Raw genomic sequence first — 72,089 nt, forward strand, 5'->3', positions numbered from 1 at the left:
CTTTGTATGCCCTCTTACGGTGAGCAGCATCCGTTGCTACTTAAGTCATGGCAACAGATTAACCTGGATACTAGCTACAGATATATTCAGTTAATTATTGACTATTTTGCACTGATAGAAAATGAATTGGTGGCCAAGGTTGATAAACTAAACTCTGATATACGTAATAAATTTAATCATGACTCTTGCTTACAAAAACTGGACTATTTGTATGCACAGGTTGATTCATATGCCCTTAAATTGCAAACTACCAAGCAAAAAAAGTTACAACGCGATTTTAAAGATTTTTCAGATGGTAATGTGTTTGTTTGGGTGAGGAAAACGGAGAATGCTATCCCCACACACAACGTACCTGTGGATATTGCTACCATAGAAACCACGCTGATTGACGTTGATCCAGTGAGTCCCATACCCAGAAGTGCTGTTACGATAGATTCTGGACATACATCAGGAACCAGTTTTGTTACACCACCGGAGGTTCCGGTTCCGGTCTCCATAGAGGGAACCAACGAGGCATCTACACCACAGCCTAACCAAGAGGCGGAGAATGTTACCACATTTAAAAGAGACCTAGGAGCCATAAGGAAGCATAAAGCTCTACCGTGTGCTTCTGATTTTTTACCTTTGCCTATAAAGGAACCAGCGCTACCGAGGGACAGATCACAGAGCTGGGACAGGAGGAAACGGAAGCTCTCAGGAGAGAGCCATTATCCGCAAAGAAGGAGATACAGGTGACGGAACATTTATTTTTCAATCTTTCAAGGTTGGTACTCACATTGACTGATGCCAGCGTGCTTGATAAAGGTCTTTCCTTTATCCCTTCCCAAGGCAGCACGTTAAACAACTTGTTAATAGACTTACGGCTTTTTGCCAGAAATATAACTCTTAAATTGTTATTTTATAGAGATGAGACAAGTTTCTCTGAAAATTTATGTACACGGAGTGCCTGTTTATTTAAACGTAGGAGTACTTTTTCTCATCCAATATCTGGGGTCGTTGAAACTTTTGTTAAATTATGTGAAAGAGATATGTATACTTATTTCCTGGATGGGAATAAGAAATGCATGTATTTTAATATGTCTAAACAGGAGAATATGTCCCTGAAGAAGTTATCGAAAGATAGTTCCATTACTATTAGACCCGCAGACAAAGGGGGAGGGATTGTGTTGCTCAACAGGGAAGATTACGATAGGTATATGCAATCTATGCTTAGTGATCACTTAACATACAAAAGCATAGATGAAAAAGACTTGGATAAAATACTTAGTGATATTAATGACACATTATATGATTTATTGATGTGTCGACAGATCAGCAAGGACATATATGAGTTCCTTTATATTAGCTATCCTCAACTCCCAGTTATAAAGGGATTACCAAAAATGCACAAAGGGATATATCCACCTCCCATACGCCCCATAGTCTCGGGTGAAGGATGGAGTACCGAAAATATTTCCATTTATTTAGAAAAATGTTTAAGACCCCTTGTTAATAATATACCGACTGTTCTAAAGGACACCTATCAACTTCTGGAATTTTTGGATGATTTGGAAGTTGAGCTATGCAGAGATAGGCATCTTTTAATAACCATGGATGTTCAGAACTTGTTCACTTGCATCCCAAACGACAAGGGCATTGATCTAATTAGAGATTTATTGCAAGCTTCACCATCAATAGACTGCAATACTCAATTATTGATTTGTCAGCTGCTAGATTTGGTTTTGAACAACAATGTTTTCTGCTTTAAAGAGCAAATGTTCTTACAACTAGCAGGGGTTGCCATGGGCACCCCCTGCGCGAATACATATGCCAATCTAGTGGTTCACCAGTGGGAAAAGGAATTTTTATTCAGTCATGAATCTTTCAAAAAATGTTTAGTTTATAAGCGTTTTGTAGATGATGTCCTTGTGGTTTGGGATGGCAGTGAGCAAGATTTTCTTTTGTTTGTAGCATACTTGGAAACTACTACTAGTTTTTTGAGGTTTACCACAGAAACTTCATATGACACTATAAGTTTCCTTGATGTAAATCTTAGCATTCAAAATAATAGGTTATTGTCTTCTCTGCATAGGAAGACTTGTTGGAAGAATGCTATACTACGATATGATAGTATGCATCCTCGTCACACCTTTAAAGGAATAGTGAGATGCCAATTCCAAAGACTATTGAAATTTTGTAAAGATCCTATGAATTTGAATATGGAATTAGAGAAAATGGAACTTATATTTATAGAAAGGGGCTATGATGCTAAATTTATAAGGCATATTAAATCTGAAGTATTGGGAATGCCCAGAAATTCAGAAAACCAAACTATTACAAAAATAGGCGGTGGAAATAGGGCTAATACTACTTCTTCCAACAAAGCCATGTTTGTGACTACATACACAAATGACAGTCTAAACATTACGAAAATTATTTCGAAACACTGGGGTATTTTAACCCTAGATGAAAAAGTACTGAGTATAGTAGGGGATGCACCTAGACTTGTATTCAGGAATAATAAGAATTTGAAAAGACTGCTTTGTGTTGATCACAATACTAGAATAAGAGACATTAGTATAATGGGGAGGAGCATATCACAAGAAAATGGGACTTATCCATGCAGGAAATGCAACTATTGTGGTTATATATCAACATCACAAAATTTTATGCACCCTAATCTAGATTTTTCTTTCATCCCTAGGTTCATTGCCAATTGTGACACTTCAGGCCTCATCTATTTAGCAACATGCCATTCTTGCCCTGTGTTTTATGTGGGCATGACTAAAAGGAAACTTAAACATAGGATATACAACCACATATATGATATAAGGAATAATAATCAGTCAAATGCCCTAGCCAAACATATCTCTGTTTACAAAGAACATGGTTTTGTATTCAGGGTACTTCAGATTATTCCCCAGAATCAACGAAGGGGAGATTATATGAATTATTTAGAGAGTAAAGAACTTGGATGGGTCTTTAAGTTAAGAGCCCACCATCCTCCAGGCCTTAATAATTATGTTTCCCTGCAATCTATATTAAAATCTCATAAGTAATATCCTATCCATTGCTATGTAAGTTATCTTTATTCACTTCTATGAGCTTTAGGTTTAGCATTCTGTATACAAATATACTTATACATATTTATATACATGTATTTATTTGTTTTCATGCATAGAAATGTTTCAGTACTTCTGCATTCATATATTTTTATATTTTTATATTTGTATATATTTTTGTGTTTAGTATTGTTTACATTCATATAGGTATATATATATATATATATATATATATATATATATATATATATATATATACACATATTTTTACATAGTTTTTACATAGTTTTATGTCTTTAGATGATGGAATGATTATAATTTTACTCATAGATTTACATATGAGTTTATTTTGATTTATATGAGGAGGTTTAACTAGTCATGCATTTAAATATATATTTTTGCATATCTCATCAGTGTTTGTTACTGATACAGGATATTTCTTGTTATATATCCTTCTCTTGGTTATTATATTGCTGCTATTTTAACTGGCAAGTTTTATACACAGGTAGCTTAAGGAGAATACAAAGATGTGTCTCAATCAATTAATTAATTGATGATCCACCCTACCTCCTGACTATGGCTATTGGAGAGTTTGAATTAATTGAATAATGTGAAGGTGTTTAAATAAGATGGTTTGTGTCTCAGTTTTTGATCTGAAGAAGCGTAGTGATACGCAAAAGCGCTCATCCATGGTTTTATTACAATAAAAGATTTTGGTTTTTACAATTGCTGCTGCCGCTTTTGTGTTTGAGACTGTACGTGTTTTGCTGTTCCCTAAATTAGAAATTTCTGTACTGTGATCAGATAACAGGTATAGGCACAATTTAAAATACATTGGAACTGTGTTATCTAAAAACTAAGACAAACTTACTCAGTTTAATTGCTAAACTGTTGTCAAAGACCTGAAAGGTACAGACTTAAACTAGAATAAGACGTTTACATATGAAGATAGATTCTTGTCCAATCAGAATGATACTACTGCATGAAGTATTAGATATATAAATAGACAGAATGATAGATACAGATATATAGATACAGACATACCGAGTTGAACTGAGGTGAGCTACCACCACAACTCTGAGCTGACATACCAGAAGAATAGAGGCTTCTGAGCTTCCAAAAAACATAAGTTGCTTGTTTTTTGCTTATTTATACTATTTACTGCACTTTTTTTTGTCTGATACCTACCTTTATACTGTATTTATTTACTAAACTACACTGTTGTACTGCAATTGCTTGCTTCACTGTGCCTGTAAAATCAAATTGTATTGCTGTTTTCACTGTTTACAAAGCTTTTTTGCTGCATTCACTATTTACATATTTACTGGTATGTTTTTTCACTGTTTTAAAGCTATCTATTCTGCCTGTTCGAATTTTCCATCCAAGCAGTGTTTAATTAACTGATCTATTAACTGTTTTAAACATTCATTAGAGCCCCCTGGCTGATTTTCTGCTGTTTAAACAGTTTTTCAGTGTTTCACTGCTACTTTTTTGCTTTGTTAAATATTCTGTGGTGTTTTCTGCTGAAACTAGGGCAGCTAGTAGGTGTACCATAGTCCAGATCCAGGCCTGCTGCTTTTGGAACTGTTTGTAGTGGTTTGTTTGTTCTGAGCGCATTTTCCAGGCAATCTTGGATTGGAAGGGGCCTATCTATACACTTTTTATGAGAGAATTGTGCTGATTGGGACCTTTCTAGTGAAGGGAGGCTGGGCTAGGGCTTGCAATAAGCATACTCATTGGTCCTTTTGAATCTTTTTAAGAGTTTTTTTTTCAAGTTGTAGCTTCTGGTATTTAAGCCCTGCATTTGAGGAGGTTTCTGCGTGTTTGTGTATCGCACAGCACCACACACTACCAAGCAATTGTGTGCCAAAGCCGGACAATTAAATTCAAATTTTCCCTTAAAACCCAGGCAGAAATATCCATTCACTGAGCTCCTCTGTGATCATTTCTGAAAAGCCATCCCTAATGACAGCAGTCTTCAACCTAGCATTATGGACAGCTGGACTACCTTTATTTCTCCTACCAACCTTGTTGACTTGGATCTCTTCAGGCAGTGTAGCAATTACCTCGTGTATACAGACCCCTCTACTAATAACACAATCTAGTACAGAGTGCGAGAGATATATTTACACCAAGAATCTAGAATCTCTCACACAAAACAGTAACACGGAGAAGGTTGTCAACTCACCCACCACTACCTTTTCACATAGTACCACTACTCATACACATAGTACACATCAAACACGTAAATCCACATACCTGAAGGTTGTCTCGAAAAACTTACTGAAACATCAGAGACCTCAAGACTGTTACAGTTAACACATTCCCCACAGCACCCTGCCACATAGCAACACCACTGTCACACCCACCAAGCTGGTAAGGTGTAAGATTTAAAACACATTTTCTTGTCATTGGAGACTCAGTAGTGAGACACACGGGTGTTCTACTCACCAGGTTTAACAAGGATAAAGTCACAGTTAGCAGCCTGTCCAGTGCCAGGATTCATCAAATCACACATGCACTCAAGTCTCCCACCAACAAGTACCATTATGACTCTGTTATAGTTCATGTTGGTGTGAATTACCTGAAATGTACCTCACTGGACTATATGAAGATAGACATGGTTGAGCTTTTTGAGTATGTGTTCCAGGCAGGTATGTCAGTAGCCTTGAGCAGCATACTACCATCACCTAGAATGATGCAACCATATAAACAATAATGACTGATTTCAATAATTGTCTCAGTTTTTCGTGTCATTCAAAGGGGATCCAGTTCCTGTCTGCCTGAGAACCATGGTCGACAAAACCTGGCAGCTTTGCCAGAGATAGTTTGCACCTGGCACCGCTAGGCTTTTAGCTGCTGGCAAAGGCTTTTGCCTCCCCCATAGTGCCTTTTTTTAGGCAAGGTCTCGAAAAAAACATTACCTATGTGAAATTAACCAATCAGAACAAAAGAAGGGTCATGCTGCTAAATGCTAGGAACTTAAACCAAAAACTGCACTCCCTGGAAGCACATCTATCACTAGAATATGCTGATGTCTGTGCAGTCACAGAAACCTGGTTTAAGGCCTCAGAGAGTACCCCAGCCCTGCAAGGCTACAATGCCCTCCACACCTTTAGACCGCAAAATGAGCATATGAAAAAAACAGACAGCAATGTTTCAATCTATATTAGAGATAAAGTCACCTCCTGTCTAGTTAGACTGGACACACATTCTAGTCTTAACCAGTTATAGATCCCTTTCCATGGGTCATGACACCCATGAAACCTACTTAACCAAATGGAAGACAATCCAAATTTTACCGAACATACTGGTTATGCTAAATTTCAACTATCCCACCATCAACTGAGAAACCTACTCTAGCCTAAACTTGCTGGCACAAAAGTTCCTTGACTTTGTGAATTCAAATGCACTGAAACAAATTATCCATACCCTGACAAGAGGAACATAAATTCTACGTCTGGTCTTCACCAACATGTCAAACAAGTGCACTGCTGCAACTGTTGGACCCTCATTAGTTAAAACTGACTAAAAATCAGTCGTCCTCAAACTGACACTAACACCAGTACTCACAAAGGATTAAATCAGACTACAAAATGTCACCAGGACCAACTGTACCCACCTAGGTGTAGGTATAGATGCATTTCAAGCCCCACCCAAAGCTGAAAGTGGTAACTATGCCAAAGCTTACACTAAAGCCCATGCATAAGTGTACAAACTTGGCTGTACCAGAAAGAATCAAAGCCAGAGCCCCAAGTAAAAACAAGCTGCCATGGTGGATATCCAGCATTGACAGACTTTACAGTAAATGCAAAATTTTGCTGTCCAAGGCAAGGCCCCAACTATGGAAAAGCACCCTCCTCAGCCTCAACAAGCAAATAAGACAACTTGTCAAATCCTCCAAGAGCTCCTTTGAGAGAAACCTAGAAAGTACTGCTAAGCATAACCATAAAGCTTTTTACAGCTACATACATAACCTAAAGGGTAGGACTCAGGCATCTATTGAACTAGTGTCCAACAGTATCAAACACACACTGACCCCACAGAGATAGCAAACCTGCTAGCAGATAGGTTTGGCAAAAGTTTTACTGCCTTTTCCCCTCCTAACTTACAACAATCCCCACCCTACATATCTGAAGAACAGGTCCTCAACGCCCTGTCCAAGGCAAAACACACAGCATCTATGGGACCAGATGACATCCCAGACTGTCTTCTAAACATGATAAAACATGAACTAGCATCACCACTAAGTATCCTTTTCAGTCAAAGCCTAACCACAAGCTTTGTTCCTGTGGAATGGAGAACAGCTACAGTTATACCCTCCACAATGATGGCCAAGCAAAAGACCAAGGGAATTACAGTCCCATAAGCCTGACCAGTCTAGTCTCATCTGTAAGGCCATGGAATGTATCATTATGGACCTCATAAATAAAGACATAGGTGACCTCCGAACCCTGGATCCTACCCAATTTGGCTTTGTGAAGGGCAGATTCTTCCTGTTAAATCTGGTGGATTTCTTTGAAAGTGTGACAAAGGCCATTGATGAGGGCAAATCTGTGCACACAGCATACTTCAACTTGGCAAAGGCTTTTGACACAATCCCATATTCAGGCATTACCAGTAAACTTAGCAAACTTAATGCAAACTCATTAATTTAAGATGGGTTGCCAACTGACTCACAAACCAGACACACTATCAATGTGGGTGACTCCACATCAACCAGCAGGTCTGTTCCCAGTGGGGTGCCACAGGGATTAGTGCTGGGCCCCTACTGTTTGGTATATACTTCTCAGAAGTTCAGGTCAAAAGTAAGGGGTCCCAGTTTGCAGATGACTGCAAACTAGGTGCAATGCTTGAATCTCCAAAGGATGTCAGTATACTCCAGGAGGGTCTCACACAGATCAACGACTGGTTTATTAGTCACAGACTCAATCTGAATGCAAAGAAATGCATCATCATCATCATCATTCCCTTCAGCACAGATAATGTCCTTTCACACTATCAAATCAACAGCAATACCCTAACTACCCATGAAGTGGACAGGAACCTAGGATTACAGGTTGACTGCAACATTACCTTCAATCACCATATGTCTACCATAGTAAGGAAAGCTTCCCACATAGCACACTTGATTAGTAAAAGCATCAGCTCAAAAGCAAAAGAAGTTATAACCCTCCCTACACTCAGCACTTATCCGGCCTATAATTGACTATAACACCTCATTTGACAAGTACCATACTAAGCAGCTCGAAAAATTAGAGAGACCTCAGAGGTTTCTAACAAAGAAGATCAAGGGGCTCCAACATGCGCCTTACACAGACTCACAAAAGTCCCCGTCACTGTACTCCGTATTGTATAGACTTCATAGGGGAGACTTATGCGTGGTCTACAGAGCAATCCAAGACCAAAACATAATGATCTTGCTGCATATCTGCAAATCAAATGGGTCTAGGGTTACTCATTCCAGGGACTTAAATATGGCCTGTGGCTTAAATCTGTCCATCCAGCATGTTCTATTTATCTCCCAGTGACTGCCACATCTTTTGGAAAAGACTACTAATTAATGTGAACCAGAACACTTCTATCTATCGCACTGTTCAAGAGGAAACTAGACAAGTAGATGGGGTACTGTAAATTCTTACCAGGGATAGTACCCACAACACTTCTGGAAATGAGCAGCCATCACTAAATGTAATCTTGGCTATTGACTAGTACTTTTACTGGGTTGAAACGGCTAGGCTTAAAGTGATTTCCAGTTTGATAGCCTAGATAACCTCCTATGAACACACACACACACACACACACACACACACAGACACACACAGACACACACACACACACACACACACACACACACACACACACACACACACACACACACACACACACACACACACACACACACACACACACACACACACACACACACACACACACACACACACACACACACACACACACACACACACACACACACACACACACCTAATGTCAAACTGAACCAAAAGCAAAGAATATAATAAAAACATATTTTCATTTTTCCTTTGGTATCTGAGCAATCATGAAAATGCTTTCTAATAAAACCAAGACAGACTGCCAAGTGGAGCAACCAGCACAGAAAAATATGTTGCAAATGCACCAAACAAAGCAACAGCCATAAATAGCAGTCCAGGCTACCCAGAAATGACTGGAGAAAATACCAACATATATTGCCCAAGTGAAATTCTACAAAATGAACAGAAACAAGATGTACAACAAGTAGAGTTAAGTGCTTTCATCCTATTCCCATACAAGGACTTCCTCAGAACTAAATACCAGTTAAAAAGACAAAAAAAAAAAAATATATATAGATATATATATATATATATATATATATATATATATATATGTGTGTGTGTATATGTGTATATATAGATATAGATATATATATATAGTAGTAATAATGCCAAGTAAATTGAATGATTGAATAATTAGGTCATAAATTGTCACATATTCACTTAATCTTAAAGGAACATGTTTACCAGCATAACTAAAGTTAAAAACCCAACCCTTTCCATTAAAAACACAAACTGATGTATTAATATATACTAGTAAAAAGCAAATGTATATAACCTGCGGTGGTGGTGCTGTGGTAGCATTGTCGCCTCACAGTAAGATGCTGTCTGGTTCGATTCTCAGCTAGACCGTCTTCTGTGTGGAGACATGTGTGAATGGGCGTACCTTCGTTGAAGGTTGTGTGTCAGAGCTGGTAACTCAGCATGTAAAAATCAACTACCAATCATTAGCGAACCGGAGTTCCGCTGTGGCGACCCCTAACCGGGAAAAGCCGAAAGACACAAAGTAAATATATAAAATGCAAATACAAGCCTCCTTCAAAAATCAGTAAACAAAAATATCTAAACAATTATGTACAAAGTATTCAAAATTATTAAAAATAAACTGTTAAGGCTTGGTAGACCTTAACTTAAGGACTGGTACAACAGAGATTATGTCATTCAAACCAGGATTATAATTTGCTTATAGGAATGGTTGCCAAAGCAACTCCCTGTATTCAAGGGTATCCGACCATTGTCTCCCCTAAGGTCTTTTGTCACTTGTTCGAAAACATGAAAGTTGAACTGGGCATTAAGACAAACTTTCAAATGCTTTGTTTCTTTATTTTAGTGATATCATATAAGTGCTCATAGACCCTTTTTCTAAGAGTTCTCTCTGTTTTCCCTACATAAAATGATCCACAAACTTCACATGTAGTGATATAAACCTTTGCAGAAGTCTTTTCTGAGCATGTTAGGGGGAGGCAGAGAATTTAGAGTCATTTAAAGTCATATTAAAACTTTCCCTTTCATTAAAAACTCTAGGGCATATGTATGTTTCATTAGGAATAAAATTCATGGTAGATGTTACTTTGATCTTATTATGGTTCTCCCTAAGTATATATTTAACACCAGGTAGCAGGTAAACCAGCTTGGAATCACATTCTTTTCTATCCCTTTCTAACTTTGTTATTTTTTGTTTTTTAGCATTAATACATAACTTGTCTACTTCGCGGAAAAATGCTTTCTAAGAAAACAAAGGTAAAATGGATGATTAGAACTCCTGAATACTGAATCTTATACCGTGGCATATATAGTTAAAGTGATAACTTACCATATAAGTACAGCTTTCTCTGCAAAATGGAATGGACTGCAAAATGCTTTATGTAAAGATTAGACATTTAAACATTAAATCATTCTTTTTAAATCTTATAGATAATACAATAATAAAAAGTACTTGATCTTGTATATTCCTGTTTTTAAAAATTCTAAATGTATACATGTTATACTGAAGTTCTTTAAACATTTTATATACAGATATCTAACATTAATAATGGATTTTTAATATACTTCCTATCACTTTTAAATCAGGAACTTTGAAATCATTAATGAAACAAAACTGCTGAATTTGAAGATTAGTGGTTTATCCTTGTGATTTAATTGTCTAAAGGCGCCTCAATTCTATCAGTAGACAATATTGTTCATAAGTATGGACTGGATTTTGAATATTGATCACTTGTTCAAGGCATTACAGAGTCCAAAGGTAAAAGTCACAAACTATGAATGAAACAGAAGTAAAGATCTATTCAACACTACTATGGGTGCAATTCATAGTCCCATGATCCATATATGCACAATGGCAATCATTGAATAGCAGTGCGGTGCTGGTATTTAAATAAGCAAAGTGTGAACCAATGATGTTGATTCCTTAAAATCTTAAACATGTGACAAAACATCCACAGCAGTTTTGCATATCTTAATAGGAATAACATGAATACAGACACCATAGCTATGTGGAGAAGTAGCCACACATAGGTAAAGTCACAAATGCTTTTGATTATTTTAAGCGCCCGTGGAAGTGAGCATGCACAGATCTCTTGAGAATTTGAGTTGGAATGAGTACCACTGATCCACAGCTTACCCAAACTGTTTTTTTTTCTATGAACTGTAAAGAGTGTCCTTATATGAACCCCCTGTAGGGACTTCGATATGGCTAAAAGACTGAAAAGCTACAAATAATGAGGAGAGAAGATAAGAGACTCAAAGAAGGAACATGTTAAGCCAATTGTGCAGGACGAAATGGGAGAAGGAAATTGTGTTTTTGTGGTGAGTTGACTCTATTTTCCATTTTTTAGGGGGGAAATTTGGGTAAGGAATAAGGGTAGAGGGTGTAGGAGAGTGGGTTAGAAAAAAAATTGAGGACAAATATATAAAAGACAGACAGTGGGTAGACGTAGGTGGGGACAAGACATATAGATGGCAGACAAACAGTCAGATAGATAGACACAAATGGGCGGGGTAGAAAATATGGAAACAAGCTACCACTTCTGTCCAGTGGAGCACAATTATACCTTCTCCCTAATGGAATTGGAGAAGGGAACCCCTATGGTATGGAGTTGTAGGCCTCCTGTGGCTCAATGGTCAGAGCCAAATGGGTCAGCGAGTCTTGCACTTGCTGGAAGAGAGATTATAAGGGTTTCAGGCAACCCCCACTGCCTTCTCAACTGCTGCCTCAACCAGTCCCTAAAATTCATGGTAAGTTGTATGCTTACTAGGCTGCTGTGCTCCAGGGGTCCATAGGGGCTGATTGACAGGCCCCAACATGTGAAGACATCCCTGAGTGGATGGGGGAAGATGTGAGCATTCCTTCAATAGGGAGGCACATGATTGAGCTGTCTTTTGACTGCTGGGCCTTCTGGGCCTCAAGAAAAAGCAATGTAAAAGAGAGAGAGAGAGAGAGAGACAAAGAAAAAAAGAAACAAAATGAAAATGAATGAGAAAGTGAGACAGAGACAGATAATCAGAGACAAAAAATGGCCGCACAATCCCTTTGAAAGCATTGCAACATATTTAGTAAAATAAAATTAAACACTTAAATATTTTTTCATAAATTGCTACTGTGCAATGTTACATATTTTTCACTTCTTTAATGACTTTCTCAGAAGTATTTATGGATGGCATTTGTTATTAATGCTTATGTGATATTGAATTACTAACATCTTTGCAATTTTATGGATTACTGCTACACTCAATTACTGTTTCATTGACAGTTCTGCTGACACTACCAGTGTAGGAGTTAATAATATACAATGCATGTCCTCAAAATTTTGCAATTCGGTGTAATAAATTGGCATTAATTTCCTTGTTACTGTACTAATGAGTGGAATTTTTACTTTTAAGAGGATGTGTTTCAATAAGACTTTTCATGCTTTCTACTGTTATATATTATCAGCTCTTCTGCTGTAGAGATATGATAGAAGGAGAAAAGGAAAGTTGTGTATAAATTGCATTTGTACGTGCATCATAGTTGAAAGTAACTGATTAATTACAACTTCTATCAGATTTATTATTTATTTGTATCCATTTATCCTTTGTCATCTGGGCTAGTCCCACTAGGATAGCAGCCTCTGTTAAGTGGAGATTCAAGATGGTATTTATTAACTTGCAGAAATTTGGGAAAAGCCGAAGAAGAAGAAGAAGAAGAAGAAGAAGAAATTTGGTCAGGTAATTGAGGAAGTTCCCCATGGAACTGCTATATGATGCCAGAGGGCTCCTACAGCAGCAAGGAAGATGTCTGAGGGAAGTATCAACAGAGAAGTGAAAGCTATGGAGAGTTTGAAGGTGGAAAGTTAAAATTTGGGGGAAAAAAACTGATATGGATCTTCAGAATGGAAACAAAAAATCCCATGTGTTGGATGTTACAAATGAGCAGAGTTTAGTTGTCCTCATGGAGAAGTAAGTAAGCAAATCTGTTGAAATGGTGCAGATAACAGAACCTGCATCAATAGGGCTTTCAGATTATGTTCTGTTAAAAATAATCAAGAAGGATGATTGTGACAGTTCTGCTATTTCATGGGTTGAGATGGCAGATAACCTTTCAGAAGTGCTTAAGATGGTAATGTGGAAAAGGAACCAGGAGATATGGCAGTACTGAATTCAGTGGTTAAAACATATTAAACAGTGACAGAAAGTAAAAGAGGAATGTAGCTACAAATGGAAAAGGTATATGGCTTTGTGGCAACAGATAATGCGATAACTAAAACATGCACAGAAGTGACAACTGACAAAAATGGAGAGCTGTGAAAATAAGAATAAAATGAGACTGTAATAGACAAATATTATGTAGGGACAATTTTATAACTGTTCTGGGTTTTGAAGGTCAAGAAATTGTATCTTTTATACATATTGGGACATAGACTTGTTGTGACAACATTTGAAACTGATGGACGGATGATGAAACTTCCGAAACTGTGTAACCAGTAGGACATTTATCTGTGGAACAATTATCTGTTTTGTAGTAGTATCTTAAATGTTATAAACAGTGTTACTTTGCAGTTTAGAACTGATGAATTGGAAGAAGACAATGTTAAAAAAATACTTGGAGGGTCTGTGTGAATCTGCTCATAACAGTGGAATACCTAGCATATTTGACACCCAGAACATTTTTTGTAACACTACACCCTGTTGATACACCCCTATTAAGATATTTTTTCTAACACCTCCTCCTTTATAATAATTGTTTTCAGTAATAAGCAAGAAATGAAACAAAATAATGGCCAACAAGGAGCAAGCTAGGAGCAGTGATCAGATCCCCAAAAGACTCAGCCATCCTACATGAAGGCTTGTCCAAAAAAATTATTAGTGCCAGAATCATGGACTAAAGCTTCTTCTTCTTTCAGCCTTTTCCCGGTCAGGGGTCGCCACAGCAGATCACCTGTCTGCTCATGATTGGCAGTGGAGATTTACGGTGTCAAGTTGCCAGCCTGGCACCCAACCTTCCACAGAAGGCACACACTCACACCTAGGGCCAGTTTAGAGTGACCAATCCACCTACAGCATGTCTTTGGGAGGAAACCGAAGCACCCAGAGGAAACCCACATGACTACAGGGAGGACATGCAGACTCTGCACAGAAGGCACCACAGCCGAGGATTGAACTGGAGAACCTCTTGCTGTGAGGTGGCAACACTAAACGCTGCACCACCACCATGGCCGCCCTAGAATCAAGGACTAAAGCTAAATGTCAAAAATGCATTATCATCTACTTTGGAAAGTTAAGCAAAGCATTGGCAGCACATCCCTAAGAAATAACTCAGTATTTCATGATATGGTAATTTATGTGGACAGTCGACCCTAAATTCTATTAGGAACAGATCAAGATGAAACAAACTTATGGACTTTCTGCAAAATCAGGAACATTTTCAACTTGGTTTTACAAATACAGCACCCAAAGGGAGAAACTAAAGATTGCAGCATATCTCAAGCAAATGCACAATGGTCATGTAAAGGCAGACTATATGCTAAGCAAACAAAATGACAGACCAAACATATTAAGCAAATACAAGAACATTCTATAAAATTGGGGACAGTTTTGAATATGTTTCATACAATATTGCAGTTTTTTTTCATACAAATGCATACTAGCCATTAATGACTGACTTTAAACTAACTGAGCACCAGTTATTTCATAAAGAGCACAGCTAGCAACCCCTCCCAAGAAAAAAAAAATATTCCAGTTTATTTAGCACAAATGCAGACTAGCCAGCCCTTAATACCAGACTTTAAGCTGTGCAACTGAAGAGGATAAAGTCCCATAGCACAGCTAGGCAAGCCCCACTCAAAAAAATTCAATTGATTTCAAACAAATGCACACTAGCCAGCCTTTAAAGTAATATGAAAAGGGCAAAGTTAATATCAACCACCCAAAAAAATTCAGATTTATTCAAACAAATGTACCTTAAGGGTGGAATTTAATCTGACCAGCTGAAAAGGACAAATTACATTACTACTCAGCACAGCTGGCCAAATTCCCCCTAAAAAAAAAAAATGGATACAAATATTCCAATTTATTAACACAAATGGTCACTTGCCAGCCATAATGGCAGAATTTAAGCAGAGCAAATGAAAGGGCAAGTTTCTTTAACCCACAACCTAGCCTGCTTACCCCCATCTCACCAAAATGAAAAGAGGGCAGTGAAATAAAGAACATAAATATCTAATTTTAAAATATTTAAACAAATGCACACACACACACACACACACACACACACACACACACACACACACACACACACACACACACACACACACACACACACACACACACACACACACACACACACACACACACACACTACCCTAGCCACCATCCCCCCCTTCAAACATAAAAAAGAAAATACGGTTATATTCACATACAAAAATGTTTACCTTCAGTCTGGTAGTCCAAAATGCTCTGGCTGATTCACTTGCTGTGATTAATTCAGTTAATTGGGTTCGGTTTAAACAAACAAAAAAACACTTCTCTACTGCAAACCTCTCTCCTGCATTGTACTACTGTACAACTAGAAGTCTGTCTCTAGTCTTTTCTGTAGTTCCTTCTGAGTTTCCTCCAGGTCTGTACCATGTTTTCATGCATGGGAGCATGGGCACACGGATGCAAACAAGAGGAAGAAACAAAGCGTTTACTTCAGATAGAGGTGGATCATGGTTAAATGGGGCCTTAGGCAGGGTAATGGATCAGTTCCACATATACATAAACACATACACACACACAGACACACACACACACACACACACACACACACGGGCCCACCCCAACTCCCCTGCAGCCATCCCAGTGTTCCAATACTTGGTTATTTCTCCCTAGTTACCATAAACACTGTTCAAAACTCTCACTGTGCATACTATATTCTTATTTACTTCTACAATGATTACAGACATTTGGATTTAATTTAAAACTTTTATAGCACAAATACTGATGGACATTTGTTAAACAAAACAATACACGGTCAAAATGAAAACAGACCTAGCATTAACAGTAAACTTCTCTTCCCTTGAAACTCACATTCACTGAAATGGCATTGAAACCCGCATTCAAAGTAAATGCATCTGGCCAGTGGTGGATACAGTTTACCTTTGGCTGTTTTCAAACCATAGGCCCCTTGCACACATTTTCAGGACCATGCATATATGCATGTGTTCTTTGATTCACCTTCCTGATTGTAATAAATTATATTATTTGTATAATACATCACCACTTGTTAGAGTGTGTTTTAAATTTGTAGTTTTGAACATTTTTCCACTTAGCAATGAAACAAAACCTATGACCCAATAATGACAAAACTTCCCATTTTAGAACAAAGCAACCATAAAAGGCCACTCAAACTTCTGTCATTATATCCACTAATACCAGTCAATACACACAATCTCTGCAGAAGTAAAAGTCATCTGAATAACTCCACACTAAAAAGATCTGTAACTAATGAAGAGGTTGTTGCTAGCAAACAACTTTATATTTCAGTGTTTTACCTACAAATCCAATGCCAGCTGCCCTTGAAGAATAAATTGTCTGTGTTTCATAAAAAAATGGTTAGCTGGTAATATTGCAATATGGAATGGATGACAAGCCAGCAACAGGTTCATAGTTACTAGGCACCTCATCCAAAGGAGGACATACTCAGGGCTGCAACACCCCCACCCCCTCCCTCTTAAAGTGAAATACAGTATCAGCAATCACTCTGCATGATGTGGGAGTAGAACCCCCACAGTCTTCTGCATCAAGAGCAAGTATGCTACCTTTATGTTATGACCATTTGCTAAACAAAACAGATGTACATTAAAAACAGACTTAGCCTGAGCAGCAGTAAACCTGTCTTCCCTTGAAGCTCACAGTTCCTTGAAACCTTGTCATCACAATGAACAAAACATGCTGGAAGGATAGGTTGCTGACTCAGAGGCTCCCCAGACTCTGGAATAGACTGCCCATACATGTCAATCACAGCACCTCTTTGGCCCTCTACAAAAGGAACCTTGACGATTGGAAGGGAGATAGGAAATTATCCCCGGGGATCACGTCAGTCACCCTGCTAGACAGGGGTCCAGGGAAGTAAATATTGTGGGAAGAAATAGCCAAGGTATTGTTATGGCTAGGCTTGTATAGGCCCTAGGGCCGATAGCCTAATACCAACATATGAACCTATGAAAATGCACTGAAGCTTACAATTCCATGCTAATGCACTGAAATTCAATTCCTTGAAAATGCACCAAAACTCATTTTTTAATAGTTCGGTAGTTGGTGTAGATGATTTAGACTCTTGTTTCTTGTAACCAAGGTTCAGGGTTTGAGCCTGAAGAAATTTACTAACCAGCATAGCTCTCAACTGTCCAGATGTTTGTCTCACATTTTGAGTCTATTCGTCATAAAATTTCTGGTTTTCTGGTAAATCACTGAGAAATGAAGTTTCTAAATAATGGCATACATTTGCATTTCAAACTTCATATTCTTCAGAAAATGCATGCTAACACAAATATTGTTATTCTAGCAACTGTCTTAAGTTTATAACAGCAATATTTAAAATTTGTCTCTATTTTTGGGCTTTCATTTCCACATTATTTTAGACTTTGTCCAGATTTAAAAAGCATGCTAATTCCTCCCAACATACACACACACACACACACACACACACACACACACACACACACACACACACACACGCAGACAAACACAGAAATGTCTTGTATTTAAATTCCTAGCGGAACACGGAAAAGTAGTAGTGTGCTACAGGTGTCTGCATGTGTACATTGATGCATGCAGGGATGCACAGACATAGGCCATTCTTAAAGAATAACTTCCTTTGACCTTAAGGGATCTGGCTCAGGTTTTAATTTAAGCTTTTCATGTTTGAAACGGGAAAAGCTTTTAAAAGGAAAGGCTGCACCCCTACTGTTTGCACCAGAGGCAGACTGCACTTTCCACCCCCACATTATTACACCTCTGGCAGATAATATTGTGAAAGTTAGGGATAAGAGAAACTTATAGAACAGAGGGTAAAGGTTGGAAGCTGTTCTGAAAAAAAGCATGTTGAAACAGTTGCCAAGTGTTTTTGTGGCTGGTCATAGATCATACAAGGACATTAAAATATGCTGGGGAATTTTTTATTTAATTAATGATTGTGAGAAGGTACAATGTAACCAGTGTGGGGGAGAAAGGAAAGAGGCAAATGCTCAAGCAGATGTGTGCCTAAATGCAGGTATGTAAAAAAGGAACACTTTTGGATGGACTGTCAAGAGCAAACAGTAAATAATGAAAAAAAAGGGGAAAGGAAAGAAAACATAAACAAGGAGGACAAAAAATGGCTAGGGGAAGTGAAGACGAAAAAATATTGAAAGGAATAGGAGGAGAGAGAGTGCATGTAGGATGAGAGGTCCTAAGAAGGAACCAATACTAATAATTTTTTGAAGGTGCTGCCAGTGAAAAATCTGATTCTGAGGATCAAGGATTATTTGTAAATAAACACAGAAAAAATAATCAATAGGGGAAAAAGAGTAAAATTAAGAAAACTAACATTTAAATATATTTCCCATAAACTTAAAAAAAAAAGGGAAGATCAACCATTTTAGAGCACTTTTAGTAAATGTGAACAGTCTTATATAATACTAAGAAAGATAGGGATACTGGAATTTTATACTAAATGTGATGTGGATATTAATCTGTTAGATGATGTAACATTCCTATTAAGTAAAAAAAAAAGACCGCAAGCAGTAAAATTGTGAGGCGGAAATATAATATGGAACTTAGAAAGTAAACATTGTTCTGGAGTGGCTGTATTGTGTAAAAAAACTGAAAATTCTAGATGTAATGCTGGTAAGGTTGGAAAGCTTAATTTTCTAGGTGTGAGGGGGAGAGAACATGTTTATAGAATTTATGCATTATTATTATTATTATTATTATTATTATTATTATTATTATACATTTGTTGACCGGGCTAGCCCAGCTTGGATATATGTCCATTTTCAGTGGAGGCCCAGGGAGAAAAGCTCCACAACATAAAAAAGTACACCAAGACATAGATATTTACAAAGAAATTAGGACATTACAAAGCTTTGGCACACATTACATGTCTTAGGATTTATCATTCGAATAGGAAAGCAACTAATGCAAATAGTCCTTTGTATTAATAATGCAAGTATATCTAAGAGACAATATTAGTTATAAAGTCACACAACAATTTCAAACTAAAATACTAGTGACTAATAGCTATGAGTTTTCATAGGAAGAAAAAAGTACTCAGATAACGCTTATTCTGTAAAGTGTCACAAGAGTTCCAAGTGCAATATGACTATGGTTAATCATTCAACTATAGAAACATAAATGCATGCACATTAATCCTTCGAATAGTCAAACACACTTTATTATCAATAGAGAAGACACAAGATAATGCCCATAAGAAGCTGGGTATCAAGGGATAGATCAAGGGAAGATTATATGCATATATACCAAGCAAGGAAAGAATGAATCGATTTCATCAAATATTTGACTATTTGGCAGATAACATGAAAATTATGATTGCAGGGCTTTAATTGGGATTTAAGGATAAAATGCAAAAAGAAAGGGTGAAGTGTAAAAAATTACAGGAAGTGATAAAATGTGGAAAATTAGCTGTGTGGAGCTAATGGAGCTTGTGGTGTTATTAACTCCCCAAGTGATGTTGACATCCTATAGAAAGGCCTCAATGAGGCCAACGACTGGTGTCAGTACCATGGCCTTAAGCTCAATGCCAAAAAATGTGTCATCATCCACTTTGGGAAAAACCCAGTTCCCATGAATTACAATACCGATGGTAGTCCACTGAAAGCATTATAAGAGATCTGGGAAAACAGATTGACAGCAACTTCTCTTTTGACCACCACATTGCCCCTGTGGTCAGAAAGTCTTTCTATGTGGCACATCTCATTACTAAAGGTTTTGCATCCAGGAAGAAAGAGGTCATTGCCTCCCTCTACTCTTCCCTCGTTAGGTCAATCATTGAGTACAATGCCCCATTTGGCATGTACCACACTAGACACCTGCAACAACTGGAGAGGCCACAAAAGTACCTCACAGAGGATCCTAGGCCTTAAACACTTGTCCTATATGGACAGACTCAAAACCTCCAACTATTCTCTGTCTCATATTACATACTTAGAGGCGATCTCTACTTGACTTACAAAGCCATGTCTGATCCAGCTCTGTTAGAAATGCTACATCTAAAGAAATCCCAATCCCTCCACACCACATGCTCCAGAGACCTCAACCTCATTACCACAATCAACAGAACATGCTGGAAGGACAGGTTCATAACCCAGAGACTGCCCATGCTATGAAATAGACTTCCCATACATGTCAAACAGCACCTCACTGGCCGTCTTTAAGAGAAATCTTGATGAGTGGATGGGAAATAGAAAGTTCACCCCAGGGATCACGCCAGTGGATCTACTCAACAGAGGGCTAGGCTTCTAAAGGCTCCAGAGCCATCAGCCTAGTATACACCTATGTACCTATGGATGCAGGTCATGGAAGCAAGGGAGTGTATTACAACAGGAAAGGGAATAAAGAGAATAAATGAGAAATGGGATGAAACTGACAGAAGGATCATATAACCATGAAGGACTTCTATAAAAAACTAGTCTGAATGGGGAATTCAATTTAAAAGAAGTATAAAAAGTATTTTTTTCTCAGTGTCAGGATGATGTAAGAAAGGAAGAGAAACTGAAGGATGAGAAAATATATAGAAATGAATTAGAGAAGTTAGAGAATAATACAAGGGAGTTTAATGATGTGGAAAAAACTAAACTGAAAAAAATCAGGCATTACTGTTTAGACAGAGATAGTATTTACAAGGGAGAAATGTATCTATACCTGGGTAAAACAATAAAGGTGAATATTAGTATAATGAGGGGAATGAGAAGTGTGAAAAGGCAGGTAAAATGAACACAACAGCAAATTATGAGCACTTTAACACAGAATGTGGAAAATATGTATAGGAGTAAAAAGATGGAAAATAAGAAAAAATGGAAAGTAGAAAATCCAGAATGAGTTAAGGAAGAATGAGAAAAAGAAGTTACTGTTAGTGAACTGGATGAAATACTTAGGACAGTAAATGGTGATTCAGTATCAGGCCCAGATGGTATAGAGTATGAAATGTATATGAAATTAATGAACTGGCAAAGGGAGTATTTTGTGGCTGCACTGAATGAATGCTTGAAGTAAGTGTTTTCTTAAGAGTTATGGGATATTAAAATGTATATGGAAGAAAGGCAAGAAGAATTAAATAAATGGAGATCACACTAACACAAGACTATAACATTTTATGTAAATAATACAAGGGAGATTGTAAGGAAGAGGGATATTATGGAAGAAAATACATATGTTATAAAAGGGAAGAGATGTCAAGAACTGTTATTCTTTGCAAGAGAAATTGCGGATGATATTATGAGTAAAAGACACAATATGAAACTTAATGGTAGGTGATATTAGCAAGGCATTTGATACAGCAGGGCATGATGCTTTGTAGGTTGTTATGGAGAAGTATGGAATACATAACAGAATTAGGAGTGCGTGTATATCATCATATCAAAATAGAGTGAGTGTGTTAGTTAATGGATGGCTGAGTAAAGAAATCTAATCATGATGTGTGGCATAAGATAAGGATGACCTATGAGTGGAATATTGTATGCGTCAGTAATGAATCCAAAAGTGAGTGAAGTAGCTTCTAAAAAATGAGGTGGTAATTCCAGTAGTTTTGACTTAGCAGACAATATAGTTGTAGTTGCTAAAAGTGAAATATGGATAAGGAACGTGTTGGTTTGTCTGAATGGGTGTTTAAAGAAATGGGAATGAGCTTGAATAAAGATAAAAGTAAGGGCTTGGGTGATGTGAAAATTGGGAGGTGTATTTTTCAATGAATGAAGTGCTATTCCTAAGGCTAACATTTGTGAAAAATTATGGAGCTGTGATGCAGTGGGAGGGTTTGACAAAAGTAATAAAAGAAACATGTCTTCTGTAGAGAATGTGTAGATCATCATTCAGGAAAAAAGTTTATTTGGTGAATTTTATGCTGATGGGGAAAATAGCGTATATGTCAGATGTTATATGATCTCAGAAAAATATGAAAAGGAAACTGTGCAGTTGGTGTTTTCTTTCATATGGGATTCAAGATTAAACCAAGTGAAAAGAGGTGTGTTGTGTATGAGTGAAGGGAATTGGGGTTACTAACTCCAGTTGTTTATTCTGCTTCTTTAAACTTGTATAGAATATTACAGTGGGTAAAGCAAGAGAATGAGAAATCACTAATGAGAATTTTTAAATATTAATACAAAAGGTTTTCAAAGGTACTGAGAATAAGAAAAAGAGTATGTAAATGAAGAAATGAAAAGTTATAAAGAAAAAATACTAACATGGAAAATAAAAATGAATAATAGAGAGAAAGATAGAAGGGTATGGGTGCAATAAAGTGATGAAACAAGATTACTCTATAAATCCATGGGAAAATTTACCAGAAGTGATTAAAGCCATTAAAGTAAAAGAAGTGGTGTACCAAGATAGTAGAGTGCCAGGATTTCCTATGGGGAATGGTAATATATATGTTACCAATAAAGGGGAATATGTCCTATAAAAGAAATTTGAAAGAGTGTTTATTTTGTGGGGAAGAAGACACAAGAGAGCATGTTTTTAAAATGTTAGAGTGGAGAAACTGTGGAAAAAGTTTTGTGAAGAATGCTTTTTGAGAATGTTAATGACACAAACAATATAAATATGAATATGATGATATATAGGTTATAGCTAGTTTTAGGCATTGGCAAACCTTGTGGTTGCTGGGGGCCCCCCTAGTCCTTGGGCCCTCAATCACAGCAAGTTATGTTATTTTGATATTTTATCATATGATTGTCCAAACAAAAGCTAATACAGCAGTCTTGTCTACTTAATAAAGTAGGTGGATACTAATAACTCATATGATGAAGAATCCGAAGGATTAGCCCCCCTTCTTCTCTTTTAAAATTCAAAGATATCTCTTTTTGTAGTAACTTTGTTTTGTCAAATATCATGCTTCATAATTTTATTAAATGTTTTATCACTGACTTAGGGCCGTTGAATTTGTTAAATCCTGTTGGAGGACTTCCTCTCCAATAAAACCAATATCATAGCCAGCTTTAGACACCTACAATACCTATGACTGTGGGGTCTCCCCAATCATCATTGACTGTTTGGGAACCTCACAAAAGCTGCTGCTGGTTTGGGGAAAAAGATCATTCATTCTTTCTCCAATTACATGCTTTATCCTAAACAGGGTAATGATGTGAGGCCTCAGGATAAAGCGAATGATCAGTTTATGGACATGAGTGAGGTAAGTGCTACAGACTGTCATACCAAAGTGAACATTCTCAGTGCTTACCAAGGATTTTAAGAAGACCAGATGCTCCTGATCTTCAGGGATGGTTTTCTTTTTAGGGTGTTCTACAAATACTGTCCAAACACTAGATACCATAACTCTCATCTTCTTTGATCAAGAATTCTGGTTAAAGCCAAAAATAATGGCAGAATGATAGTTCAAAATCAGGAAACATTTTAAATACTCCTCTAATTTACTTTAAAAAAGTTAATAAAATAGCACATCTTGCATTAGCATGTATTTTTGGACAATACGAAGTAAAAAAAAATGTCTGTCATAACTGACTATCTGTAATCCTTAATAATTTACTAGCAAATCAAGATTTTTTTACATGGGGCAGGGTAAACATATGAAACAAAATCAGGGACATACCTCTCAACTGTCCCTGATTTTGACTCAAATTTTAGCTCTGTCCCTCTTAATCCCTCCTAAAACTAGTGACTTTTGGAGGAAAGGTGGTGAATTACACTTAATGAATAATGACAATAATTAAGAGTTATAGACTTCTTTTACTTCATAAAATGTGTATTAATTCATATGCTCTGATTCTGTCAATGTTTCAAGTTAATAGCACTAATATTTTAAAGGTGTCCCTGATTGTCCCTGATTTTTTCTTGACTTGTCCCTGATTCTGTTGAAATTTGTCCCCGATTGGTTGAGAGGTCTGATCAGGGACATTCTGTGAAATCAGTGACAGGTCAGGTTTGCATTACTACTTGTAACTGCTAAACAGACACTGATCTAGTGTAGCAGCACTACTGTCACACAATGTATTGTTATTTACTGAAATTAGTATAAAATTAGAGTTGCTATAGATTATGCTTCTGTGTGTTGAGAGTACAGTGTAAGAGTAATAAGCAAGGTACAATTTCTTTCACTTTCAATCGCAAACCTCATTAGCACTGCTATTATGCTTGTGCATGTGTATGTGTGGGAGAAGTTACAATATATTTAAGAATAACTAGTTGCTAGAAGTTTCTTTCACTTACTATCACAAAAAATGGACCTTGCACATGATAGGTGGCTATCCTTAGTGGTTTGGGAGGAAGTGGATTTATGTGAAAGCAGATGTTCTTGCCACCGTGGTGCAATGAGTAGCATTGCCATTTCATAGAGCTTTACTCTGCTTGAGTTCTTGGCTGTGTGTGTGTGTGTGTGTGTGTGTGTGTGTGTGTGTGTGTGTGTGTGTGTGTGTGTGTGTGTGTGTGTGTGTGTAAAAATATCACTGATTTTTATCTGTACATTTGAACTTTTCCTGTGACAAAGCAGTTAAAATTTATAACACATACATAAACATAAATAAAAACAGAAATATGAAACTACATGTACGCCCACCCATCCATCTCTTTCACCTCTGTAAGTCATTGTACCTGTGGCACACCTGGTCTCTGGAGTGGTGGGGTCACTGTCAGGGATGACAGGTGAGCCCCTAACTCCTAACAACTATTTTTCTTTTCATTCTGAGCTACAGGTTGCCTGCTCCCACTTCTGCAGGTACAACTACTGCAGTAGGAAAAAGAGGCATTTGGTCTCCTTGTCAGACCAGAGCTTTAACAGATACCATTCTTTCAAAGTGCTAGTACAAGAACATGATGTGCAATTCTGATGCAGGGAACAATAAGGACTAATCTACACCCCCTGGGTCTATTAAATCACCCTTCTCAGCCCATACATCCATATAGGACTGCTACCTCTTGAATTATTAACTGTGGAAAGGATTGGTTTACTAACAGGATATATAGTCTTATGCAGTTCCATTTTTCCTGTTTTGTTCTCTTTGTATATATAAATAAACCTTCCCAGAATGTAATATCAGTACAGAGGTTTGTCCCATGCAATTTTTAATTTCTTATTTAAAAAAACGAGTACTTAAATTCTTTGAATGTGGTATTACAGGTATGTTTTACATGTGTTAAGTATATTAATATATGCTGAATTTGATTCCTGTAACACTTTTTAATGGTGTCACACATCCAGTTCTGGAAAAATAAATCAAGCATTTCTGTAAATCAGTGTTTTGCGACATTTTGTGGTAGGTGATTAGTCTTAGTGGTAGAGACTGGGAAAGTGAACAGCCACACAGAGTAACATCTGGCTTTACCCATCTTAGAATTACATACATACCATGCACGGAGTATAGTATGTAGTTATACACTTAGAAATGCATACATACCATACACAAAGTATAGTATGTAGTGTGATGTCCATCACTGCTCAACAATATGTGATGCCACCACTGCCACAAATACGTGATGTCCCTGTGGTAGACCAGTAATCAAGGAGCCTGAGTCCTCACCACTGAACTGACACTGGAGAGGGATGTTCACTTGAAATATAAATCAATGCACTCAGTATTTCCAGATGCAGACCTCTCTGCATCAAGCACAATTTCCTTTAAGAGCACACAGGGCACACACTTATCCCGGAGTATGGGTGTCTCTATCTGTCTCCCTCCAGGTCCCCAATAAGACTCCCCACTGTACATATGCAGAGTTAAGTCCTCAGCTGAGTGCCCAAACCAGTGCTTCATGTCCCTGCTCCAAGTGGCTGTCCCACACACACTTTGAGATTTGATTTGCACATGCACACACAGATACTTGGGGAAAGTCTGGCATAGGTTTAATAGCTATGCTCCCTTCCACCCAGACTATAAGGTAGTTATCACTGCCACCAAGCATTACAAAACCAGCTACTTAAGGCTTTTGCAAGGGTACCCAATTTTACTGAGTGAAATTAATGTTAATACAAATGGTAATGTTGACCAAATAGCCAGGCTTTTAGGAGTGGCCAGAGTTATCACCAAATAAATATATGTGAATACTCTCAAAGCTTAAATATTCTCTAAAAAGTCCAGCCACAATGAAAAGTTTAAATATATTTAATAATATATAATAAAAGAATATGAAAATACTAAATATCTATTTATAGTAAACACCAGCACTTCAGTCACAGAGAATATTAAAGATAACACTGATGGAAAGTTTCACACTGTTATAGAAAAAAAGTACATGTAATCTCACTATATTTTCCTGACTAATCTAAAAGAATTACTGTTGCCTAGTTAAGGTACTTACTGAATAGAGCAAGGCAAGATTATTTGGGTGAGTGGTCATTGTTGGATCCAAGATAGAATGCAGAATGGTCAGTCTGACTGAATATCTAAATATTCTTTCAGAGCTGATTACCCAATGACATCACATCTGGTCATCTGACTCTGTTTCCCACACTCACCAACACTAGAAGCTGACAGGATTTAACACCTACATCTAAAAAATCCACACATAAGAGCTTTTGCTCAGATCTGTGCAGCTGTTGGAAGTCATAAAACAATAAAACACTTCCAAGACAATACAGAAAGCTTCTTAGTACAGATCTTGTGTCTATGGCTGTATTGAGAACTGAAATATACCATCTTTATGGCCTAGGCCCAGTGATTTAATTTCTTACACTTTTTTAAATGTTAGCAGGACTAAGATTAACCTCTTCTGTTCCAGTATTGTCTCTTAAAATATACACATTTAAACAGTTACAATAATGCATGTGCATTTCTTTTCTGTCCAGCAGGAAACACTGTTGATACATTTTAACACAAGCAACTTTTAAAAATACATTTTAACACAAGCAACTTTTCAAATACATTTTAAACACAAGTGTATGTACAAATCACTTTGATACACAAATGACATATAAGTCTTCACAAAATTCAATCCAGCTGTGCTGACATACTTCTGCTGGCATGGCTAGCAGTACTTACTATTGTCACATGTAGTATGCTTCACTTAGAAATGCATGCATGCATACATACCATGCATGAAGTACAGTATGTAGTATGCTTCACTTAGAAATGCATACATACATACCGTGTATGAAGTATAGTATGTATAATGCTTCACTGTGACTGAAATTGGTGGTCATGCAAATTGATGAGCAAAGACCGACTCGCATACAGCAAGCTGAATGCATTTACATGTACAAGTGGGGATACAAATATGTGGTACAATGGCATTTATAGAGTTCAACATGGCTGAGTCTAAGATTCATAAAAACTTCTTATATCAGTTCCAACTTACACCAACTGGCTTCAGGCTGCCATTTTAGGCTTCACACTTATGCTGTAGTTCATGAAAAGCATGAATGAACTAAAATGATGTGTAAACAACAGGGATAAACACGAATAATCAGCAAAAGACAAATATCACTGTAATTTATTGTGATCGATTCAACAATAACCTGTTTTTACTGGTAAGACATGATAGGTCATATTTTTTGATGGATTATAAGTACCATGTTTTTGAGGTACCATTTTGAGTGCTGTCCACATGTCAAGTGGCTTACTGCTGATAATGGTCACCACCAATGGCTAAAGAACAGGTGCAGTCTAAAACACTGCTGATATAATTAATTAATAGAATAAATGACAGATTACATATTCTGCTGACTATCACTCTCACAGCAAATACATGCAGGCATATGTATTACTATCACAGCAGAGGAGTAGAAATCAAAGGCATTTGGCAAATATCTTAGAAGAAATGGTGCAAGGTGGACATCACCATTTAATGCAGTAGCATGCATTTTCCATATTTCTTGAAAATACAACAAAAAGATGCCAGATGTTACTTTATCACTTTTGTCATAATATGAGATTGCAGGTTACAATACGATGCATCAGCAGAGAACAAGTCACTGGAGAGAGAACTTCAGCCAAAGGAAAAATCATTCTTATGGATGCTCTGAGGGCATATAGCAAATAGCTTTTTAGAAAAGATGGGCCACAGCAGGCAGAAAGAGCTAAGGCATGGAATCAAGTAATGTCTGGCATTAATGCTTTAGGGGAAGAGAAACACATCCCAGCACATTTCAGGAAAAGAGCCAGCAGCATGCTGGGACATGTCAGTACAAAAGCTAGTCTGAAAGCAGTTGTCAAGTAGTAACACGTGTGGCTGCCCTTCCATATGCCTACCTGTAGCACTGGATGAGGAGTGCATTATTTCTGAATAGATAATGACTTTGATGCAGATAAGGATGCTGCAGGAATCATCTGAGATGCTGTTGACACCAGTACTTTCAGACCTCTACAACAACCACAGTTAGTGTGAAAGGTTAGTATGTATTCCTACATTATTGCTGTCATTTATTTGGCATGACATATGTATATGTTACACTTACATGTTTCATTATCAGATATGCCATCAGCATCACATGTGCTAGAAAATCAGCAGAGAATGCATGGCAATTTTTTTTATCCTACCAATATGTGAAAACAATCCACCTGCCTCATGACCCCTTAATGACATAGTCACATATTTCTTCACGGGGGCCAGCACTAGAATCAAAATCATCCTGTGCCTTGCCACAGAATGCCAATGTTGACAGAATGTCATAATTCTCCTTCTCATGACACATACTGAAAATAGCAGCTCTCTGGTGGATACTGACTGGTGTCATTAGCCTGGGTTTTAGTGGGTCACCTGTGTCCCCTGAAAAAATAGAGAGGGGGCACATAACAAGGAAGGGGGGGTGATTACTCAAAAGTGCCTCTACCACTCTGAAATTCCACTATCAGCAAGATAGTCCAGGAATGAGAAATGCAGGCCAAGAAGAGCTTCCAGTAGTTTAATAAAACACAGCAAAATTGACAAGATTGAGCACTTTCGTATAAAAATATACTTCATCAGAATCTGTTACAAAAGCACAAACCCCAAGTTTAAATACCCCTCCCTATAATCACATGACAGTTTGCATCATCAGTGCACTCACTTGTAAAAAAAGCATGCCTTAAAGTAACAACATGTTACAGGTTAAGACTTAAAAAATGTGGCTTTTGTAATTCTTGTAATGACATACTGGAAGGTGATAACCTGGTGTTAAACCAAATGACAATTAGATCTAAGAATATTTGTAACTGCAACAGTATGGGGGTGGTTTATGCTGCTGTATGTCAACTGTGTAAAAGTTTTTATGTAGGCAAGACAAAGAGGAAAATCAAAGAGCGTATATATGAACACAAAGCTGATATTAGAAAACTGGGTGGTAAAAATGCCCCTGCTAAGCACATTATAGAGTACCCCAGTTACAGTTTTCAATTTTTTTGTTTTGGAACAAGTGTTACAAGACCTTAGAGGGGGACCATGGGAGGATAAATTGGAAGAAAGGGAACTGCATTGGCAGTTTAGATTAAATGCTACTAATCTCCCTGGTCTCAATGAAGGGGCATCTATAGCTTGTGTTTTACAACTTAAATCTTACACTGTGTAGCCAGGTGCTGTTGCTCTGTGTATTTTAACAGACTATATATAAAACAAAACTTTTTTGTCGGGCAAGGATTATTTTTATTTTCATTTTATATTTGTAAACTAGTGGATAACATAATATTTTTTAAGTCTTAACCTGTAACATGTTGTTGCTTTAAGCCATGCTTTTTTTTTACAAGTGAATGCATTGATGATGCAAACTGTCATGTGATTATAGGGAGGGGTATTTAAACTTGGTGTTTGTGCTTTTGTAACAGATTCTGATGAAGTATATTTTATATGAAAGCATTCAATCTTGTCAATTTTGATGTATTTTATTAAACTACTGGAAGCTCTTCTTGGCCTGCATTTTTCATTTCTGGACTATCTTGCTGGTGGTGGAATTTTTACTGGATTTGTTCTTTATTTTTTTATACCACTCTGAAATATTGAAGTACCAGTGATTATGAATATGAACATGCTTTGCACTTACAAACTAGGTGACCATATCCTGCCATGGAGGCAGAGGTAGTAGAGTGAGCTTGAGTGACAAATATGGAAATAATGACTACTGCTAGAATGTTAGGCTGACACACTGGTGATTCACACATATGCATCACACTCTACCTGGCAGTTGATGGAATGCCAGCCTTCCTGTTTTGGTACCACTCCCTCTGTGGTCCCGATGGAGCCTAATGTCAGTCCTGGTCAGTCTGTTGCATATTGCACAAGGTAGGATAAGAAAGCATGTCATCTCATAAAAGATATACCTGGTATTGAATCAGTCCTGAGGTGATACTAGGAAATAGATACTCTTAGCACATGTGAATTAGTATATGTTAATGAATTGTTGATGTATCTTTAAGATACAAGCTTGTGAGATCTCAGTGTATCCCCAGTTTGTTTTGGTATCCACAGATATAGGAAGGCCCCTCCCCTAGTGGCTGTCTGCGGTCATATAAACTCACCATAGCCCATACTACATCATTGTCCACTATAAATCTATCCAGGATTTCTTGATCAACAAAACTTAGATGGATCAGCCTTTAACTATATGGATCAACCTTTGACTATATCTCCTTCGTCTTTGCAGGCGAGTGTCACTGGGCATATCAGATTTTGACACAGTGGAGACAAGCACTTCGGAATAGGAAACAGCTAAGCTGGAAGCAAAAGCATGTATATTTGAGACTGCAAAGTAGATGGAAAACGAGTAACTTCACTTTTTATGTTTTATATGCTCATGGCACAAATGATCATAAAAAAACAGCTATGTATCACACAAAGATAGAAAGATCTCTTTATTTTCATATAGTAATCATATATTTTTCTCATCATCTTAATTTGCATGCCAATTGCTCAGACTGGTGCAGACAGTTACACCTAAATGCTTCTGGTATCCCTGAATCATGCCTTTGCTGTACTTTGGAACAACCAGAGTAACTCCCTGCTATGCATGTGCCACTACTATGAATATTACCCTATAATATCTATATTAATGACTGCAGTAACAGGTCATTTAATTGTATCTCACTTATGTAACATTATATAAAATATACATAATTTATACCCCAGTAATACAGGAAATATATGAATAAACTATCCAAATGTTGGTGACATGGACAAGACCATAATACTGCTGTTGCTGCTGCATTGTTTAGTTGACTATGACTGTGTGTGAGCTCAAGGACTTTAGCACACCTGACCTGTCAGGAACTGCATCTTTAAGTTCTTGCAAATTTATATTTGTTCCCTCAGTACTAATGGCCATCAGCTTAAGACTCACTATGGTATTATGTTCAATGAAACAGAATGCTGTCTTTATCTTCCAGAATTTTACATGGAAATATACTCATGAATTGCTCCTTACAACTTGCAGAATATGAAAAATATATAATAAGTACACTGAGTACTACTGGAGATGCAATATAGAGATCAAAACTGATAGATATCACATTTTATGACTGCTGTCTAACAGACTTTTGGAATAATTTCTATTATTTTCTCAAAAATAGTGGTCAGATAAATTTCAGTTAAATAAACATTCACTCGTGTAATGTTCCCAAATCCTTTTTGTTTTAGCAATGACCAACTCCTTGATATGTCTTAGCTGTTACATGTAAAAAAAATGTAAAACCTGGAAAAAATTTATTATGCTCCATTTTTTTCTCTGAATTTCTCAGTGCAGCCAATATTGTTTATAACGTACAAAAATTATTTTTCCCCACCCTTGCACAAATGCATTGTTGTGTTTTTAAACTCAACTATCTTTCTAGTTGCCTGCCCCTTATGTTAATTTGACCACATATCTCCTTCCCTTTCCCCTTTCATTGGCTATTGTGAATAAGCACAAGATTATCATTTTGTGAAACCACTCCCCTTCAATGGTTTAAATTCATTGGCTATCCACTGTATTCCATAGAACCAGAACACCAAGTTCCCAGCCCCTTCCAAGCTATCTTGCTCTTTTAAAATTAGCGGCTCTTCACTTAGATAACTAAAGTTTAGTTACCCCCCCTTCATATCTTACTGCTTGGTGAACACTGCCCATTTTTCTACCTTACCTTTTAAAATCTGCAGCATCTATTCCAAGATCACTAATTATTGGAGAGCCCACATTCTGCCTTTCAGTTTATCATCTTGGGATTAATACTTCTGTTCTGCTCCTGGTGAGAGAAGGAGTACAGATACATTATTTCCTGGAGACTGATGATCACCAGAAAGCCTAATAACTGCTTTGTAGGTACCAGCATGGAATTTGTGTTTATATTCACTCCTGGTGAGAGAAGGAGCAAAGTGCATTGATTCCTGTTTTGGTCGGGCAGTGAGTATCTATGCTTGATGTTCCTAACTGGTCTGGTTGCTATTCAAGGCATCTATCAGGAAAAGGCTACAACAAGCTTACAGACCCTTGCATCATCTGTGACAAGACTGTGGATCACCAAATAGGCTGTAGCCTGTTTCTCATCTTGGGATTAGTGCTAATGCTTTGCTTCCAGTGACAGAAGATGCAAAGCGGCATTGTAACACAGCAGAGTGAAGCTGTGGCGAGACAAGCATTAGTAGTAGCCAGGCAGTAGCTATTCACATGACTTCCCTCTTTTTCATCATTCTTGACATGCTAATTCTTTCTGTTCAGTAAATACTGCTTGATTTGTCTATAATTCATCAAGGTCTACTTATTAGTTTCCCCTCAAGTGTTTGTCAGTGCCCTGTATAGACACAGACACCTTGAGTGACATTTATCCTGTAAAAGCACAATTGAAATTTCACCAATACCTAGTTGCACACAGGACAACTAGTTTGTGGTGACAAGCACTGCCGCCAGAGTTGCAAACCAGTTACTCCTGTCTAATCAATAAAAAAGGGTCTGTTGCCATGGTTATGAACTTTCCCACTATCTCCATTACCAGCTTGGTGAATATGGGCATCCTGAGGTAATGTGGAAATTGCCTCATGTTTACTGACAACCAGTTAAGTCTCAAACAAACTGACATGGTATGTGAAGATGTATTTACACAATACAACTGGAGGCAAAGCTGTCACATAAAAGCACTCCTAATGTCAATAAAGGTGGCAGTAGTACACACACACACATACTGCACCCATCAAACACAATTCAAAACAGACACATAAATCCACATATGCTGAGGAACTTAAATGTAGCCCTTCTAAACCCCAAAGACCTCCTAGATGATCTGCACATAACAAATACCATCAGCAGCCCCAAATGCACTCTTTCAGAACAACCCACATCAGTACATACAGCCACATCTCTTGGAGGCTCTACTTCTAAGCCCATGCGGCAAGCCACCACACAATCTAACATTCTGGTCATTGGAGACTCCATAGTGAGACACACTGATGGCCTTCTCACCAGGCTGAGTAAGGAGGAAGTCATGGTCAGTTGCTTATCAGGGGCTAGGATCTGCCACATTATGCACACACTCAGGTCATTGGATCATTAGTACTAGTATGACTCCATCATAGTCCATGTTGGTGTAAATGACCTGAGACATACCTCCCAGACTATATGAAGTAAGACATCATAGAGGTCTCAGAATATGTATCCCAGGCTGGTATGAACCTAGCATTAAGCAACATTTTACCTTCTCCAATGATGATGCCAAAATATTAACAAAATATGACTGACTTTTATAATTGGCTTAGTTCCTAGTGTCATTCTAATGGGGTGCAATATTTGTCAGCATGGAAGGAGATGGTCAACAGACTATGCTGCTTTGCCAGGGATGATCTGCAACTCTTCCCTCTAGGTTTTTGAATATTAGCTAAAACATTGCCTTCCCCCATAGTGCCTTTTTTAGGCAATTCCAAACTGAAAGTACTTCTGACATAGCAAATCAAAACCAAGAAAATTTAAAGGTATTACTGCTCGGTGCTAAGAGTCTAAACAAAAAAACTCCACTCCCTTGAAGCTCAGTTCACCCTAGAGAATTCTGATGTGTGTGCAGTCACTGAGACATGGTTTAAAACCACAGAGAGCACACTGACAGTGCAAGGTTATAATGCCGTCCACACATTTAGGCTAACTACTACACAGACAAGGACTAAAGGTGGAGGTCACTCAATTTACATTAAAACTAAATCTATCTCAAGGCTGCTGAAACAGGACAATGCACTTGAGCATCTCTATGTTCAGATTACCATAGGCAAAATCCAATACCACTTCCTTGCAATCTATAGGTCCCCTTGTATGACCCAGAAAACCCATACTATGTGTTTTAACTTATTGGAAACACTCATCACCCAACTCAATACAGTATTCATGTGCAATTACCCCACTATTAACTGGGAATCCTATATGACACCAAATGTACAGGCACAGAGATGCCTGGACTTTTTAAACACAAACACCCGGGACCAGATTGTCAGTACACCAACCAGGGATGCAGCCATAATGGATCTGGTCCTCACTAATATGGGAGAGTACAGCACACCCTTTAGTGCAATGTTTTCTCTGGTAAGGTCAGACCACAAAATGGTCCCCTTTGAAGTAAAAAAAAAAAAAGCCTGGAACCCCAGCTAAGCCTGGAATATTCAGGAACCACTCTAAGGCTAATTTCCTGCTATTAAGTGATAACCTAGCAAAATTTCAAGCCCCCATAAACCCTAAGACCACTGCTGTCTATGAAGAACTATTCACAGAAACCCTATACAAGTATATTAATAGCTACATAGAGGCAGCAGTACCCACAAGGAAGAAGTACATAACTAACTCAAAAACAAGCCACCCTGGTAGAATCACAAAATCAATAGGCTGTATAACAGAAGGAATAAAATCATGGCAAAAATTAGGAGGTGTAGCATCCAGCAGGGTAAAAGCACTCTCATCATACTAAACAAACAACTCAGAGGACAAATAAAGTCTACCAAAGCCAAATTTGAGGTAAATTTGGCCTCCCAGGCCAAGAACAACCACAAAGCATTTTTTAACTATGTATACAACCTCAAATGCAATACAAAATTGTGTACAGAGCTTGTTGTAAATGTAACCATGTATATTGAGCCAGAAGATACAGCAAACTTACTGGATGACAAATTCAGCTCCAACTTTACCTCCTCCTCCCCTCAACCTTCCCTCAGGAAATACCATCAAATATAACTCTCCCTGCTATCACTAGGTAACAGGTCCTTAATGCTGTCGCTAAGGCCAAGAACACTCCATCAATGGTCCCAGACAATATCCCAGGATGCCTTCTAAGTAGCATGAAACATGACCTATCAGGGCCTCTGCAATCACTATTTAGCTGTAACCTCCAAACAGGCTATGTGCATCATGAATAGAGAACAGCAACTGTCTTCCTTCTGCACAAAGGTGGGCCATCTAGAGACCCTGGAAACTACAGACCTATAAGTCTCACTAATCTCATATGCAAAGCCATGTAAAGAAATATCATGGAACTGATTGATAATGACATAGTACACCTCCAGACACTGGACCCAACCCTGTTTGGTTTTGTCAAGGGCAGGTTATGCCTACTGAACCTGGTGGACTTCTTTGAGAAGGTCTCCAAAGAATGGGTGATGGCAAAATGGTTCATACTGCTTGCCTTGACCTGACCAAGGCATTTGAGATATTACCCCACCTGGGCATTGTTGATAAACTCAGGAGGCTAAGTATAAACCCCTTATGTCACCCAGGGGATAGCCAACTGGCTCACAGACAGGACCCAGGAAGTTAAAATTGAGGAGACCACCTCTACAAAGTGGCCAGTCACAGGCAGAGTCCCTCAGGGATCGGTCCTGGGACCACACCTTTTTGGCATTTACTTCTGTGAAATCAAGGCCAATGCCAATGGCCTCTGGCTGACAACAATTTGTAAATGATTGCAAATTATGAGCTGTCATTGAATCCCACACTGACACAGATGTTCTCCAGAAAAGACTGACACAGGCAAACAACTGGTGTCAGAACCATGGACCAAAATTAAATGCTAAGAAATGCATAATAGCATTCTTCAGGAAGTCATCCATCCCTGGTAATTATCATATTGACAACACACCCCTAAGAGTTGATCCAGTAGTCAGGGACTTAGGGACACACTTAAATAGTAATCTAGCCTTTGACCGTCACATGTCTACAGTAGTGAGGAAATTATTCTGTTGTGTAACTTATAAACAAATGTATGGCATCTGGGTCCAAGGAAGTCATTGTTCCACTGCATTTGGCATTCATCAGACCTATCATTGAGTACAATGTGCCCTTTGGTATGTACCTAACCAGGCATATCCAACAATTGGAATATTCAGAGTGGTTCTTCACTAAAAGAATACAGGGCACAAGTAACATTTCCTGTGCAGACCACCTCAGGGCCCTATCCCTGTATTCTGTCTCCTACAGGCTGTTGAGTGTAGATCTATGCCTGGCATACAAGGCATTGTCAGATCCCACTCTGATGGCCCTTCTGCATATCCACAAAACAAACAACACTAGACTTACCCATTCTAAAGACTAAAACCTTGCCTGAGATATAAATAGTACCTGCTGGAGAGATAGGTATGTATCCCAGAGACTACTCCATCTCTGGAACAGGCTCCCCATCTGTGTGAAGCAGATTTCCTCCATAAGCCAATTCAAGTGTAATTGGACATTTGGATGGGGAACAAGAAATATTGGCCCTTATAAATGGAAAAATGTAAGAATACCATTTTGTGATATAACAGACTTTCTGTTTATAATAATTTAGGCAACATCAAAATAAGAAGTTTGACTATATAATTATCAACGTTTATGTGAGAAATTTGACAATTTTACTTATCTTACAGATACTTTAGTTTAGATTTATATAACTATTATGCATTTTATTTTTTATTATAGAGACAGTGATAATTTAGTAATATATTTAATTTTTGTTTAGAATTCAAATATCTGGTTATGTGATTACTATGGTGAAATATTATATATGTAACACATGGTGTATCTTTAATTGAAAATATTAATAAAGTTAAACAATTAAAGAATGTGCAGATTTACAAATTGTCCATGTGACTCACAAAAGATGTGCACGTTAATTTAGAGATAGTCATTTAATGAGTATGTAATACACAATTTCAATAAATTTGCTACAATGCAAGTGAACTTCTGTTGCAGAGCTCAACAACACAGACGTTGAATCATGAATCATCAAATCTGTTCTTGAATTTATGTATACTTTTTAAATACAGGTTTTTGTCTTAGCATCACACATAGATTGTGTTTGCTACTGCAAAGGCATAACATAAGAAAGCCATACCCTGGCATGTGGAACATACATACATACATACATACATACTGTCTGTTCCAAAGTTAATGGAGCCTGAATAATGCATATGCATGGCATTTTCTCAAAGCATCCTCATTTGAAAATCGATGCACATGACTACACATGTGGGGCTGCTTTGGATGACAGTATTGCTTTGCTTAAGTAGCCTCTAAAAGGCATGAATGGTCATTAATTCAAGGGTTTGATGAGGTAACCTAAATCAGTGTACAAATTTGTTCAGAACAATCTTCTGCCATGATAAAATTTTGTATGGTTTATTCTGTCATGCAAAGTAATGCAAATGCGAATGCAAGCATGGTAAATGTAGAAAAAATATGCCCTAGCCAATACTGGACATAAATTAGCCCAAAGGTGTCCTGGTGTATTTTAACAAAGTAATAAATAGTGGTGGTTGGAACTGAGTAGAGACAGTAGTTAGTTTAGTGATAGAAATAAAGCTGTTTACAAAATGTTGTTACTGTGTATGCATGTATGTAAGTGGGGGCTGGTGAAGTCAGAAGGATGAGTTGCACAGATGCATGTTGTACAAGAAGCTGTTGTGTCATGACTGCAGTCTTCCATGGCAAAGCTGTCACTTCTCTGGAACAGACTCTCCATTCATGTGAAACAGAGCTCGTCCCAAAGCCTATTCAAATGCAATTTGGACCAAAGGATGGGAAATTGCAAATTCACTCCAGCTTGGTGCCTGTACCCTAGGGTCAGTTTGTAGATACCGTGAGTCACAGGCATATACCAAAGTCATTCTAGTCAATGGGCACTGATAATTTGGAAATTTGGGGTATGAATGGCTATGTTGATAAAGGCTCTAGGGTCATTAGCCTACTAACATCTGATGATATTATGATCCTATGAAAGGTGTGGTTATGGCAAAAAGGGCTGCTTCCCACAGCACAAGATGCAATAGTCACCAGTTATGGAAAAAGTATATATAGATACATGCATATATAGATAAATATAGAGATAGATGTAGATACAATTATCAAATGATGTAGTGAACGGTCAAAAGAGTGAAGAAAAATGAGCAATCTTTTTACATAGTATCTAAAAAGACTAAAAAAAAAAACAAACAAAAAAAAATTGCAGGGTGTGCAAGTCCACTAGCACCCCCTCAGCCCTGATGAATGATCTCTGAGTTGGTATATATAATTAGTGGGGTGAGGGCAAATTCCCAAACTCTGCATTAAGACAATCAAACATGCCAAGCAGCTAACAGGCTGTAAGAGTGTTGCTCTTCTGAGCATTTGGTCTTACACACAGCAAGCCCTTACATATATACATATTTTTATATTTTTACTTTCATCTGAACAATTGTGACTACAGATATACCACCCTCATGCCACCCTAGTTTTAAACAAACAACTCTCTCGCTTTCTCTGTCCCCACTCTGAGCTTCAGAATTGCTTATTAGCCTATAAGAATGGCATGGCTTCATGTAAATGAATAGCTGCTGAAGTGACGTGACTAAAAGTGGTAATGTTAGTTTTATGATCCTTCAAAGGCATAATGGATATTACACCATGCAAACTGCAGGGGAGGTGGTGATTATTTTTTGCTTTATTTATTATTCATGAGCACATCAAGGTTTCTGCACTCAGAACTTTTGAGTGCTGTGCTCTCCTCCACTGAATGGAATTATTTGCAATTTCCATCTCTAGTCATTAAAACAAAGCAATGCAAAGAATGTTAAGAATACGTAAAATATTCAACAAGTAGTTAAAAGCGGGTGAGACTGCTTATTGTACTTCCATGCTTATTTGAGGTTGAACTTTAAGTGAGAACATGGAACAGGTTTTGCATTTTTCTTTTCATCTGATGAATTTTTCTTGGGGAGGGTTGATAAAACCTGATCTAGGTTGTACGATTGGGAGATTGCTATAAAGGTTAAGGTGTTCACCTTACAAACACAAGGTGCCGGGTTTGATTCCTACGCGGGGTCATTGGCTAGGCTTAAAACTTGGACAGTGCAGTGGTGCAGCAGTTTGTGTTATCACTTCACACCAAGAGTTTCTCCTGTTTGATCCTTGGCTGGGCTGCCTTCTGTGTGGAGTATGCATGTTCCCCCCTGCATTCATGTGGGTTTCCTCTGGGTGGTCCAGTTTCCTCCCCATGTTACAAACACATGTGTCTGGAATGTTTCTCCCTGGGCCTCTGCTGAAAATTGACTTGTTTCCAAGTCAGACCTTCCTAATAAACGAATGTTAAATAAATAAAACTGACAAAAGAGAAATTTCAATATGAAGAAATGTTGAAACAAATGAGAAATCTTTGCTACCAGATTGTAGTCTGTGCAGACAGAGACATATATGACATGCTGAGAGGTGAAATCCTTGAGCTGGAAATGAGATAATGAATTTCAAGTCACTCAGTAGATGAGGTGGTGAAGTATGAAGATTTGTCAGCAAAGACAGAACACTTTGAGTAAAAAATGAGGATAAAAGCTGCCTATAGGTTGAAGTTCCTTGTGGCCTAATTGTGAGAAAGTGAAATAAAATGTGGTTAAGATAGATTTGGAGATAGTCTAACATGAACGGGGTGGTAACAACTATAGACAATTAGTATTAGTGTTTTGGGTGTGTTTTTACCAGTTATTTCTGAAGACAAAGGAGTGAGAATTCTGTGTACTGCTTTGAACTGGTTGTTGACATGTTTATACAGGTTACTAGTGAAGACAAAATGAGAATGTTGATGGCCATTACCCCAGGAGCAATGCCATTTCAGCTATATTAGATGGTATTTTTTGAAATATCATAGTAGCAGCATAATTACAGAGGCACTCTTACTGCTGGAATGAGGATAAGTGTGGTAGATGGGAGTCAGGGATAGGCTGCAGTGTACAAAATGAGTAGGTTGCCCTGGGAACCATACTTTCTGGCTCATAGAAAGTGTATATGAACACATCCTACAGAAACAAGTCACTACAACCTGAATAAAATAGGAAATAGATTTTCCTGAGAACTTCTCATGTCTAGATATTATTGTACACAGGATTTAAACGTAGTGTATTCCTCAGAGTTACAGACTGATTACCTGACTTAACTATTCTGTGAAGGTAGATCTACTCTGGGCTTCACTAATCTTAAACATATCCATACCGTTTATCAAAGAGTTCTTCAGCGACTGCTTTAATGTGGCTGACAAAAAGATGTGCAGTCAGTTGTTATCTGAAAAGACCACAAGTTAGAAACAATTCTGGTTCTTTGAGATGTGGTGGTTTTGAAGTTAATTATAACTTACAGACATGTGGGCATGTGGGATGTGCAGCCCACCACGTAGGGATAAATGATTCATGATGCGTGGCAAAAAAAGGATTTCTACATTTTCTTGCAGTACAGTTTGATTTCAAGAAATAGTACTGATGAAGAAAAATGCTCACTAAAACATTATGCATATTGTCATATCTCAATCAAATGCAACAGTAATAATGATTATATCCCTTCTAATTTTTAGTCATATGCTTTGCAAATTAAATATCAAGCACCAAGTTTCTTTTTACTGTTAAATGTATATACTTTGCCACTGGAACATACACAAAGAATGCCAAGCGGTGGTTGTATTGATTAGAGAATAAATATTTTCTTTATTTTTTCTTTGGATATTACATATTTAAATGGCATTTAGATTGTTTGAAATGATAGCTAAGGTGCATTTCTGTGTATGAGTAAATTAATATGTAATAATATTGCCTGAAATATCTTTTGCTCTGTGTTTTTCTTTTCTTCTTTGAACACAATTAAGTAAAACAGCACTTTGCTGTAAGATGACATACAAAGAAGTGCATTTTGTTTTCCTTTGGAGGTTAGAGCTACCTGCCCCATAGAGGGGAGAACTCCCTGCATCTCAGTGCAGTATTATAACTAACACCAAAGTCACTGTGTTGGGGGAATAGAATGGCATGTTATGTTTGATTCAAAATGGATACAGTCCAACATGTCATGACTACAGAACTGTGATATGACAAACCTCATCTTTGCTATGACTGACATGTACGATATTACACATGCTGTCGCCATGTCTATTTGGGTTTTCAACAAGTAGAAACCAACCCAAGGATCAGCTTGGGAAATCAAAAGGTTCTAGGCAGAAATTCTAATTGCTGCACTGTTGTGCCACTCAAACACCAAACACATTATTAAATTAATAGTTTCTGCAAATCTCACACACACACACACACACACACACACACACACACACACACACACACACACACACACACACACGTTTTCTTATTTTTGATGACAGACAGATACTAATTAAGCAGGTGTATCTTGGAGAAAGAAACAACAATAATGCTTATTGAGTAAACTAGAGACCCTCTTGCTGTGAGGTTCTCTATTTAGTTTGTTTACTTGTCAGATGGTGGTGCTGCGGTAGCGTTGTCGCCTCACAGTTAGACGTTGCCCGTTTGATTCTCAGTTAGAGCATCTTCTGTGTGGCGACATGCATGAACGGGAGTTCCTTCGTTGAAGGTTGTGCGTTAGGCCCGGCAAGCCAGTACGTAAAACTCTAGTCCCAATCATTAGCGGACCGGAGTTCCGCTGTGGTGACCCCTAACCGGGAAAAGCCGAAAGACACAAACAAACTTGTCAGATAGGGCACCTTCTGTGCAGAGTCTCCATATCCTCCCTCTATTTCTTTTTTTTGTTGTTGTTTGAGAGGGGCACTCTGGATTACTTCCACATTCTAAAGACATGCATCAAGTGGGTTGGTGACCCTAAATGGTCCATAGGTTTGTGTGTGCACTGTGTGTGTGTGGGTGGGAGTGGGGGTTATGAGTACTCATGATAGAGAAGAAAGGCTTGATGATCTATTTCCATTAGCTACTCTCTAGTCAACTCAGTGGAAGGTGGCAGCTGTTGATGGAGCTGCTACTGGAATCAGATACAACTCAATGCTGTAGAATTTGCATAAAACTCCACAGCACTGGATAATGCTTGTGTGTATAAATAAAAACAAAAGATATTGCCAGCCTGCTGGCAAAGAGGTCGAACATCTGCCTGGTCTGCTCTTGGCCTGTGTTTGGGAACAGGCTAGGCTGTTGTTTGTTTGTTTGTTTGATTAGTAACCAAATAAGAGAACTAGTCGAGTAAACCTTTTCAGCCCTGATCCGAACACTATAGTGCATTAAAGTATACATAAATAAAGTATAACATATTATACAACTGACCATTAACATTCAAAAATGAGCATACTGATTGGTCAGCCCAACCAGCATATCCATTGTAAATCAAGAATATACCAACAGTAAAAGTCCAGCCGCTTAAGTATCATTGAGTGGCCAGACTTTATCGGCATATAAAATTTCCAGTCATAACTCTCTACTGTACATATTTTCACAGAATGCCCAGATTTTTGCTTCAGATTTTTAATCTGTTTCTCATTCAAGTGTGTGTGTGTGTGTGTGTGTGTGTGTGTGTGTGTGTGTGTGTGTGTGTGTGTGTGTGTGTGTGTGTGTGTGTGTGTGTGTTTGGCAAATCATTAAAGATTAAAGTCAGAAAATAATGACAGAAAATTGAGTTTCAGACTTCATACCCTTCAAGAAATTAATGCTAATGCAAAACCTGTTGTTCTGTCAATTTTCTTAATTTGTAACAGCAATACTTAAAAACTTTCCCAACTTTTGGACATTTATCCCCCCATTATCTATGGCTTTGCCCAGATTCCATGGTCTTAAAGGTTGAGACGTATGCTTCCAGACAACAAACAACTTTGTAGATCTAGAAGGTATTCATAAGTTACTAAGTCAGCCACTATGTTCTGCAATCAAGAACAGGTACATTAAAAAAAAAAAAGAAAAGAAATTAAAAAAATGTACCTAATTCTTCCTGTATGCAGAACATTAAGGCTGACACAGTAGCTTACAAACACCTTCCCCATCTGCATTTGTTTCCAAACCAAACTATCTGTGTACTGTGTAAGCATTGGAATGTAAGTCCCATATGCATGTGCAGTGCATCAAACAACCCCAAGACATAAAATTAAAGTGGAAGAACACCACGGTGCCATTATACAATGACATAATTTAAGAAAAGTAAGTTTTTTTTTCTTCTTAAATAATGTCATTGTTTAATAGAAATAACCCACGGCTGTGTGTGGTTAATGCTGATTTACCCACAGTTGGCTTTGTTTGGTCACTTGGGCCTCACTCTCATGACCAAGGCACACCAACCGTGGGCATATCCAGCATTACCCACACCCAGCCGTGGGTTATTGCTATAACAAACCACACATAAAGCTTATACAAAACAATTAGAACCCCAGAATAGAATGTTTGACATATTTGCAAATTAAAGTTAGCAGTCTGCAAATATTTGACATAAGAAAGGAATTAAGAAATAAAGTACTAAACTAATCCTCATCTTAAAAGTATAAACATTTGCTGGTATTAAACAGCTGCTCTTTTAATTTGTTTTGGAATGAACCTTGGGGTTTAGTTCTTGATTTCAGCAGGCACTTGGTTCTGATCAACTGCTCATATCTTACTAAATTATGAAGGATGAAGAGACAAATGGCCAGTTCTACTACTGGGTGGGACCTCTGGTGGAGAATAGAAACTTCTTGGACTATGTTAAGGTTACACAGGGGGCAGCAACAACAACCTCTGACCACTGCATTAATGGCACCAATAACTAATGCAAATGACAAGGCTCCACTCCCACTATTATTTATTTATTTATTTATTTAACATTTGTTGACCGGGAAAGTCCGACTAGGTTCCACAGATCCTGTTTTCAGTGGAGGCCCGGGGAGAAATGCTCCAGAAGCATGTCTAGAATGTGGGAGGAAACCGGAGTACCTGGGGGAAACCCATGCGAATGCAGGGAGAACATGCAAACTCCACACAGAAGACACCCCAGCTGAGAATCGAACCGAAGAACCTCTTGCTGTGAGGCGACAGCATTAACCGCTGCACCACTGTGCCGCGATTATCCATTAGATCTCTCATTTCCCAGGCCTGATAGTGAGTTTTAACTGAGGCTAACTTCCAAAGGAGTCAGGAGGTCTACCAAGTGAAGGGACATCTCTAGGGAACCTAGTTAAGACCAACGAGGGGATCCACAGTCGAGCAAGGAGGTGAAGCAAGGGGGTGAACAGACTTACAATGTGCAGGGTCAGGAAGGGGAGAATAGTAAAATAAATAAAAATGTGCACAATAATTGACTTATTTTGTAACTCTTTTGATTTTACATTTTTAGTGTGTATTTATAATTTGCTCTTGCAGTAAAATCAGTACTAGTAAAATATTTTAGAATTTAGAAAATATTGTTGGCCACAAACAGAGTAACGTAACCCAGCTCTGCAAAGGAAAACAAAAACATTTGCAACAACAGATATGTTCATATTATATTGTGAAATTTAAACCATGAAAGTAGCAGATACATCAGTAGTCATGCATCATGATATCAACTCCCCACCAAACATCTATAATTTGGAGAACCTACTATTTATCACAGCCCTGAAGAGAGAGTTTTGGAATGTTTATCCTGGAAGATTTCAAGTTTCCTTTAGTTAATGGTTTTCTGCATCATGGTTGCCTAGATCATACATTGACTATATTGTGCAGTTGCAGAAGGGCAAAGGTGAATTTCACTTTTGTTTTCCAGTTTCTGTCTGTCTTTTCCCTGAGTTTGTGCAACCTTACAATTCTGGGCATGTGGGGACCTTGCTCCCACCCCAGGGAATGCAGGGGGAAAAGAGCAATTGCTTTATTTGCTTTGTGGCTTCCAGAGTGTGACTGCATTGAAATGGCTCAATGATGTAGTCGTCAATCAGTTAGAAAGAACAGCAGCTTTATTAGCACAATCAAAACCACACAAAAAATAGTCCAAGCACTTTCGCTCGGTTATTACCGAGCTTCTTCAGAGTAACAAATATTTTATGATGCCATTAAGCCATGTTAAATACTGATTACAAGGTCACATGACATACCCACCTCCCTCCAATGTTCCACCCCTAATCAGTTTTAAAAATATACCACATATTAAATACCATACAATGTATTGTAACTTTCAAATCTAAAACTAAATTTAAAAATGCAAAATGAAACATATTCAAAAAATATATAAATAAAAATAAGTCTCCATATCTGTGTCATTTCCAAATTAAAATTTAATATGTACTAAAATAACTGCCTAACCACAACCCCAAAATTAAAAATGTTTCTTGTGATGTTATTATTATTGAATAAATGTCCTTACAACCATGCCTTCCTTAATTTGAGCACACTACTGATGTTCAAAGCATCATTAAGTCCAGGCGGTCTGCCTGCGTCTAACCTTACCTGCCAAAATAATTCCCGGTACTCCAATTTGGCTTCCCAATTACCCCCTCGTGGATCCAGTGTCACGTGTTCTAAAATAGTGAACTTAAGTTCCATTTTTTTAAATACTTGGGAATGCTTAAAAAAGGCATTATTTTCTTTTCCTTTGCTAATATCATATTGATGTTCATATACTCTTTTTCTAAAATGCCTTTCGGTCTTGCCCACATATAAGCAAACCCCCAAGTAAACAACTCCTTTGGTTCCACAATTGAAATATTTATTGAACCTATATCTAAATTTTCTAGAGGAGATAAAAATAGCCTCCTGGTTCAGCATGTAAGCACATTGATTGCATGAACCACACCTATAGGTACCCATCTTCATTCTAGTGGGTCTATTATTAGCAGCCTTGCCTTTCTCAAAGAGTTCCTTTAAATTAGTTCACCTTTTCTTAACGGAACCTGGTACCAGTGGAATAAATTGTTTTATCTCATCATTTACTGATAGTATAGGCCAATGTTTTAAAATAGCCTGTTCTATTATTTGAGAGTTAGAGGAATATGTATGTACAAAACTGCTCTTAAATTTGGTACTATTACTGTCTGTTACCTGTTCTACACCGGCTAACCCAGTCCAAAACAAAGGGTAATATTTAGAATCTCTTTTTTCCATAACTTCCTTGGTCAACTCCTCAATCAGGTTGACTGATATCCTTTCTCTTTGAATAAGTCACAAAGAGTGTTGACCTCTTCCAAAAAAGTGTCCAAAGTGCTGCACATTCTTGATGCCCTAATCATCTGGCCCTTAACTATCCTTTTGATAGAAAGGGTGTCCACTGTTAAAATGAAGGTATGCGTTAGAAAAAGTGTTTTTTCTGAAAAGTTTAGATTGGAAACAAGCATTTTCATAATCTTTAATTAGTGTGACATCCATATAATGTAAAGTATCCTGATCAATGTTATAAGTAAATCTTAGAAAATCAGTGCTTCCATTGATGTAATCTAAAAACCTTTCCAAGTCTTGGATGGATCCCTTCCATAATAAACAGATATCATCCAGATATCTGGTATAGTGTATTATGAGCTCCTTCCATGGTGTGTTGAGAACAAATTTTTGCTCCCAATAATACAATACACAGTTGGCGTAAAATGAAGCACAACACGCTCCCATCGCCACACCTTTCCTTTGGCGGTAAAACTCTCCATTAAAATAAATAAAATTGTTTTCTAACACTATGTCCATTAATTCCACCACCAAATTAATAACATTGCTACCCAACGTGGCATCAGCTGTGAGCACTTGTCTAAACCATTCTAATCCTACCATGCCAGGAATACTCGGAAACAAATCAATAATATCAATAGTAACCATAAAGAGATCGAGACTGTACATCTGCCAATTAATGACTTTTAAAAAGTGCCAGGAGTCTTTACAAATATGTGTAATCGGAGCTAAAACTCTTTTGGACACATGATCTATAAATTTGGCTAGAGGCTGTGTGATACTCCCTGCCCCAGAAACAATAGGCCTAAATCTGAGGGGGTCCAAACCTTTGTGGGTCTTCAGAATACCAAATATTATCGGCACTTTTGGTTTTGCAACATGAAAATAGTTATATAGTTGCTCATTAATCGTACCTTGCAGGAGATGGTCATATAAATAATAACTAATTTTTGAATAGGCTAATTAATTTCATTTAAGGACACCAATTCATACTGTTCTACATTTTGCAACATTCCCTGTAAACTAAAATTGTAGTCTAAATGGTGCATCAACACCACACCCCCTCCCTTGTCCGGTTCATCACCCGACATTTTTCCTGCTTTAGGATCTCAATTAACTGAAATTCTTCCATGCTAAGATTCAGAGGGTGTGTGCCTTTATTCCTCTTAACAGTTCTTCTAATTTCCTTCTCTACCATTTCCTCAAAAATCTTAAGGTACGGGTGTGTGTGGGGGGGGGGGTTAAAAGTGCTAGGTCTAGTTAAACCCGAGTTCATGTTAAGTTGACCTTTAAAAAATATCGAAAGGTTCAGCTGTCTAATAAACAACTTAAAATCTATTAAAGTGTTGGTTATATTAGAGGGGCCAGATGGAACAAAATGAAAACCTTTTGAAAATAAAGCAAAATATTCAACAGTAAGCACTAAATCAGTAAAATTAAAAATTGTAAAATTAGCTTTTCTGTAAATCACTTGCTTAGTCAGGGCCTCTTCTGTCACCAGTGGTGGAACCAAACCAAGTAGTTCTATTTCTGCGGGTAATTCCACCCTTGGTTCTGGCGTCTCATCCCTCTCACTCCTCTGTTGGGAGGATGTTGGAAATCCTGGTAAGACTGTTTCCTACCCCTTTCAGCAATTTTTTCGCTTCTTCTGAGTGGTTCATTGTCAACTCTAACTACTTTACTATTGTGTTCCAAAACATTCTCCCCTTCCATAAAAACTGTCTCATTATTATTTTTCCATCCACCATTTCTGTAAATGGGGTAAGCTAAACCCTCCTGGTATTCATGTACGTCCCTATCAAGTTTTCTAATCTTTCTGTTTAGGAACTTCAAACAATGTTGGTCAACCTCATGAAAAACGTTATCATAATTTCTTTTAACGCTACCAAAATTCACATCATTAATAACACTTTGGTTAAGGACAGTTAATTCTTTCAATAAAAGTTCAGCTTTAGTTTGATATTCTACAGTCATTAATTTTAGCATTTCTATCCCAGCGTTGTTGAAAATGTCACATAATTTGTCATACAAATCAGACCCTGGATGTACACAGTTAGCAAATTTAAATAAACACAGACCTTTAGGGACTCTATTGACCTGTATGCATTTGTTTAAGTAGTCTATTTCTAACTGATTACTTTTAAATGCATAAAGCTTGTCCCTAAAGTGGTTAAAGTTGCTTTCAATATTCTTATTAAAGATGGAGTTTACAGTACCTTGTTGGAAATAAAATTGTTTTTCTGTCCAAGCTCCAAAATTAAAATCCTTATCCATAATGCCTTTGGCCTTTGGCCTATACTATCGGTAAACGATGAGATAAAACAATTTATTCCACTGGTACCAGGTTTCGTTAGGAAAAGGGGAACTAATTTAAAGGAACTCTGAGAAACGCAAGGCTGCTAATAATAGACCCACTAGAATGAAGATGGGTACCTATAGGTGTGGTTCATGCAATCAATGTGCTTACATGCTGAACCAGGAGGCTATTTTTATCCCCTCTAGAAAATTTAGATATAGGTTCAATAAATATTTCAATTGTGGAACCAAAGGAGTTGTTTACTTGGGGGTTTGTTTATATTGCCACAGTTTTATGTAGGCAAGACCGAAAGACATTTTAGAAAAAGAGTATATGAACATCAATATGATATTAGCAAAGGAAAATAAAATAATGTTTTTTTTAAGCATTCTCAAGTATGTAAAAAAATGGAACTTAAGTTCACTATTTTAGAACAAGTGACACCGGATCCACGAGGGGGTAATTGGGAAGCCAAATTGGAGTACCGGGAATTATTTTGGCAGCTAAGGTTAGATGCAGGCAGACTTAATGATGCTTTGAACATCAGTAGTGTGCTCAAATTAAGGAAGGCATGGTTGTAAGGACATTTATTCAATAATATCACAAGAAACATTTTTAATTTTGGGGTTGTGGTTAGGTAGTTATTTTAGCACATATTAAATTTTAATTTGGAAATGACACAGAGATGGAGACTTTGTTTTTATTTATATATTTTTTGAATATGTTTCATTTTGCATTTTTAAGTTTAGTTTTAGATTTGGAAGTTACAATACATTGTATGGTATTTAATATGTGGTATATTTTTAAAACTGATTAGGGGTGGAACATTGGAGGGAGGTGGGTATGTCATGTGACTTTGTAATCAGTATTTAACATGGCTTAATGGCATCATAAAATATTTGTTACTCTGAAGAAGCTCGGTAATAACCGAGCGAAAGCGCTTGGACTATTTTTTGTGTGGTTTTGATTGTGTTAATAAAGCTGCTGTTCTTTCTAACTGATTGACGACTACATCATTGAGAGATTTGGGTCCTGTGGCTTTGGATATTGGCTATTTTTTGGTTTTGGTTTGTTTTTGATTGATATTGTGACTGCACTGAAATGTGACCACCCGAAAATGTAGATGTTTTGGTTTATATTAAGCATATGTCAATTAAATGACAAAGGACTACTCATAGTAAATCCCATAATCTGTTACCCTGGAGATGAATATAAAATTTCTGAGCCCAGTTGTCCAGTAAATTCTCTTGAAACCTGAGAATGAATCCAGGATCACTGCCTCTTTGTCTTAGCCAGACGGTAAGTTTTATGAGATACTTTACTGAATAAAGAAGTATTTACTATTAAGCAAAATTCTACCCAATTTAAGACAGGTAGAAGTACCCTAGTGGCTCATGCCACAGGATCATAAATGTTATGCTGTAGTTGTTGAATGGGATGGCATTCCTAAATCATTGAAAGTAGACAGTTTAGTTCTGGACACATCTTAAGCAAGTATATTATGACTCTGAACCCTGTGGCCTAGTCCACCCGGTGAATGTTGCCAGTTTTGGATGGTTTTGTAAAGGGTAAAAGCTAAAGCTGGAGGAATTTCATACCAGTTCCATCTTATTAAGATATTATCCCAAGCCTGTTCAGAGATATTTTGCCCCAGATATCCTTCACATTTTATTAATAGTGTTGTTTAAGTGATACAATGATTGTACCATACATGTTAATGCAATGATTTGAATGTAGTGTCCTCTCATTTCTGTCTTCATTCTCAGAAATAATTTGCCTTTGGGTCTGGTCTATAACTTGGTAGCCACCACTGAAAGCTTTATAAAATTCCCTACCAGTCAATATAACTGAGTACACTACTGCCATGGTAATTTTGCTGCAATTATTTGTAGCAGAATCAGGAAAATATGCACACGTATTCAAATTCCTGACCCCTCACCACCACCATGCACAAAGTATTGTCTTATCAAGTCTAGGCAAGGCAATATTACCCTTTATTCTGACTGTGTCATTATGTCAAATGTATTCCAGCAGGCCTAGGATTACCTCTTTTCCTGTTTAGAAGATCTTCAGTTTAGTTAATGATATTTAAAAGCTTCCTGCATCCTAGGGTGGCCTAGTTGATGCAGCGATTAGTGTTGCCACCTTACAGTAAGAGGTTCTCTGGTTCAATTCTCAGCTGGAATGCCTTCTGTGTAGAGTCTGCATGTCCTCCCTGTGGTCGCATGGGTTTCCTTAGGGTGCTCTGGTTTCCTCCCACATCCCAAAGACATGCTGCAGGTGAACTGGACACTCTAAATTGACCCTAGGTGTGTGTGTCTGTGTGTGTGTGTGTGTGTCTGTGTGTGTGTGTGTGTGTGTGTGTGTGTCTTCTGTAGAAGGTTGACCCTAGGTGTAGAAGGATGGGTGCTAGGCTGGCACCTCAACCATAAATCTCCTGTGCCAATCATTCTGCAGACCATTGTTCCACTGTGGTGACCCCAAATGGAAGAAGAAGTAGAAAAGCTTTCTGCATCCCAGATTTTGGAGAATTCCTTATTCTGAATAATTTTATAGAGCCTTTTGATAACCCTTGCTTCTATCTAGACCCAGGTAGGGTGCAATTTCAATTCAGCATGCAACTGTTGCCATAAACCTGCTCCTTTCACAGGCCAAGAAGATCAAGCCCTTCTTTTTCTGTGGGTGTCCTTAATTTCCTCCTGGTTATCATAAGGGGGCCTGGCATCTCAAACTAATGTATAATTGCTTATTGCATCTTATATTGTTAGTGCAAATAATTTATGGGGAAACTCAAGAAAATTAGATAAAATTGCCAACCAAATTGCCTTAGTATGATAGGTTCATAGGTATATACTATACTAACAACCACAATGGCATTCACAAGCCTAGCTGTGCAACCCAATGGAATCATGTACCTATATATCATGGGCATATATTAGGAGGGGCTGTGTTCATTAGAAAGTTTCTAAAGGTTATGTGGGGGGTATTAATTTGGACATAAATATTGTCTGCTTCCGTCTATCAGAGACATGGGGGCCAGACCCAGGGTAAATTTCTGATTTATTTTCCATTGTTCAAGAGTACATTTAAATTGGGTTAAGAATAGATTCTGTTTCAGATGGATAGGGAGCCTGTTCCAGAACATGGTGATCATATGAGATACATATCTGTCTCATCAGCATGTTCTGTTTATGTTGCAAGCAAGATTTAAATCCTTGGATCAAGTGGTTCTGATGCTGTTTGTTTTGCAGTTATGCAAAAGGTCCATCAGAGCTGGATCTGAGGACGCTTTGTATGCCAAGCATAGAATACCTCTCAGTAACCTATAGGAGACTGAGTATAGTGATAGGGCTTTAAGGCAATTTGTGTAGATCAATGTATTTATACCCTGAATTTTCTTGGCCAGAATCTTTTGAAGGCATTCCAACTAATTGCATATGTCTGGTCAGATAGATGCTGAAGGGGGATTGCACTCAATGATGGGTCTGATAAGGACTGAATAAAGTGGCATTATGACTTTATTGGGCCTAAACACCATGTCCTTACCCATAAGATGGGCAACTTAAAATAATTTTCTTAACTGCCTTGGCCACATGTTGGTCAAAGGGCAGATTACTGTCTAGATACATTACCAGATCTCTGACTAAGGCACTATAATGCATTTCTTGGCATTAAGTTTAATCTGTGACTTTGGCTGCAGTCATTTGTCTGTGTTAGACTCCCTTGTAAGATGTTTGTGTCATGGGGAAAATCTCTGATAGCTCCCAATTTGCAGTCATCTGTGAACTTGGTCAGCCAAAGGCCCTTGACATTAGCTTTTACCTCTGGGAGATAGATGCCAAAAAGGCTCTTAGTGGAGGTTGTCTCATCAATCCTGACTTCCAGGGTCCTGTCTGTGAGCCAGCTTTTAATCCATTGAGTTGTGTAGAGGTATATGTCCAGTTTGTCAACTGTAAATCAGTGTGTGTGTGTGTGTGTGTGTGTGTGTGTGTGTGTGTGTGTGTGTGTGTGTGTGTGTGTGTATCTTTAAGAAGCTATCCAAGGGGGGCATGGCCAAGATGCTGATCTGGTAACAGCACTTTCTCTCAGCTCTCTTACCTCATTACTATTCCTGACAGGAATTTTATAAAATAAGGAACAATTTGAGGAAATTTCTATTACTATCTATTTTCTATTACCTTGGAGCATCTACAGAAGAAATTTCATTGACTGCTTTTTAATAAATCCTGTCAAATTAACTACTGGAAGGACAACATTACAATCAGCTATACATCATGAGTCACCTTAAGAACTCAGCTCAGGACTTTACCATCAAAAAGGAACTGCACTCCCTTATTTCTAATATACAGGAACTCACAATCAAAATTGACAAGATGGACAACAAAATAGATACTTTTAAGGAAAAATGCTCACAACAACATGAACAACTTCAGGAAATGTTTACTCAACAAAAAGTGCAAATTTCCCTTATAGAACAGTCATTAAATGACACTGATTCAAGACTACTAACAGAGGAACATCAAACAGAATTTTTATTACAACAAAATACACCTAATAGAAAAACTTGATATGGAAAATCGAATAAGAAGGAACAACATCCGGATGTATGGTTTACCGGAAAAAAACAGGAGACAGTATTATAAATGTTCTCACCACCTGGATACCAGATATAGTGAAATTGCCTGAAGGCCATTCATACGGCATAGAACGTGCACATGGGTCATTAACTGCCTCTGGAAATACCTCTTCAAACAAAAATAAACCAAGATCCATAATTGTGAGAATTTTTTCTACTCAGAACAAAGATCTTATTCTGAGAAATGCCTGGCAAACTCACACTTAAAATATAAAGATGCTCAAATCAGATATGACAATGCCTATTCAGTGAAAGTGGTTTCTAAGAGAAAAGAATACCTACCAATAATAAAAATCCTAAAGAAGAGGCAACTAAAAACCCATCTTTTGTTTCCAGCAAGATTGAAAATTTGTCTCCAAGAAGGAATAAAAATCTTTGAAACAGTTTATTCAGCAATATAATATCTGTCAAATAACAACATACTAACATAAGAGGAATCTATGGAATGGACAAACAGTACACCAAAAAGAAATGCAGAAGTAAGCAATTGGAAGACTGTTGAACAAAAGAAAAAAACTGAAGGACAAATAAATATAAATGTTTTTACATGCTGTTGAAATGTACACAGGACTTTAGAAGTATCAAAAAAACAAACAAAAAAAACCCAGCTTAAAACAGGTACACCTTTACAGTTATTTCCTATTACGTTTTTCTATACTTTTCAGATAAAACATACATATATAACGCATCTAGAATATTAACAAATAGGAATGTTTTTCTATAGACTCCTATTGATTTATTTATGATTTAATAGATTAAGTGAACTGTAAAAATGTTTAAAGTTTTGTTACTAGATGCAGTTTCAAAGTAAATATTTAATCTCAGGAAATGGGTGTTCTTAATTAATTTGATTTTATAGCAACAACTCATAAATATTTGCATTCACTACTGTTCTAAAGATGCCATAAGAACATTGTCACAGATATATTAGTTTTTAATATTTATTGATAAGATAGTTTAACAAATCTAAAATATTATTAGAATCTACTATAATAAGCCCTTCTAAGTAAAGATAATTAAAAATTTGTGAAGGGGGAAAAGAAATTATTTATTGGAACAAGTACATAAATATATATGTTACTGTTATGCTTTACTTTCCTTTTTTCTCTCAGAATTGTCATAAGAGCAATTACAACTGTTATCTTTTAAATTACAAACAGTTTATTAAGCTCACGCAAACCTTACCTTGATTAAAGAGGGGAAAAATTTGTACTATCCTTCCCGCCAGGTCCTCGAGCCATTTATATTAGTTATAATGCTCTATTAGCTCTACAGACAGTAAATCCAATATGCGACATCTCTTTGCTTACGTTTATCATCCTGTAAATGAATGTAATAATTTCATCATGAAGCAGAGACGCAAACTATAAAAATGAGCTAGCTTCTTAAAGCAACAACTCTGTAAGCACAAGCAATGAATAATAAAAGTCCCTCATGATGCTTTCCCGTTGAACCCTTATTATGTTACAATTGAAATTGTAAACAATGTTTATTTATTCTGATATGATATATATGGGTTTTATCATAACAATATACACAGTCTGCTTGTACATGTGGTTGTTATTGTATATTGGTGAATTTATGCTTGTTCCCTTTTCCAGTCAAAATGATGAGAGGGTGCTCTACACGAACATTTATCCCTAATTGTACCTGCTTTATCATTGTTATTTTAACAGTAAGAGTTTTTTATTGACTGGCATCTCTACATGCTTTGCTGCATCCGATTTTAGAGGTATATAAACTGGTGTCTTTATGTAAATTTTACTTCTGGCTGTCATAGCCTATATTTATTGTGCACTCTCTGTTTAAATCACAACTCAGGATAACTCACTGCACATGCAGTCTCTAATTCTGCATCGATTGATGAGCTTTCCAGCCACCCAACTCTAACAGATAATAGTAGCTGTGCTTGCTGTATAGTTCTAGTGGTCAGTAAATTAACAAAAGCGTGTGAGCAGTAATGTCTAGTGTCTGAACATATAAGTGAGCTGTCACACGTTACTGTTGCCTACTGACTGCTAAATTAAAAATGCATCTTTTTAAACTGTGCTTTCCTCTATAGATTCCCATCAAAGACAATATTATAATACTAATCATACTGTCCCTTTTTCTCCAATTGTATTACAGCCCAAAACTATAGCTCTCCAGATAACTTCCTTCCAGCACTAAACTTCATTTTCATGTGATGCTACCAGAATAGATATTTTTAATGCATGCTATTATTTCTCTATTATAATTATTATTTAGATCTGCCCTGATTAAGCAGTTGTAACACTAGATGCAAGTTATGTTCTTTGTTAAGGACATATATTACATTGCTTCTTAAAGAAATAGCAAATGTGTCCATTTCTGTAATGTCTGTTAGCTGAGTAAGTGAGATGGAACTTGGGACACTTATTAAAAATGAATTCATAATTTTTATTTCCTACATGCAAGAGTGGAGGAAATCAGTACTTAAAAGATAGCTTCTTTAATGGGTGGCAATGATTGGGAATGGTATCACCTTTGTTTAAGGTATATGCACAGTAACATTTTGAGATCCTGGAGCATTGCTTCAGGTGAAGGCTGAGTGGTGAGCGTGACAATGTGACATTTGCCCCTGTCAGTGCATGCTATGCAGATTTGCCGGCATTTTGTCAGTTTATATATACAGGATGGGATCTGGCTGTGTTTCTTGTTTCTTACTACTTCTTCTAGACCCTGTTTGTGCAGGTGATTAGTGCCTGATGAGCAGTGTCCTGTTTTGCGCTTCATTTGCACTGACATTAGAAGCTTGTCATTGTTGAGTAAAGATGAACTTCCTGTATTTACAGAGCTAGGTAAATGTGCATCAGCCTGATCGGAAGGCAGCAAGCAGGGTGCCAGGGGAATAAACAGTTAAATATTACACGGTGATGTGAATTATTTTATTGTTTCACTGCTATCACCACTTTGTTGATATAGTTACCAAAATGTTTTTCATTTACAATTGTTTGTCAATATTTTAGGCTTATAAAACCTCTTTTGATTATTTGTAATAATCCCATCACCACATTGTGTCGCTTAAGCTTTGCATTTCAGTAAGTCCTGAATATAAGGAATTAGAGATTGTTTAAATGACTGCCTTCAGATGTCATTTTATGGTCTGTTCTTACCAGTTCTTACCATTAAATAAATGAAAATAAAAAGGCTTGCAATTGCAATAATGACATACATGAGGAGGAAGTGCAATATCCTCAAACAGTGAAAGATTAAAACACAATTCAGTGTTTTTATCTGATGTTGAAACAGTGCGGCTTTAATGGAAAAGTACATTTTTACTATATCTAGCTCCTACATAAAACCACATATGAAAGAACTACATTATTTTTGATGTAATTGCAATTTATTTATTTTTCATAGTTTCAGGGCTAATAATTGTGGATCTCATAGTTGCAATAGGAAGTCATATAAACTTTCAAAAGTATTATATTACTCACACAAGGTCACCCTTTTCGAGTTAAATGGATGTGTATCTGCCCTAACTTGGTTTTGAAATTCATCCCTCCTTGATTATGGTTAGGCTTTTAATACAGATATTTATTTAGTAAAAAGATGCATAGTGATTAGATCGAGGAATATCTTTAGACCAGTTGTATTATTTATTTAAAAAACAAAAAACTCAAAGGCTTATATTACGCTATCTAATTATTAATGACTCATATGATTGAGATGTATAATATGAATATTATAGGTATGTCAAAGTACTTAGATTTTAGTAAAAATATATGAATTAGTATTTTTATTATCATTTTATTTCTAAGAACCTAGCCCTTTCAGTGTTGCTGATATTAATTGATCATTTGGCTCATGTCATTGTAAAGATGAAATTCATACCTTTTGATTTACTTAAATATATAACTACAAATTTCTTATTGAGATATCCCTATATTAACTATAACAGAAAACTATATACAAATATTGCTTTGATGTAGCTTAATTGATTTAATGTTTAAATTGATCTGTGATACTGTTTGATTTATTGCTATATAGACTTAATCTGAAACTCACTAATATCTGAATAGGAAACTTAAGCTTTAATTGAATTCTAAATATGAGTTGCATCAGTAAACTACAGAAATTCATTCAATTTGCAGAATTGATTATTTTCTTGTTTTGTGGATGAGGAAAAATTTGTGGGGGGGAGAGTTAAAACTCAATTGATGTTGGAATTAAAATTGTTCTTTAAACATTATCATTACCAATATCATACTGTTTTGTCACAATTACAAAACTGAGATAATTAAATGTACCTAAATAATTGGGGGGTATATAAATTGCATTGAAACTGTATTGCATTGAATGTCATATAAATTACAACATGGTATTGAAGAAATGTTATTCTTTCAACCCAAAATGGAAACAAACTTATATATACAGGATGAGATCTGGCTGTGTTTCCTGTTTCTTACTACTTCTTCTAGACCTTGTTTGTGCAGGTGATTAGTGCCTGATGAGTAGTGTCCTGTTTTGTGCTTCATTTGCACTGACATTAGAAGCTTGTCATTGTTGAGTAAAGATGAACTTCCTGTACTTACAGAGCTAGGTAAATGTGCATCAGCCTGATCGGAAGGCAGCAAGCAGGGTGCCAGGGGAATAAACAGTTAAATATTACACGGTGATGTGAATTATTTTATTGTTTCACTGCTATCACCACTTTGTTGATATAGTTACCAACATTTTTTCATTTACAATTGTTTGTCAATATTTTAGGCTTATAAAACCTCTTTTGATTATTTGTAATAATCCCATCACCACATTGTGTCGCTTAAGCTTTGCATTTCAGTAAGTCCTGAATATAAGGAATTAGAGATTGTTCAAATGACTGCCTTCAGATGTCATTTTATGGTCTGTTCTTACCAGTTCTTAGCATTAAATAAATGAAAATAAAAAGGCTTGCAATTGCAATAATGAAATACATGAGGAGGAAGTGCCATATCCTCAAACAGTGAAAGATTAAAACACAATTCAGTGTTTTTATCTGATGTTGAAACAGTGCGGCTTTAATGGAAAAGTACATTTTTACTATATCTAGCTCCTACATAAAACCACATATGAAAGAACTACATTATTTTTGATGTAATTGCAATTTATTTATTTTTCATAGTTTCAGGGCTAATAATTGTGGATCTCATAGTTGCAATAGGAAGTCATATAAACTTTCAAAAGTATTATATTACTCACACAAGGTCACCCTTTTCGAGTTAAATGGATGTGTATCTGCCCTAACTTGGTTTTGAAATTCATCCCTCCTTGATTATGGTTAGGCTTTTAATACAGATATTTATTTAGTAAAAAGATGCATAGTGATTAGATCGAGGAATATCTTTAGACCAGTTGTATTATTTATTTAAAAAACAAAAAACTCAAAGGCTTATATTACGCTATCTAATTATTAATGACTCATATGATTGAGATGTATAATATGAATATTATAGATATGTCAAAGTACTTAGGTTTTAGTAAAAATATATGAATTAGTATTTTTATTATCATTTTATTTCTAAGAACCTAGCCCTTTCAGTGTTGCTGATATTAATTGATCATTTGGCTCATGTCATTGTAAAGATGAAATTCATACCTTTTGATTTACTTAAATATATAACTACAAATTTCTTATTGAGATATCCCTATATTAACTATAACAGAAAACTATATACAAATATTGCTTTGATGTAGCTTAATTGCTTTAATGTTTAAATTGATCTGTGATACTGTTTTATTTATTGCTATATAAACTTAATCTGAAACTCACTAATATCTTAATAGGAAAATTAAGCTTTAATTGAATTCTAAATATGAGTTGCATCAGTAAACTACAGAAATTCATTCAATTTGCAGAATTGATTATTTTCTTGTTTTGTGGATGAGGAAAAATTTGTGGGGGGGGGTTAAAACTCAATTGATGTTGGAATTAAAATTGTTCTTTAAACATTATCATTACCAATATCATACTGTTTTGTCACAATTACAAAACTGAGATAATTAAATGTACCTAAATAATTGGGGGGTATATAAATTGCATTGAAACTGTATTGCATTGAATGTCATATAAATTACAACATGGTATTGAAGAAATGTTATTCTTTCAACCCAAAATGGAAACAAACTTATATTTAAAACCTAAAACATATTTACTATCTTAAACATGCTACAAAGAATTAGATATGTAAATAACAATATTTTCATATGTCATTACATATTCATATGTTAGCTGATTATATTATTTTTTCAAACTATGTAATATTATTATATTATTTGTGAGGTTAAAGATAGACTAATCCAAACACTATCCACAAGGTTAGAAGGTTTGCTTGGCTAGTATTACTAACCTGGCAAAGGGGTATATTATCCCATAGTGATAGGGAATGTATTATATGAGTTGAAACAATAAGGTTAATAGTTCTTTTGTTTTTCTATAATGGTTTGGTGTCTACAGGTAAAATACTTAATACATATATGAACAATATGAGATCAAAACAATTCTATAAAATAATAACAAGAGTCAAAGTTATTTCCATAAACTGTTATACAAAACAAACATAAAATAAATATGAAATGCTTATCCATAAATACAAATGGTCTGAATAATAGTAATAAGAGGAGTTTATTCAAATATACAAATTTACCAAACCACAAATAGTATTCTTACAAGAGACTCACTTGCTAGATATTGATATAAATAGGACATCCACAGTGGTGCAGCGGTAGCATTGTTGCCTCACAGCAAGAGGTTCTCCTGTTCGATTCTCTGCTGGAGTGTGGGGAGTGCCTTCTGTGTGGAGTCTGCATGTCCTCCCTGCAGTTGGGTGGGCTTTCGAAAGACATGCATAAATGGATGTGCCATGGTTGAACATCGAGCTGGCACCTTGGCGTTTGTGAAAATCTACTGCCAATCATTAGCGGACCGGAGTTCTGCTGTGGCGACCCCTAACCGGGAAAAGATGAAAGACAACACCAACAACAGCATTAATAACTACACTGTGCTAACAAGCTCTCAATATAAACAAAAAAAAGAGGGGTAGACATTTTAATTCTTAATGAAATCATATTTCCCAAAATAATTAATACCTATCATGATACATCAGGCATGTTTTGTCTAGTGTCTATAGAATTGAATGGAAAAGTCTATGCCTTAATACATTTATATTGGATGCCAGGACTTGGGCTAGGAACAGTTAAACATCATTTTGAAGAAATAATTAATTTAGCTAAAGGCAGTCTGATAACAGCAGGAGATTTTAATTGTATAACAAATGATAAAGACTCTGATTCAAATACTACAAGAAGAAAATTACCTATATCAAAGCTGCTTTCAAAATTCACAGAAACAATGAGCTTTAAGGACATAAATAACTTTGCTGACTCAGACTCACTAATTTATTGCTTTTATTCTCATAGGCATAAAACTAACTCTAGAATAGACACTATATATATATATATATATATATATATATATATATATATATATATATATATATATGTATATGTATATATATAAAATGATTTAATAACAAAAATAAAGTTAAAATAATAAATTGTCCACTATCTGATCATAATGTACTACTTTTTGAACTTAAGCATATGGATACAAATCCCATTACAAGAATACCCTCTAACATAACAAAATTAACAGACCTTAAAGAAGTCTATGAAAAAGAAATTATAGCTTTTCTCGATTTGAACACAACAGAGGACATTTCAGAAATATATATTTGGGGCTCAAAACCATTTATATATGCGAACGTATTATTTTGGTTAGATTCAGCTCAGGAACTATTACAAACTAATAATAAATATGCAGAAATATTACATCATAAGATTGATTAATTTGGAAAAGATAAAACTAAACTCCTATTCTACTAATCCAAAGCATCAAAAACAATTAGCAAACAGAACAAAAAAAATCAAATCCAAACAAATTAAAGAAATATATATACCTAATACCAAGAAAAAAGTAACAGATTTAAATAGTATTCTGGAAGCATTTAAACAACAATATAATTCAGATAATTCTTAAGAAATATCTTCCAAAGATATGAAAAATCACCTTGAAAATATAATTCTTACTAAGTTAACAAAAGTACAAACAGACACTATAAATAAATCAAATACAGTGACGGAATTGAAATCACAAATTAAAAAATTTAAAGTAAATAAAGCACTATAGTTAAACAAGACATAAATATCCCACCCTCTTGGAAATACTCATTGGTATCTCCAATAATTAAAACAGGCAAAGATGAGAAGCAATGTTCATCATATACACCAATATCATTATTAAATATAGATTACAAAATGTTCATGACAATATATGCAGACAGAATCAAGCACTTTCTTCCCATGTTAATCCATGAAGACCAGACAGGTTTTTTAAGGGAAGAAATACCTATGATAATCTTAAAATAATGTTATCACTCATAGATTCTGCTAAACATATAAATTTTGATTTAAACTTAATATCCCTAGATATTAACAAGACTTTTGATTCGGTCAACTGGGATTTTCTAACATTAGTTGTAAATACATATAATTTCCCCATAACTTTCAATACCCTCATTCAGTCATTATATAAAGAATCTATAGCATATGTTAAATCAAGATCATATAGATCAGGACCTATACAAATCAAGAAGGGAACTAAGCAAGGCTGTTCTTTATCACCACTGCTATTTGCATTAATAATAGAACCCTTTGCAAATTAAATTAGATCAAACAATAACATCAAAGGAATACACATCAACAAAACATTAAATATTAAAATACAGCTCTTTGCTGATGACATACTGTTAACCCTAGCAGACACTAACAAATCTTTACAGGCATTATTCAAAGATATAAAAGAATTTCAAAATGTCTCTAACTTACATTTTAATAAAAACAAAACACTTAACCATGCAAAGCCAAAAAGAACTATATAAGCAAAAAATATTCCAAATATATAGCAGAAGACAACAAAATAGTGTATTTAGGTATAGAATTACTTGAATATTTAACATATTCACTTGCATTTAATTAAAAAAACAGACAAAATAGAACAAACGATATCTAACTGGAACACATATATGTTTACAATGGGAGACATATTATACCTTATTAAATCAATAATTTTTCCTAAAGTACTATACATAATACAAAGTTTCCCATTGCCACCTCATAAATATGTCATCTAAATATTTAACAAAATAATATTAAACTTCTTATGGTTTCCAAATAATCCCAAAATTGCTTTAAATAGCATTTACCAAATTAGGATGAAGGATGAATTAACTTACCAGACATTGAGACATACATTTTATCATCTGTTATCAAAAATATAACCTTATGGTTAAATGCTCACTACATCCCTATTTGGAAACAAATACATGAACAAATGTATATAGAACTTAATCATATCCATATACAGGACTATTTAACTATCATACCATCATCCCTAATCTGGATGCTAAAGTATATAAATGCTACCTTAAAAACATTTAAAACATTTATAAATGAAGTCCCAAATATCAATTTCCTGACTCTACCAATAGCCTTTACACCTGCTATCCTCGATACATTTCAAACACAAAAAATAAATACATTAAAGAAAAGTTCAATAAACTCTTGGTATCAACTAGTTGAACAAGAAAAACTATTAACAAATGATCAAATAATTAATAAGTATAATATAAATAAAGACTCATGGTTACACTTGCAAAATCTAAGACAATATCTTATAAATAAAACAGAATAAATGCAAACAACAGTTAGACAAAATGTCTCTAAATTCATTCATTATTTTATTATAACCATAACACAACCTTATCAAGGAAAAAGCTACTGATCTAACATTTACAAGCTTATTAAGAAAAAAAAATCTATTATCCAGACACATACTGGAATTATTACTTACAGATAAATAACTACCTTCCAAGTAAAGAAGAGAAAAAGATTATTTTAAGATCATCAAAACAAACAATATTATCAATATATTGGCAATTATTTACTTGGAGATATTTAAACAGAAGTTTTTATACACCACATAAAGTAACCAAAATATTTGCTAGTGAAGATCAATGTTGGAGATGTCAAATCAAAATAAGGGCTGACTGGAATCATATTTTCTATGAATGTGAGTGTCTCACTTTGTACTGGGAAAATATTAATTATTTTCTCCAAATAGCCTCTAATGATAATTATCAATTAACAAAATCAATGATTCTATTAAACTCTCCCATTCCAGAATGTGTGCCAAAAAAAAAATTCAAGATACTATGGTCATTGATGGCAGTAGCACGCAAAATTATCACCATCCATTGGAAAAGTACGACTTCTCCCACATTTAAGGAATTTAGAAACTTGTCATCAACAGTTGGACATATGGAAATATCTACATTGAAGAACAGAACTACCAGACCTACATCACTTTATAACTCTTGGATGAAAATCTTAGCAACATTTGAGAAAATGGACAAAGATTCATGAAATAATTTATTGTTCTTTATAATATATTTAAATGTATTCATAATTTTGCCTGTATAGACACTAATGTATATAGTTAATGTTAAGAGATTATGTTGTTGTTATTTGTCTTTCGGCTTTTCCCAGTTAGGGGTCGCCACAGCGGAACTCTGGTCCACTTTTGATTGGCAATTGTTTTTTATGGTATCGAGTTGCCAGCCCGACGCCCAACCTTCAACGAAGGTACGCCCATTCAACGCATGTATTTCAAATGCCCACTCAGCTGCGGGGAGGACATGCAGACTCCACACAGAAGGCACTCCCAACCCAAGCCGAGAATTGAACGGGAGAACCTCTTGCTGTGAGGCAACAACTCTACCGCTGCACCACACGTTGTAAAATTGTATATATATTTTAAGGTCTATATTAAAATACCAAAACCTCACTTATGCGAATACCTAAATGCCGACACATAAATAGCGAACCACGAAAACACCAAATGTCCTGAAGTGTGAAATTCAAAATATTGAATTGCCATAGTTGGCCAACCATACCACCCGCTACGTACTACCTACCCAAACAAAATAAATAATCCAACTTTCCCCATATGTACACTTCACCCATATATCCCATATCCTAATCAAACATTCAATACACACAAATGTATCTAACTATAAACAAACAACACCCAACTACGGGAAAAGTATAATTTACGTATACATTCAGCTACACAACTATATTACTATACATGCACTTAACATAACCCTACTTCTAACAGTAAAGTAAAAGTTGCATGTATTACTATGTATGCACTTACCTTAACCCGCACACTAACCCTAAGGTCCGTAACTATTGCACATTTACTTTAGGGAGCTATACCGGATAAGGACCAACTATGACAATTCGATATTTTGAATTTCGTGCTTCAGGATGTTCTGTGTTTTCACGGTTTGCTATTTATGTGTCTGCGTTTACATATTTGCGTAAGTGAGGTTTTGCTATTTTAATATAGACCCATATTTTATTCTTTCTTTTGAATCTGTGTAATGTTTGATGAATTATCAAAATAAAAAAATAAAATAAAATAAAAAAAAGCTATCCAAGGGCTTGCACAAGTGTATAAATACTGAGCACATGCGAGCCTGACTGCCATTTTTAGTAAGCTGTTGGGATATAAGTATGTATGTCTGTAAGGTCTGTCTGTTAATCAGTTTGTTCATATTTTATGATGCTGCTATCCATCCTGATGTGTTTATATGCAATAAAGCATCTAAATGAACTACCCCGCCTGTTTGACATCTGTATTAAGAGGGACGAGTGACACGGTGTCAGATGTAGTATGGCAAAAAATTACTTGTTGCCAAAAAGAGCTCCAGTTTCTTGAATTTGAATCCGAGAGGCATCTAGCTAGTGTTGGTGGAATATAGAGGAATGGATCATCCCTACTGCATGTATAATTCGCAAAAATGGTCAGAAAAAAATTTCAGATGTTAAAACTTGCTCAGACTATTTCTTATTTGCAAAATATGAAACAAAGCATACAGAATGCTGTAAATGATGTTTAAATAAATAGAAATGTCTGATATTGACAGAAATATTCAAATTACTATGGAAAATGTTTGAAATAAAGTCCGAATTTCATAAAATGAATAAAATAAAAGGAAATGACCACATTTTTCACCAAGCAAGTATTTTCATATTAATTAAAGATATCCACATTATCAGAAGTGTTTGCATGTTTATGCAGTATTACAGAACAGTTATTTCACAAAATACAACCATTTCAGAGCATATTTTGCAAAGTACAGTATTTCGAAGAGTTTATTGTGCATTTGAATCTTATTATGAGCTCTCACAGCACAACTTGTTCATACATAATTACAAGGGACATATTTTCAGTGTGTTTGTGCATAATTTGTTTACATGGCAGATGGATTTCGAAAACCAAGTACACTTGTGTTTGATAATAATATTGCAAAGAGCTGGAGAGTGAGCAAGAGTATGATATTTACATACAGGCTGCATTTTCTGATAAAGATGACTGTACAAAGGCATTCATTCTGCTTAATTTAGCTGGGTCAAAAGCCATAGAAAGGGAACATTCATTTGTGTATGCACCTGCTATCTTTGCAGGGAGAGGGAACCATCATATTGTTGTATCAGCTGAGTCAAGGAAGGACCTTGAGTGCTTAAAACTTAAATTTAGAAAAACGTGTAACCCCAGACAAATATTACAATAGAAAGGCACTTATTTTACACAAGGGATCAACAGCCTGGTGAAACTTTTGCAGCATATATAACTGATTTCAAAAACCAGGCTAAAATGTGTAGATTTAGTGATTTAATGGATGAGGTGATAAAAGACAGACGTGTGTGTGGTATTAAAGATGATGCAGTAAGAAGGATTTTGCTTCATGACAATGATTTAACTTTGAATAAGGCCATTCAGATTTATCAGATATATGATTTATTTATTTATTTATTTATTTGCAGTGTGATTACTGGGGAAGTCCACTGGGCCGAATTGGCCCATTTTTAGTGGAGGCCCGGGGAAAAAAAGCTCCAAGATGCATTATACAATTTAGATACAACTGATAGTTAATATTAAAGATAATATTATGTGGAATAGTTACTCATAAATGCATTCAATATCATCCATAGTTAACAAATTCATTAAGCTTGAAGGTAGGGATCATACAGTTTCATTTGAGGAAAACAGATATGTGTTAGGTGTGGAAACAGTTTACATACAAACCTTTTAAGAAAATGTAAATACACTTTACATACACACATCAACAGTAGAATGCTATTTACAATATTTACAAGGTTGGGCTGTGTGAGGGTAACTGTAGGAGGTGAGAGCTTAGAGAGAAGCAATAGAAATTGTTGAGAGCTTAGATAGGCTCATAGGAAGATAACTATGAGAGTTGTAGAGCTTAGGAACCAGAGTGAGAACCCCCTTGGATTAGGTTGGGTGAAGGCAGGTACATTTCCATTTAGTGGACAGGTGTTTGAATAGTTGGGATTTGAAGTTTTCTGAGTTTGGTATGGTTCTCAGTGTGGAGGGAAGGGAATTCCATTTTTTGCCTAGTGAGAAAGATAGGAGAAGTTGGCCAGCAGGACTTTTAGGTTTATGGATAATAATTTAGTTCTGATTTTCAGATCTGAGAGCTCTGTTGGGTGTATAAGGGGGAAAGACATTAGTTAGAGTGGGACATTTTGTTGGGTGAACTATGAGTCTATGTGCAGTAGTGAGTTGGAGACAGTCTAGGTAGTTTGGGAGTTCAAGCCAATTCAAGGATTGTAGGGTTAGGCAGTGATGGGTGTTTTTTTTTTAGATTTAGAGGCAAATTTAGAGATTTTGTTATAGCAGTTTTCTAGTTTAGAGGTGATAGAGGAGGACAGGTTGGTTAGGATAGGGGCTCCGTATAATAAGGAAGGAAGAAGATAAGTCGAGGCCAGAGTTTGCCTGGTAGAGTGGGAGAGAAAGCGATTATTCCTATACAGCATACCTAGCTTTTGGTGGGTTTTCTTAATATTTTGTTGAATATGAATATCAAACTTGAGGTGTTCATCTACAGCAATGCCAAGTAGTTTGGCAGAGAGGACCACTTCTATAGGTGAGTTGGTTTGACTATAGACTTTGAAGTTGTTTTTATCGTAGGAGTGAGTCTTTGTGGGAGGGAATAGTAGAATCTTTGATTTATTTGCATTGAGAGAGAGGTGGTTTTGGCGCATCCAGTTTTCAGTTGTTGAGAAAGCAGTTTGGGTTTTAGTCAGCAATTCAGAGAGGTTTGAGGCAGAGCAGACTAAGGTTGAATCGTCTGTGTATTGAATGATTTTAGCATCAGGAATAGCAGTGTGAAAGTTATTGATGATGATGTTAAAAAGCATTGGCCCAAGGATGGATCCCTGTGGTACACCAGTTGGGGTAGGTAGGAAAGGAAGAGATGAAGTTCTTCCATTTGACTGCCTGTGATCTGTCTAAAAGATAACTGGAGAACCAGGATATAGCATTATGATCTAACAGAAAAGCACACAAATATACTTACAAATGAGAAAGGCATGTTTCCAGTTACTTCTAGAGCTCACATTGATAGTAGACAGCAAGTGGTTAAAAGAATCAGGCCCAAGCACCTGGCAGCAACTGTAGCCCCTGCAGCACTCACTGGTAAGCCCCAGAGCTTTCTAGCAAGTTCAAGTTCACACAGCCTCGGTGAAGCATAAGAGTGATTCAGCAAACTCAAAGCAAGGGCTACAATCCAGTTTCATTGCTGTCATAATTGTGGTGGAAGTCATTAATATAAAATGGAAAAATGCTTAGCTTTTGCTCAATAATTCCACAAATGTAATAAATGGAATCATTTCAAAAGGTTTTGTAAATCAAAAGGCACACATTCTTTTATTAAAAGAGAGCATTTCAAGAAACAAATTGATCTATTAGAAAGCTGTGACCATACTTTTTATGTTGATGGTGTGTCTGTGCTTAGTGAAACAGTTAATGCAGTAGATTTATGGGCCAAGAATGAAGGATTCTGTACTGTTAGGATAAATGGCAAATGCATTGAGCTCAAAGCTGATACAGGCAAAATGTGCAATGTTATGTCTACTGAAACATTTGCTAGAGTATGTGATGGAGAAAGGCTTGCTTTGGCAAAGTGTGCAAAGCTTATTGCTTATGGTGGTGAAGAAATTCAGACTGAAGGCTCAGTAGTGCTTTCATGTTACTCTGCTGGGAGAAGTTACGACTTGCTATTTTATGTGGTCAAGAGGCACATGCAGTCATTATTAGGGCCCAGAGACAGTTTGAAAATGGGACTACTTTTAGTTAACAAGGATATCCTGCAAGTTAGCTTAAAAGACCACTCCTCTAATTTTGCCCAGTCTATTTTTTCTACGTATGCTGATCTTTTGGTAGACAGACTAGGCAAGCTTCCTGTTGTGTACTCCATGAAGTTAGACCCAGATATCAGTCCAGTTATCAGGCCAGCCCAGAAAGTTTCAATAACTATGCAGACCGGAGTCAAAGCCGAACTAGACAAAATGGCGCGACAAGGTGTCATTTGTCCAGTTGAAGAAGCAATTGTATGGGTATCTTCCATAGTGGTAGCTCATAAGAAAAGCTCAGATGATATCAGCATATGTATTGATCCATGTGATTTAAACAAAGCACTAAAAAGACTTCATCATCCAATGAGCACAGTCAAAGAAGTTGGTGCTTTTATGCCAAATGCCACTGTTTTTTCTTGTCTTAGATGCAAAGAGTTCATTTTCAGTATGCCATTTGGAAGGTACAGATTTTTGAGAATACCATTTGGGATAAATTCTGCATGTGAAGTCTTTCAGCATGCAATGGAACAAATTTTTTCTGAGTATACTTGTGCTATTATAGTAGATGATATACTAGTAGGAGGTACTGGTGAAGCTGAGCATGACAGAAACCTCAAGAAAGTTCTGAAAAGAGCACATCAAGTGAATCTTAAGCTCAATCCACAGAAGTGCAAATTCAGGCTATGAGAAGTGGAATGGTCAACATTATTTGGTGCTAGTAGACTCTTATTTATGGGCAGCCACAGTGGTGCAGCAGTTAGCGTTCTCACCTCACAGCAAGAGGTTTTCTGGTTCGATCCTCGGCTGGGGTGCCTTCTGTATGGAGTTTGCATGTCCTCCTTGTAGTTGCGTGGGTTTCCTGCGGGTGCTCCGGTTTCCTCCCACATCCCAAAGACATGCTGTAGGTGGACTGGACACTCTAAATTGGCCCTAGGTGTGAGTGAGTGCATGTGTGTGCCTTCCGTGGAAGTTTGGGTGCCGGGCTGGCAACTCGACACCGTAAAACTCTACTGCCAATCATGAGCGGACAGGTGATCTGCTGTGGTGACCCCTAATCGGGAAAAGAAGAAGAAGAGTCTTATTCATATTGGTTCAAGATTGACCTACTTCCCAATCTAGCATCTAGTACTGTAATTACTAAGATGCAGCATCATTTTGCAGTCTGCACAAAGTTATTTCTGACATTGGCACACAGTTGACAAGCCAACAGTTCAAAAGATTTGCCGAAGAGTGGAACTTTACTCATGTCATGAGTAGCCCAGAGTATCCACAGTTAAATTGTTTGGCAGAATGTGCACTTCAAAGTACAAAACAGTCACTAGAAAAGTTGAAATGAGACAATAATGATGTTTTCCTGAATCTCTTAACTCTCAGAAACATTCCTTGTAATAAACATCTTGGTTCACCTGCCCAGAGACTTCTGTCGAAACAAACCAGAACCACATTACCAATCAGTAGTCAATTATTGGTTCCATGTGTCAAGAACAACAGGTCAATGAAAAACAATATGTTGAAGAAGCTTTTAACTCCAAAGTCCTATTACAATGAGATCAGCAAACAGTTCACTCCATTACAAGAAGAAGTGGTAAGGATGCATACGTCCAAAGGTTATGATAAGAATGGAGTCATGAAGAATATTTGCCCAAAGCCGAGATCATACTTTGTGGAATCACAAGGACTGGAGTTTAGGTGGAATCAGAAATATTTGATACAATGTCCCAAATGTCCCAGCCTATACCACAGCACATAGCCTGTTTGAAAGACTCTTTATCGCAGCATGAGTTGTCCAGTGTTCCAGTTCCAGAAGAAGTTCCAGAGAATATTCCCAGTCCTGTGATGAATCCCAAAGTTCCTGATATGAGTTGTTCACCAAAGACTGCCCCTGTTGCTAAACCCAGTCCTGACTGTCATGTTACCAGATCCAGTTGCATCTCCAAACCATGTTATAGATGCACTGCAACTTGGACATGAACATTGTGTTTGTTTCTAATGTCTGTATTAATGCATGTCTAACTGCAATGTCATTTTCTTTTAATGGAAATCTTTTTAAGAGAGAGGATGTAGATCAATGTGTGTGTATATATCTTTAAGAAGCTATCCATGGGCTTGTGCAAATGCATAAATACTGAGCACGTGCGAGCCTGGCTGCCATTTTTAGTAAGCTGTTGAGATTTAAGCAGGTCTGTCTGTTAATCAGTTCATTTATATTTTATGATGCTGCAATCCATTCTAATGTGTTTCTGTGTAATAAAGCATCTAAACAAATTACCCTGCCTGTTTATCATCTGTATTAAGAGGGACGAGTGACATTAACTATAGCTGAGTGGGGGTATTGTACTGAACACCTTGTCCAGGTTCAGATAAGTGGTACACACCACTGTCCTCTCATCCATTGCCTTGGTGACCTTCTCAGGGAAGTTTACCAGGTTTAGTACACATGACCTTTCCTTAACAAAGTCAGGCAGGGTTGTGTCTACCCTTGTGTAGTGGAATAAATGTTTCAGTTCTCCATTCTCATTGCACAAAACCAGTTTTGAGGTAATAGCTGAAAAGTGACTCAAGTGGTTTGGATAGGTCATGCTTCAAGCAATTTAGGAGGCATTCTAGGATATTGTTGGTGTCTGTTGAGACTGTGCTTTTGGCTTTAGTGAACCCACCAGGACCTGCGTCTTTGCTAATAGCGGGGGGGGGGGGGTATGCTAGTTGGTATTTCATGGCAGGAAGTGGGAGGTGAGGTTTGAGCTGAACTTGTCAACCAGCAGATTTGCTATGTCGATCTGCTCATTGAAGGTGACAGTATTGACCACCTGTTCATCATACTTCTGTGTAATGCCTTTGAAGTTATAGACATAGCTGTAGATGGCCTTGTGGTTCTCTTTAGCCTTTCAGCCTATCTTGACCTCATAACTGGCCTTGCTGGACTTAATTAGTCCACTTATTTTCTTGTTTAGTTTAATTAGAAAGGTCTTATTATGGGAGTTACTCTCCCTGATTTTAACAACAACTTTTTCTTTTTGTTATATACCCCATTAAGTTTAGAATTCCACTAGTGGGGTTTGCTTTTTGAGTTTGTTTTAGGCTTGCTTTAG

Source organism: Protopterus annectens, chromosome 1.part2 (genome assembly GCF_019279795.1).
Source record: "Protopterus annectens isolate FY-2018-M chromosome 1.part2, PAN1.0, whole genome shotgun sequence".
NCBI classification, from domain to species: domain Eukaryota; kingdom Metazoa; phylum Chordata; order Ceratodontiformes; family Protopteridae; genus Protopterus; species Protopterus annectens.